At 35.1% G+C, this 72,089-nt stretch overlaps 1 long non-coding RNA gene across 1 annotated transcript; it reads left to right on the top strand.

Annotated features, from left to right (window-relative positions):
- Nucleotides 1-27,203: 27,203 nt before the first annotated feature.
- Nucleotides 27,204-44,225, top strand: LOC111993810 (uncharacterized). The gene is made up of 4 exons (XR_010631651.1): nt 27,204-27,503; nt 41,095-41,463; nt 41,581-41,692; nt 43,677-44,225. It is a non-coding gene; the product is annotated as an uncharacterized LOC111993810 (long non-coding RNA).
- The last annotated feature ends 27,864 nt before the right edge of the window (nt 44,226-72,089 follow it).

Below are 72,089 nucleotides of genomic sequence, written 5' to 3'. Positions count from 1 at the left end.
ATAAATTAATATGTTTGGTTGGCTTAAAGTGTGAGACTGTGAGAAAAAGAACTCAAATGTGGCAAAAGTGAGTGCATGAGATGGAGAGAAAAAGGTCAAAAGTAGGATTTGAATATAATCAAATTGAGTTCTTTAGTCAATTAGCTAGCTAAACTATGTCATCTCACATAATACTAGAGGATATAGGCTTATCTCACCTTGGGTTGTTGTTTAATATAATGGGCTTATACGTGAAAAGGAACTAAAGTATCTAAATGGGCTATCTTTATCGCTCTAAGTGGGCTATCTTTATGATCCAAACATGTACTGAAAAAAACAAAAAAATACTGCTGTGTTTAGTTAGATAGAAAATATTTTCCTTCCATAAAATGATTTCAAGTGAAAGTATTTTTAAAAAAAAAAGAAAATATTTTCAAGTGTTTGGTTGCGTTCTTGAAAATGGAATGAAAAACTAGCAGTTGGCAGAGAGACTGATGGCATATGATGGCTGATGGTGGGGGTGAGCCGCTTTGGCAGTGGCGATGGTGGTTGGCGGTTGTAGATAGGGGATGTTAGTGTGGTGGTTGGGTGGCTTACAATGAGTGGTGGAGGTTCAACTGATAAGTTTTAAGTGAAGCGGAAAATGAAAATGTAAACCAATTTCCGCCGTAAGTGCCTTTATTTTATGATCAAGAGGAAAACAATTTTCAGTGAACCAACAATTTTAGTTACCGCAAACACTCCAAATAAGAAAAAAAAATTTTGAAAATCAATTTTTGTTGAACCAAACACAATAGTGTAAATGACAAACTTTTCCGATTGACAGGCAAAAAATGGAATACACATAAATATATTGTTTTATCATTAAATAAAACCTCTCTTACTTACAGCATTTCCACGTACCAAACCATTAGATTTTAAGTGTCAGAACTTGGGCTTGGCGAATGGTTGGATCACCATGTATTACTTCTTCTTCTTTTTTTCTTTTATTTATTTTTTTATTTTTATTTTTTTAATGGTGGATCACCATGTATTACAACCTCTCAAGTAGTAGTAAATTTTATTTTCATGACATGATGACCAAAAACCGACATCCTATGACAAAATAAATAAATAAATAAATAATTTATAATATTTGAACACTGAACTATTATGGAACCACCAAAAGTGCCAACAATTAAATTTATTTATATGAGTTAAATGATGCAATAAAGAAGCGGGTCACTTTGGGATGATTGCAAATTAAGCGGATCAACACAGAAAACCCAATTATTAATCCCATTTTGGCATGATCCCAGTTAGGTAAAGGTTACCCACAATAAACTCGAAATTACTTGTCTCATAATTCATGTCAAGACAGTTTGACTTTGGCACAAATTTGTTTAAGCTAAACATTAACTACTAAAAAATCTTATTATGACCACCGTGCAAGGGCTTGTGAGGTGTGGAGGATAAGGGTAAGGGGTTCAAATCTTCAAGAGTGAGTTTCACACACACTTCACAAACATAAATGCATGAGCTTTACACACATATATGCTTAAATTTGGCTATAGTATAATTCATATCTCGTATTAAAAAAAATAAATAAACATTTTTATTCAGTGATTTCATGTTTTCACTTTTCAATGGGTAGTGCGACAGTTTCGTTTATGCAAAATGCCAAAGGTCAGGGGATGATGTCCTGCACTCAAAGTTCCACACTGCTTTTGGTACTGAGAAGGTTTTAGCAAATTGCTATTTGTGATCATTTCAGGAAACACTGACTCAGCAGTCAGCACCTCTATTTTTACTCTATGAAGCACAGATGCGTTTCCGGATTTGGGTGCAGGTGTGAGACTCGGAAATTTTTGAAAAAGTAGGGTGCTGCGATTAAAAAATTATTAAAAATATTTTTATTTATATTTTCTATATATTTTTATTATTAAAATATTCTTAAAAAACACATTACTATGCCTTGATTCACAAAAAAAAAAACAAAAAAAAAAAACAAAAAAAAAATGTTGTACTGTACACAAATAGGATTTGAGTTAGTATCTCATCAGATGCCTGGAATTGGTGAGTAGAAATACTAATAGATGACTCTTGAGGCTTGTTTGTAAAGTTAGGCTTGTGCAAGCATTAAATTATGAATTTTTCACAGCCTCCATTGTCTTATTTAGTTCTCCAGATGACTTAAAAGAAGTGTGTGATGCCCCAATCCTTACACAACTAAACTCAGAGGGTTCCCTTATTACGGCAATAGCCATTTTTAGTTGGTATCAATTGTGAAAAGTTATCAGGCTTTGCCTCTTCTAGTCTTCAAAGATATCGTGGCAGTAATTGGGCTCAATTGGGACGTATCGTCATATTTCCTTTTAAGTGACAAGAAAAATATATACCAGTTAAGGATCATGAAATTTAAGTGTAAAATCATCTTTAAACTAGTACAGGATTTAATTTTTGCTGGCTTAGAGCCTGTAAAAGGAGGAAGGGTGGTAGATTATATGTTGGCATTATACCTTAAGGCTTGCAAAATAATCTATGACATAAGAAGTATATTCTTTGTATTATCCCTGTGTATCAGTGGGTTTCATTTTCTGTATTGTTTCTGGAGCCTTTGATGCCTAATCTCATAGCAGGTTGAAGAGTGAAAGCACAACATCAGGACATTGTTGATAGTTTATAGTTGAATATGAGTTCTTCTTAAGTCATATCTGATTTCTTTCTTTCTTTTATCAATTAATAGTGAAATCCAAAATCCTGTACCTTCCTATTTGACCCCAAGTATTATCATTCACCTAAGTCATTGTGAAATCCAATATACATTTTCAGGCTTTGATTTTATCAAGCCTTTTGAATTGATCTCTAATGGTTTATTTGAGAAGTCTGTCATTTCCATTGATCCTGATTTGTCAGTGGTTATAAATGCATACATTAATTCTGGGAATTTATTAGTGTTGCTTTCTCTTTCCCATATATACTTAATAACTAGAAGAAGAAATATGAGGAGTTCTTGCCTCTATTTCTCTCTCTCTCTCTCTCTCTCTCTCTCTCTCTCTCTCTCTCTCTCTCTATATATATATATATGATACTACAGTTCTAGCTATGTATGTTGTAGACTATAATACTTATCTATAGTTAGGTCTTGTGCTTTTGTAGGACCAGATCCCTATTCTGAACAATAAACTAATACCCTTGCATTTATCTGTGATCTGTAATCATTCATGGGTTTCTTTCATATGTTATGATAAAGTTTTTTATTATAGACGGAAGTGGATTATACAAGGAAACCTGCCTCATCCTCTTTGGACAAGTTATAGCTTGGTCAGGTTTTGTGTTCCGAATTTAGGTTTGTCACAAATTATGAATACAATTATGAGTTGAATGAATTTTTTCAGAAAAAAGAGCAAGCATTTTTTCTCAAGTGAATATAACATTGAACGGATCAAAACTGCGAGTCTGTGAGCTTGAATATTTACTTGAGGAAGTTTGTGCTTAGGTTTCTTTCTTCTTCTTCAACTACCTCATTACCAAATACCAACGCATCGGCATTACTATCATCTTCTTGTTGTTCTCTTTAATAACAACACTATTAATCTTCTTAATATTCTTAAGTTAAACAAGATTCAAGATTGATAGCCCTAGCAAACCCATAATAAAATCCTAAGTTCTCATTAACTAGAATATAATAACCCATGGACCTTTCATCATTAATCCTTTTCCATAATAGTGCTGAACTTTAAAAGTACGCATGATGAATTGTACTTTTGAAACAAGTAACAAAAATAAAAAATACTAAATAATCAATTCCTTACAAAAGGACATAGGTGTCACTAGTCCATTTTCTTTTACTTCTGAAGAGCAATTGATTAGTTCTTGCCATTCTTTTCCCCCTACATACAAAAGCATTAGAATTTGTTGTTTAACTATAAACCAGGAAGAATTGAAAAGGAACTACAAGTTCCAATTTAGTTTTGAACCTAATTTAAAAATCCTGTTCTTTTGACTGACGTACAAACCACTTCTAAATATTGATATAAATTGCTCAAAGCACCCCTAAGTACTTTGGTTTTTGGACCTGGTCATAACTCAGACAAAGCACCAATGGTATAGACTTTAGATGCTTAGAGTTGTTGTGGAATCTGGTTTATGGAGATTGATGAGATGCTAATTCATATACCACCATTCTTGATCATACATGTCTTCACTGATGCGTTTTAATGCTCCATTATTTTTAGCATATCCAGAGCCATTGGTTAAGATATGACTCCTTACCTTAACCATTAAGATTATTAAAAAAGTGGCAATCTCTGTGTCTCTCTATCTGGTTGAGGCATTAAGGTTTATCTTTCTTTAGCCAATGATGGCCAAGTGGATGGCTAGACATCATTTGGTTTCTAAGACTAGGATATACTTGTTAATATGCATTTTTGCAGGTGATTATGTTTTAATTTTATCTTTACATGTATTAATAAAACAAACGAGGAAAATGGAGATTAGTGAAGAATCGATTCCACCTTACCTACTTTGTCATTTTACAGAAAACGTTTTGGCCATGTTTCAAAACAGATTTAGCGTTACATTTTCGCTGATTGACAGCTATATAAACGGCCTAGTGCAGGTGTTATCACATAAGCCCTTCAGTTACATGCAGCTTTCCGGATCACCTTTATATAAAGTAAAGTTGCCCCAGAGTCTATTCAGAAATCCATCCATCACAACTCAATTTTGAAGTTTTTAATTCCCATTAGAGTTATCAAATTCTATTTTCTTCTTAGAAGATCCTAGAAATAGTTGAAGTTTCATGATAGAACATGATTTTATTATGGTAGCTTGTTGATACACATGGAAACTGTTAATTATCAGGATGCTGTAAAGAGAGAATCCCCACCTTGCACTGTAAGTTTTTGACATCAAAACTACATGATACCATACCACTTCTTTTGAAAAAATTTTACAAAAATTTGTATCATACAGCAAATTTAGTTGCTTTCTTGATTTTCATCAAATTATATGTTTGATTTCCCCACTGATGTTTAAATATTGTGCAGAGGACTCATGTTATCATTTTTTAAAAAAAAAACATTTGGACCACTGGTTAATCTCATGTGTTCAAAACATTTTAAACAGTAGATTTTGTCTCTAATTTTACCTGTGGAGCTGAATTTCCTGTGAAACTCATGTTCCTAGGCTTTTTTTTATGTAGTTTATCAAAAATTATTTAATAATATGAGCAGTGTTGTGGTTGTGTGAGATGAAAGTTCTAAATGAAAAAATGAAGATAAGGAAAAATGTAACCTTGAAAATCTAATGCTGTTATGGAATATTTGGTTTTCATGAACCTAATAGGAATGATATAATTCAAGTTTCTAAAGCATAATGACAATTGTCAATGATCATGATTGTGATAGATTATCATAATTGCCATTGTTCTTGTCAGTTGTCAACTTGTCATGCAAAATTTATACCCAGCCAATATCATGGTTGGTTTATAATTACCTTTCCTTTTTTTGCATACAGATGATGTTTTGTATTTGTAAAACGGTGATTTCACCAACTGTACGCATTTTATTCCTTTTCTGGTTTTCATTGTTGGCTTAATCTTGTTTCATACGTAGGCAATATATGGACAGAAGTATAAATTACTGACAGTGTACTTAGGAATAGATTGTGAAGTACAGAATGGGCGTGACCTTTAGCCCTCTTAGTTCTATGGGCTCTTGTCATTGTCTTTTATTCTAACATAAGGGCTTGGTATGGGACTTATACGTAGTCTCATACTAGTTCTTTTATAACCTTGTGAACTGTGTTTCATCTTTCTCTTTAGTGGCTTTGTTCCTAATTAACCTCCTTTAAAAGCTAATATTGTTTTAAATATAATTAGGAAAATGATTCTGCCATCTCGACAAAAATCTTTTCTACCTTTTATGGTATGTATGTTGATTCTGTGGTAGAAATTGCGTATGCTGCATTAAGCAACATTAAATTTTTGTGAGGGAGGAAAATATCTCTAAAAGATTGAAATTTAGCATTGTCTCCCTCATTTATCTAACAGAGAAACTAATTGTACCTTTATTATTTCCAGAAATGATTAATTGAATGGCTTAAATATGAATAACATGATAGATTTATTTATAGTGGAAAATTAAGTCCATGGTTCACATTGAGATCATATGTGCCAACTATGTTCTTCCTCAAAAGTATTTTGAATCACTAGGTGGTAACCCTATAATCTTTGAGTTATAATGCTAGTGAATCAACTTTGATTGATGGCAATTTACTGGTGTCCATTGTTCTGTTTTCTACCATCTTTGGAATCGAATGGGGAAGATGAAAAAGTATGACATTTCTGGAAAATATTTAAAAAATGCATTATGATCTTTGTCATCTTAATGAAGCATAGAGGGAAAACCTACCTCAGAAAATCAATCATATTTTTTTTATGAGTAATTTCATTTGTTGTAATCACCATAGCTATAGGTGTGAATAAGCAGCCCCCAGTAAATGTTGAGACATAGCAGTGGCTGCTAAGTAAATTCTGTAATTTATATGATAACATTCCACCAGAACAGAGTTTTTAGTGGGGATAGTGTGTGGATTCTGAATTTGAAATTTGTATGTGGGAATTGACAGCTTTACATGACCTTACAGCTATGCTCTCTAGCATGTTGCAAGACAATGATAAAATGGGTCATTTCTTGAAGAACAATGTGAAGTTATTTGTTCCTGTGTTGCACTTGATTAGTGTCTTTTTTTTTTTTTTTTCCATTGCCTTTTTGGGACTTGAGAATTAGAAGCTATTTCAAGGAGGAAAGACTCCTTTTTCTGATAACCGAGGAAGAAAGACTCCTAGTGGACTATCTCCATGTATAGAAACAATGGTTATATCAAGGACCTAAACAAGCACATTCAACATGACATTATAGTATCTGAGCATGTAATTTACTTGGCTCTTTTGCTGAAATTCCCATTCAAGTTCCTCCCTAATTAGAGCACAGTGGGTTCTACATTTTTAAGTTTCTCCACGGTGAACATTTTGATTTCTAATCCTCTGTTTCCAACTAATGAGATTTCAATGTTAGATCTCCTGCAGTGCACATGTTATCTTGTGGGTTTGCAAAAATAAAATAGTCGCAGTTTATAATTAGCCATGACATTTAGTTTTAGCATCTTCTATAATGCAAATAATTTGACTATTTTCAATATAAATGACCGTTGTCCTTTGTTTCTGTGTAGACCAAGTCATACTTCTTGACTTTGAAAGAGTTAAATGAAGAAACTTGTTTGATGCAGGATGGACGTGAGGGGGGCTTTGATCAACATGGTATTGCCAAAGAGGTAAGTTCCAAGCAAGAGATGGCATCACGGTGGCAATGTCCTAGAGTGAATGACCACCAGGTTCTAGCCAGGATGGAAATCATTATTGAGCACAAGATTCATCAATTTCGACAGCTCTTTTTTACTCAGATTCCAAATATTATTACAATCTTTTACTCAAATCCCAAACATTACGTATACCTAATTTTAAAAGTAATAAACTATAAAATATATCATTTCACAACACACACAAAACGCCACAAACACCCCCCCCCCCCCACAACAACAAATATTTTACTTTACAAAATGCTGCAATGAAATATTTTATGTCCAACTTAAAAAAATATATGATAGTAAAATTTTGTCTTGAAATAAAACTAAACTAAAACAACAACAAAAGAGACTAGGTTCCAGTTTCATGTTCCACCGAAAATCATCTGTGGAATTAGGTGCTCTAACCTTTTCTCTTACTTGTAAAATTAGAACCCAATCCTCCAACCATATATATATAGTACTTGAGATGCTGGCTTGGAGACAGGAAGCATAAGTGAGTGAACAAGGTTTGAGGGCAAGAGAGAGGACACTGATAAGGGGCCTTGAATGCATCAATTAGCTGGGGCTGCTGCACATCTGCACGGTGTTCTTGCAACACCCGTTTGTTCAGCCCTTCTCTCCCTATGTCTCTCTTTCTTCACTCCTGCCGAACACCTCTGCACCTCTTGACACGTCTCTCACTTGTGCCACACTTGTTCATTCTCCACTGGCAGCATCTCAATTACTTCCCTAATGCTAGAAACAAACACACTCTATAAGCCACAGGCACACCTCTGATCACAACCCCAACCCCAGACTCCAGCATCACTGCTCTTTGCATTCATTCTGATCATGGAGAACTTGAACACACACATTCCTTCCACCAACGCCTCCAACATGATCAATATGAGGCAACCAAACATGGCTTATCCTCAGAATTCACAGTTCTGTTATGGATCATGGAGCCTCACTTCAAGTACATGCCACCACATGCAGGCCTGCAATTATAATATGTATTCACTTTCTGTGTATTCAGCAACCACATATCATGGAACTAAGTGGAGGATTGTACTTCCAAAGGTGAGAGTTTCTACTTTTCTTTTTAAATTTTGTACTCAGATTTGCACCCAATTGTTTTCCTAGTGGCTCACGTTTTTCAACTTCAAATATTTTTAGGAGTTCACTAGTGACGTGCACTGACTCAAGTAACTAGGTTTATTAAGGAGCCATATAACATGTCGGCTGGAATATTCAAGGTGTCTTGCTTCCAACCGTCCTCCATCTCACAGGCATCAAGTAATTATAGGGAAAAATATTTAAAAGTGACCCCAATATAACAACTAAGAGTTTTGAATATTAATTAAAAAAAAAAGAAGAAGGGAAATGACTTGTGCGCACAAAGTTGGGTGTAATAGTCTTTTAATTTACACACAACGTGGCAAGATATTGTCAAGCAACAACTCTTCATCGATAAGATATTGTCCTCCTTCCTCAAGGTTTAAAAAGATCTCTTGCCAATTAGAGTCTAAGGCCCTCCCCCTACCTCAGCAACGTGGAATTTAGTCAAGATTTGGTCCTCCCTCACCCTAGCTAGCTAAGAGGTCATTTGACCTTTTGGGTCCCCACACTTTGACTCTTTGTAGATTATGGGTTGGAATATGTAATATGGAACTTATGTGCCTAGGGATTTATGTATCCATGTAATTATTGAGCTAATAGTAACTAAAGGAAAAAATTTCCTAACTGTTTTCTTAGTTAAGAAAACTGCACAGTTAAAGATTATTGATCAAAAAGATTATTGGGTCTCAGGACTTTCTTACATTGTATCATTCTGCACGACTTTTTCTGGTTGAATCCACGTCTACTTTGTGTTTTGAATTAATTTCTATTGCAGCAGGAGAGACCAGAGGAATTAGAAAGGATTAAAAAAGCTGGTGGCCAGAATGTTTATCGAGATGGCTTACGAGTTCATGGAATCCTCAATATGTCTCGCTCACTAGGCAATCTTTTAAATGCAAAATCTTAAATGCATGTGATGAACTTGTTATCTTCTTGTTGTAATATATGACTAGGGTCACAGTACTGTGTTTAAGGAGGATAAGAATCTCGTGAATTTTTTATTCCTTAATGATTTTGTTTATAAAAATTTATGGATAATTGAAGTCTGACTTTAGAAATTGAATGGGAGAATACTTTAGTTTGAGCTGCTTGAGGTTGAGGATGATGCTCACGCCCTCCAGGTTTTCTATGTATTGCTTGGGATTAAGTAAAAGAGAAAAGACAAAATGGGAGGTACTTACTATTAAGGGCAAAATTGGACAGCTCTTCACGGACACGTAAAGATGACGTTTTAGCAATAGATATGCTATTGAGCTGGTATTTTGTGACCGTTTTTCAGTGGAACAAATAGNAAGGGCAAGAAACACAAAAGAAGTAACAAATATTCAAAATAAAATTAAGGAATGACAGATTTAAGATTTTTGGGCCTCATTCAAAGCTGATTTTGGTTGTTCCGGCATGATTCAAGGCCTATTTCGGCTTGTTTCGGTCCGTTTCGGTCACCAGTCGATACAATCTGATTTGGTCGATACAGCCCAATTCTGGCCTGTTCGGCGCGAATCAAGCCTAGTCGGCGCAAATCCGTGAAAAAAAAAAAAAAAAAAAAAAAAAAGCTCAAACGCAGCAGCAACTCGCGGGCGGCTACGTTGGAAACCGTACCCCGTGTCAGACTTTGGTGGGGCACCCTCCCAGCCACGTCCGTGCTTTATAGTTTTTACTGCCAAATGAATTTGCTTATCAACATGATCTTGATTGCATTTAATTTGCACAATTGATAAATGTTACATAACATAACATCATTGTAGAATGCAGTCTATTCTTGGAATAATTTTGAAATGCAGTTTGGTTATAGGCAGTAGGCTGTTTAACCTTGGCTTGTTAGTTAGTGATCCACATTTTCTTGAAAAACTCAAGCAGCTTAATTCTTTAAGAATATGTAGAACACTACTAAAAATCGACTCATGCAGGTCTCCGTATCGGTTGTTGACATAGGCCTTTATATTATGGGTTTCAAGCTGATGATCTGATGTTTCTGTTACATTATGAACTAGATCTTTTATTAATTACGTAGACTCTGGATTGATACAATTTGCATTCTACAATGCACCCAATTTGCCGCTGTGATTGGAATGATATTTGTATCCTATCATTTATGAGCACTAATAGAAAAAGGGTTGTACTGTACACAAATAGGATTTGAGTTAGTATCTCATCAGATGCCTGGAATTGGTGAGTAGAAATACTAATAGATGACTCTTGAGGCTTGTTTGTAAAGTTAGGCTTGTGCAAGCATTAAATTATGAATTTTTCACAGCCTCCATTGTCTTATTTAGTTCTCCAGATGACTTAAAAGAAGTGTGTGATGCCCCAATCCTTACACAACTAAACTCAGAGGGTTCCCTTATTACGGCAATAGCCATTTTTAGTTGGTATCAATTGTGAAAAGTTATCAGGCTTTGCCTCTTCTAGTCTTCAAAGATATCGTGGCAGTAATTGGGCTCAATTGGGACGTATCGTCATATTTCCTTTTAAGTGACAAGAAAAATATATACCAGTTAAGGATCATGAAATTTAAGTGTAAAATCATCTTTAAACTAGTACAGGATTTAATTTTTGCTGGCTTAGAGCCTGTAAAAGGAGGAAGGGTGGTAGATTATATGTTGGCATTATACCTTAAGGCTTGCAAAATAATCTATGACATAAGAAGTATATTCTTTGTATTATCCCTGTGTATCAGTGGGTTTCATTTTCTGTATTGTTTCTGGAGCCTTTGATGCCTAATCTCATAGCAGGTTGAAGAGTGAAAGCACAACATCAGGACATTGTTGATAGTTTATAGTTGAATATGAGTTCTTCTTAAGTCATATCTGATTTCTTTCTTTCTTTTATCAATTAATAGTGAAATCCAAAATCCTGTACCTTCCTATTTGACCCCAAGTATTATCATTCACCTAAGTCATTGTGAAATCCAATATACATTTTCAGGCTTTGATTTTATCAAGCCTTTTGAATTGATCTCTAATGGTTTATTTGAGAAGTCTGTCATTTCCATTGATCCTGATTTGTCAGTGGTTATAAATGCATACATTAATTCTGGGAATTTATTAGTGTTGCTTTCTCTTTCCCATATATACTTAATAACTAGAAGAAGAAATATGAGGAGTTCTTGCCTCTATTTCTCTCTCTCTCTCTCTCTCTCTCTCTCTCTCTCTCTCTCTCTCTCTCTCTATATATATATATATATGATACTACAGTTCTAGCTATGTATGTTGTAGACTATAATACTTATCTATAGTTAGGTCTTGTGCTTTTGTAGGACCAGATCCCTATTCTGAACAATAAACTAATACCCTTGCATTTATCTGTGATCTGTAATCATTCATGGGTTTCTTTCATATGTTATGATAAAGTTTTTTATTATAGACGGAAGTGGATTATACAAGGAAACCTGCCTCATCCTCTTTGGACAAGTTATAGCTTGGTCAGGTTTTGTGTTCCGAATTTAGGTTTGTCACAAATTATGAATACAATTATGAGTTGAATGAATTTTTTCAGAAAAAAGAGCAAGCATTTTTTCTCAAGTGAATATAACATTGAACGGATCAAAACTGCGAGTCTGTGAGCTTGAATATTTACTTGAGGAAGTTTGTGCTTAGGTTTCTTTCTTCTTCTTCAACTACCTCATTACCAAATACCAACGCATCGGCATTACTATCATCTTCTTGTTGTTCTCTTTAATAACAACACTATTAATCTTCTTAATATTCTTAAGTTAAACAAGATTCAAGATTGATAGCCCTAGCAAACCCATAATAAAATCCTAAGTTCTCATTAACTAGAATATAATAACCCATGGACCTTTCATCATTAATCCTTTTCCATAATAGTGCTGAACTTTAAAAGTACGCATGATGAATTGTACTTTTGAAACAAGTAACAAAAATAAAAAATACTAAATAATCAATTCCTTACAAAAGGACATAGGTGTCACTAGTCCATTTTCTTTTACTTCTGAAGAGCAATTGATTAGTTCTTGCCATTCTTTTCCCGACCGTTTTTCAGTGGAACAAATAGGACAAAGCAAGGTTTTTTATTTTTTTTATATATATATATATATATATTTTAACCTGCCTAGCTCACTGTGTCGAAACTACTACTAACTTCAATTGACCCTTTGCGGTGGTCAATAATTCAGAGGCAGTTTGAAAATTTTTACAACCATGAGACTTTGGTTGGGTTAAAATTTTTCCAACCTGCTCCAATCTGAATGATATCATAAAGTTATTTTACATTACTAGTATTAATAATTTACTTTAGGAGAGTAAAATTGTTAGCTTACTAGTTAGACAAATGTGTTTGAGGTTTTTATTAGTAGTAAAGTTCTACCAAAAAAAAGGTTGTAAACTATTTAATTCTTAAATTTTATCTTCATCTTCTGCTATCCTTATGTGGTCGTCTATTTACTATGAACTTTTTCTTTAAATGCAGCATTTCTCCATAAAAAGGGTAATGGGACCAGCAACGGAGATGGAGTCCTCTCTCAAAGAACATAACACATACCACACCTATAGCTACAACCATTACTATAAAACTATGGATGAGAATTAGGAAGCATCATCTTTAGCACTACTGATAGAAGTATAGAACATCTTAAACACAAAGAAACAACGTCACAAACAAAGGAACCCCGACCCAACAAGCTATTATCGACATGAAGACAAGAGCTTAACCAATACCAATGAGATTTCAAGCATTGATTATGTTGTTTGAAAATTTTCCCCATATGCACAACTGATTTTAAAGTGTATATATGGGAAAAGAACGATACATTCTTTGAATTTTTATTGTTTAGAACTTGAAAAGGTGGAGCCGGAAATTGAAAAAGAAAATCCATTTGATATACAAGCTGGTTTGTGTTTCTGGTGATTCGATATAATCGTTCCCTCCCTCGCAATACTAGAGAATTTTTGCTTTTTCAAGAATGTATTTTCATGGTTAAGAAAAAGTTTCATTGTTAAGCAGCTCTTGTAGCTCAGTTGGTTAGAGCACCCGTTTAGTAAGCAAGAGGTGTCTTGAGTTCGACTCTCACCAAGAGCATATATTATCCTTTTTATTTATCAAAAAAGAAAAGGATTCTTTGTTAATTACCCTTCATTGGTTAAAATATGAATCATTACTCTCACAATAACAACTTGACTCTTTTTTTTATTTGATAAGTAAAAAGGATAGAAGGGGGCAACTAAAGTGTCTTCTCTACTTTAGTAGCATCCTATGAGGGCATTAGTGTGGATTGAGTAGGGGGTGTGGGGTTTTTTTCCAAGGACTTCTCATTGCGAGATTCAAACTTGAGACCTTTACCCTCAAATCATTTGAAAGTAAGCCCATTGACCACTAAATCACCACCCTCAATGGTACACCTGTCCCTTTTAAAAAGAAAGTACTAAATGAATAATGAGAGTGGCATCTTGACCCATAAAGTATGACTTATTATAAGCAAACTGCAAAGCATAATTAAGTCGGTAAACAAGTATGAGTTTCCTTGTCCAATTTTGGAGGGGGCGGGGGGCTGGAGTGAAGTGCATCTATTATGAGATATGCATGTAATATTTTAATTAGATTTTCATTTTTCAAGAAGTAAATTGAAAGAAGTTCAGGTTAAGTATGTATTATATTAACTAGAATAACACTCATCATTTGAAAGGTCATTGGGTATTGTACACTGAAGTGAGCATTTGGTCTAGTATAAGCGTGTAGCTACTTACAAGCTAGAACTTACAAAATGGTCTTTCCTTTGAACTCAACATCAAGTCTACTGAAACTAATTGAGAGTCCAAGTAAGATCCAAGAAAAATACTTTTCTTTTATAAATGTCTTCATTCCTAGTATGATTTTCAATAAACACTCTATTGGAGAGTTTTCTAATAGAATCAAGTCGAATGGAATTAGTAAATTATTAAAAAAAAAATGAATGTAATACTTAGCATTCACACTATATTGGAGAGTTTCTTTTAATAGAATCAAGTTGAATGGAGTTAGTAAATCATAAAAGAATTGAATATAACACTTAGCATTCACATTAACCTTTGCAAAATTTAGCCAATAGCTAAAGACCACTTTTTTTTTTGGGTGCTGTATTTCTATTAGGTAGCATACTTTACATGTACGTACATCCAACACCTTTTTTTTTTTCTACTCCCATTTAAATATTATTTTTATTATTTTTTCTCTCCTAAAAATTTCTCCATCTTCATTCTTCTCTCTCTTAGCTCTCCTCTCTTCCTCCTTCATCGAAACCTTAGAGTAAACCCATCATTGATTGTTGATGTAAACTCACACATGGCTAGAAACCACTAAAGCAATTGACCCCCTTTCCCGAAACTATCATTGCCACCAAAACCACCGAAGCCGCCAAATTATCCAAATCAAAACCTATAATCAAAGCCTCCCAATCATTTCCAAAACGGCCAAATAAACCCAAGCCAATCACCACAAATCAAGATGTTGACCCATTATGCAACCCAAGGACCTCAACTCCAAGCCATTGATAGCAATGCAAAGTGATTACAAGACTCGAGTATATAAAGTTTTGGAGAGCTTAAAGGGAGATGGATTTCGGTATTAAAGAAACTAGTTTAGAACTTGTGCTTATGCACGGGCACAATACACACACACATTATATACTTATATAAGTTTTTATCTAATAAATAACGAACTATTCATAGTATTATGTAAAAGGTTAATAAATTTAAATTATTTTCAGTTAGATAACAAATGTCATCCTCCTATTTGTGGTTGGAGCCAAACCTTTTCCTAATTTTCAAGAAAATATGTTTGATATTAATCAAAATGCAATTGTCTTAAATATTTTTTAAAAGAAAAGCATAACATACCCATCATTCAAAAGAGATCCAATTTTCCTATAATAAAGAAAGATCGAATTTGGCAAATTTGGATATATGGGAGAATCACTAATTGGATAGAGAAAATCTATGACGCATCAGATACAAGTGTGGGGTCTACCTTCATGTGAGAGGGTAGATACATTTATTCGATACATGTAATACCACCTCATTTGAAAGGGTAAACTAATAGATTTGGTAGGCTTAGAGTGTGAGACTGTGACAAAAGAGCTCACATGTGGCAAAAGTGAGTGCATGAGATCGAAAGAGAAAGATCAAAAGTAGGATTTGAGTACAATCAAACTGAGTTTTACTCAATTAGCTAGCTAAATTATGTCATCTCACATAAGCGCAGAGGATATAGGCTTATGTCATCTTGGGTTGTTGTACTCTAAATGGGCTTACACATGAAAAGGAACTAGAGTATCTAAATGGGCTTATACATGAAAAGGAACTAGAGCATCTAAAGGGTTATCTTTACGGTCCAAACATGAACTGAAAAAATAAAAGTTGCTGTTATGCTTGGTTCAACTGAAAATATTTTCTGACCATTAAATAATTTCTAGTGAAAATATTTTCCTTTTGGTCCAAACATGAACTGAAAAAATAAAAGTTGCTGTTATGCTTGGTTCAACTGAAAATATTTTCTGACCATTAAATAATTTCAAGTGAAAATATTTTCCAAAAAGGAAAATATTTTCAAGTGTTTAGCTGTGTTCTTGAAAATGGTATGAAAAACCGGTAGTTGGCAAAGATCGATGGTGAATGATGGCCAATGGTGGGGGCAACAAGTGGCTAGTGGTGGGTGGCGAACTGCTTTGGCAGTAGCAATGGTGGTTGTAGACTGAAGATGTTATTGTGGTAGTTGGGTGGCTGATAATGAGGGATGGAGGGTTGGTTCATAAGTTTTGGGTGAGGTGAAAAATGATTTTACGGAAAATGAAAACGTAAACAAATTTCTGTCACAAATGCCTGTTTTTTGGTCAATCGGAAAAATTTTTGGTTGAGCAATATTTTCAGTCATCACAAACACTCACAAATGAGGAAAATATTTTTCATCAAACCATACACAGTAGGGTAAATGACAAATGTTTCCGGTTGACAGGCCAAAAAAATGGAATATATATATATATATATAGAGAGAGAGAGAGAGAGAGAGGAATAAATATATTGTTATATAATTACCACTTACCAAATTACCGTTAGATTAAGTGTCAGAACTTGGGTTTGCAGGATGGTTGGATCACCCCCACTTCTACATTTTTAATGGGAGTGTATCACAATCTCTCAATTAGTAGTGAATTTCTTTTTTTCATGCCATGATGACCTAAAACTACATCATATGATAAAATAAATAAATAATAATTTATAATATTTGAACTATTATGGAAACACTGGAAACACCAAGTGTGCCAACAATTAAATTTATTTATATGAGTTAAATGATGCAAATAAAGAAGCGAGTCGCTTTGGGATGATTGCAAATTAAGTGCATCAATACAGAAATTCCAATTATTAATCCCATTTGGCATGATACCATTTAGGTTAGCCTCAATCAATTTGAAATTACTCGTTTCATAATTCATGTGAAGATAGTTTGACTTTGGCGCAAACACTAAACATGAGAAAATTATTGTATATTCTAAGAGCACTATAAATGCGTACTCTCCATTCTCATATGAATTGTGGGTCTTATTATGAATTTAATTAGTGGGACCCACAATTACGTGAGAAGGAGGAGTGTGTATTTATGATACTCCGGAAGTGTTGTATAATTAGTAATTACCCCTAAACATGGTACTGTGTCTTAATTGTATTGATGAGTTATAATTCTAGCATTTTATGAAAATTCAATTAAATTTCAAATTGGAATTTAATTAGAGTTTAATTTTGCGTCATGTGTCCCATCTAATCTAAACTTTTAAATTTTTGTGTAAAGTGAGTTAATTTAGCGTAAAAATTGGATTTCAATTAGAGTTTAATTTTGTGTCACGTGTCCCATCTAATTTAATTTTTTTTTTTTTTGTGTCAAATAAGTTAATTTAGTGTAGAAAATGAGGACTCCAATAAATAGATATATATATATATATATTAATAGCCAAAACTAAGAGAAAATTCAATTAGATTTCAAATTGGAATTCAATTAGAGTCTAATTTTGCTTCATATGTCTCATCTAATCTAAACTTTTAAATTTTTGTGCCAAGTAATTTAGTGTAAAAATTGGATTTCAATTAAGGTTTAATTTTGCCCCACGTGTCCTATTTAATTTTTTTTTTTAATTTTTGTGTCAAGTGAGTTAATTCAGTGTAGAAAACGAGGAGATAAACTGAGGTAATATATATATATATATATGTATGTATGTATGTATGTATGTATGTTTATTTTAAAACCAAAACTTAGAGAAAATTTGATTAGAATCAAAATGAGATTTTGTTTTTATTGGCTTTCATATAAATTAGAATGTTTAGATTTTTGCTGTTATTTTTTTTTCCTGAACAAATATATATATATATATATATTTATTGTGGGTACCGTAGGAGTGCTTCACACGTCCTAGGCCTGCTGGACGTGCTTGGCATTCACCTAGGCATGCTTGGCAACCACCTAGGCCGTCCTCAGACGGCTTTGCAACGTCCTAGGCATGCTTGAAAACATCCTCAGACGGTGTCCTAGAAGTCCCACATCGAAGGAAAACCCCTCCACTTGCTGCCTTATAAGTTTTGAAGCGAAGGAAGTAGTATACCATTAGTTTATAGTTATTCGAATAACTAAACTAATGGTACACTACTTCCTTCGCTTCAAAACTTATAAGGCAGCAAGTGGGAGGGTTTTCCTTAGATGTGGGACTCCTAGGACACCGTCCGAGGACGTTTCCAAGCATGCCTAGGATGTTCAAAGCCGTCCGAAGATGGCCTAGGTGGTTGTCAAGCATGCCTAGGTGAATGCCAAGCACGCCTAGCAGGCCTAGGACGTGTGAAGCACTCCTATGGTACCCACAATAAAAGGGCATGCTTGGCAACCACCTAGGCCATCCTCGGACGGCTTTGCAACATCCTAGGCATGATTTGCAACATCCTAGACATGCTTGAAAACGTCCTCGGACGGTGTCCTAGGAGTCCCACATCAAAGGAAAACTCCCCCACTTGTTGCCTTATAAGTTTTAAAGCGAATGTAGTAGTGTACCATTAGTTTATAGTTATTCGATCATGCCTAGGACGTTGCAAAGCCGTCCGAGAACGGCCTAGGTGGTTGCCAAGCATGCCCAGGTGAATGTCAATCACGCCTAGCAGGCCTAGGACGTGTGAAGCACTCCTACGGTACCCATATATATATATATATATATATATATATATATTTTTTTTTTTTTTTTATTTATTTTTATATTGTTTCTATTTAGATATTTTGTATGTGAAGATATTGAACATAACAAACTATAATTTAGCTAAACGATTCTATGCACCTATATCCCTATTCAATTTAGGAGATATTATTGAATCAATTTATTCTTTTTTGTATTTGTAAATTTAGTAGAATTTCACAGACAGTGATAGTGAGTTGATATTGTATATGTAGTGTCTAATAGTGATTTTCACAATTATATACATAATAGCAGTATAACAAGAAACTTGGCGTAACCAATACCATTAAAATTGCAAGGAAAAAATCATTTTAGTACCTCAAAATGTCCGGATCAAACTAATGTCTTATATATTTAATAATTCAAATTAATATCAATAGTATGACTACAATTCATAATTTTTGTGCGTAATCACAGGTTACATACTAGTCTATATATTACTAAAAGCTAAAGTGCAGCGTTTAATGCTGCTGCTCTCACGTTGCAACATATTAGCTGCCACATCAATTTTTTTTTCTTTTCCTTTTTTAAATATAACTTGTCCTACAATTTTTAAATGGTTTTTACAATTTTCAGCCCTATAAATGTAGCCAACTACTTATTTATTTACTTTCACTATCACTCTATAATAAATCTAGCCTACTACTTATTTATTTACTTCTACTATCACCCTATAATAAATCTGTATAATTAATCAAGCCCATCTCTTATTTATTTAGTTCCACTATCAAGCCCAACCCAAAACCTTTTCAGTTCAGTTTTAGGATTTTGTGTGAACGTTGTTTTTTTTTTTTTTTTCTTTTTTCTTTTTTCCTATAATTGTTTGTAACATTTATTTTTTTAATATTTACACTTCTTCAACCTTTCTCTCTCCCTTATCATTTCATCTTCCCACTACTTCTTCAATCTTTGTCCCTACCTTACCTTTTCATTTCCTCACTACCCTCTACATTAATATCATTCTTCTTCTTTCCCTTTCATCTTCCTTTATTTTTTTTTCTCTTCTTATTCACACCCTCTTACTATAAAATTGTCACCATCTCTTTTATTCTATGCATAGTTTTCCCTCACCCAAAAAAAAAAAAAAAAAAAGGCCTCTCTCTCTCTCTCTCTCTCTAAATTTTTTGGTGGATTTTTTTTTTCTTGCATCTCTATTTAGGTTGATAATTTTTTATATTCTTTAAAACTCTATTTTGGGTTAATGCGATTTTTTTTTTTTAAAATTATTGTTGTTGTTGTTGTTGTTGTTTTTTTTTTTTTTTTTTTTAATTCTCTTTGATTGTTAAGTATTATCCTATTGCATTCTAAAGAATTAAATATAGCATATAAAAATATAATATTATTCTATTACATAGCGTGATTAGGATAATTTTAGTATTTATTCTGTTACATAGCATGATTTTTATAGTGCTCAATTTAAATGTTAAATTATGAGACTTTACTAATTTTTTTTTATAAGGGGTAGAAAGTACTTTTAATAATTGTATTAGAAGTACTTTATAATACTATTTATTTAAAAAAAAAAAAGCAAATATTAGCCAAAAGAAAATAATTGGATAGATGAAAAATTTTAACTTTTGCAATTTTATTTTAATTATTATTATTTTATAACAATGCATGTATAGAAATTTAATTCTTAGATTTTGTTAATAATTGTTTATTTGATAATATTTTTTGAGTGGCTGAAATTATAATTTCTACAAAGAAAATAACCTTAATAAATTATAAAAAACAAAATTTTATCCAAATATTGGTTCAATTAATCATTGTTAAGTTTTATTAATTTTTTTTAGTTTACGTTTTTTTGGTGTTTTGGATTGTTCATATATTACATTTATGATTGTTCCTATAATAAATAAAAATATAATTACGAAATACATTACTCATTATTAGATTAGTTTAAATTGTAATTTTTTTTAAATAAAATCACCATAAAAATAATTATTACGCACAACGCACGGATCTACGGTTAGTATATTATAAAAGTTGGATTTTAAAACTAGCGGATACATAAAATAATGACACATGTACCTTTACTAAAGCACATAAACTTGACACGTAACGAAATCCTCAATAAATGTAGGGTGATATGGACTAATAATACTATGGGGCAAGTTTTCAATTTGTTTAAGTGATACACCTCAACCAATAGAAAACAAAAACTGGTTTGATCCAGTTGAAATTAAATTAATGCTACGAAGCTAAGTTCAAGAAACAAACAAAAAATTCAATATATTTGTCTTTCATGCATTCTAAACTACCATATGAAATTGCAGTTTTATGGGAATGGGATCATTTGTTCTCAGGATGACCAATTGACCATAAAAGCCGGTTTTTATTATTATTTTATTATTATATAAAAAAGCTGCTAATTCAAGGAAAAAAAATTTCGGGAAGTGTACTAATAGACCACCCTATACCTCATTTATCTACATATTTATTAAAGTTAGTAGAGAATTATGAAAAATCAAAGAGTTGTGCTAACATCACCAAAAATGACACAATTTTGTGTCATAACTCACCACATGACGAATTGTGATTGGTGAAAATATGTCTTCACATGGTCCACAGACACTATTTCACCAGTCACAACTCGCCACGTGACAAGTTGTGGCACAAAATTGTATCATTTTCGGTATTTTCAGCATTTTCCTGAATGAAAACAGAGCTTGGCTGGACTTATAGCCTAGCCTATCTCAATCGGGAAAATATTCACTGCTAAGTGTAATGCACATCACAAATATCCACTGTCTTTTTTGTCTTTCTCAAGTTTAACCACCAAAAAGAAGAGTGGATGGGCCGACCAAAGTTAAACCCATTTAGAAAAATTTTCCAACTCCTTTTAGGCACTTAAAATCCTCACTGCAAAATAAATAAATAAATATATATATATCCCTTAAGGAAAAAAAATACTTTTTTTTGGGCAAAGAATTATGAGCTCCTTCCTCTCAAAAGATTTTAAAAAAAAAAAGTGTTAAAAATTTTAAATTCTAATATTCAAGAACACCACACTTTAAGAAAGCCAAAAATTATATAAGAAAATTAATATTTTTTTCCCAGAATTTTGGCCCCCCAAAAATTAAGAGCCCCTTGCCCCCCTTCCTCTCAAAAGAAACAAAAAATGTATCAAAATTTTTCAAATTCTAATATTCAAGAGGTCCACACTTAAAAAAAAAAAAAAAAAAAAATCCCCAGTAATCTCATTAATGAGAACAAAGCCATATAAGTATATTATAGAGAAAATATAAACGTCTTATTTTAATTCATTCTTGTAGTATTAAAATCAAGCCTTTGAAATTCTCAATTTTGTATTACAATTTCCTATCAATTAAGCTTAGCTTTATAGAATCGTAAATGAAAGAATGAAATCTAATCAAAACTCATAATGTTAAGAAATTACTTATTAAAAAAAACAGGAATATAAAATTAAGAACTTCAATTGTTCAAACACATTGAATCAAGAATCTTCGCATGATTTTCGTTCATATTATAAGTATAATATTTTTCATTAACACTTTTTAAGCAAACACAAATATATTAAAATCTGGGCCCCCAAAACAAGAATTTCTGACAAATTGGTTTGATCCAACTCTTTTTTCTAGAGATGTTGGACAACGGCTAAGAAGATCAAAGGTTTCTTTTTTTTTTAGAAGAAGAATGAATGAGGCCCAGATATTGGTCGAGTACTGTAAAAATTGGAGGTAAGATATTGGAGGAAATTAAACTCGTTGGGCAGAAGAATAAATTAAGCCGATGAATTTAATATCCTCCAATTCTCACTTACAACTTATACACTAAATACATAAGCTCTGAATGTTTGTGTAATTTGACTGGAGGTAAGATATTGGAGGAAACTAAACCCAATATGATAAACTATGCCAACGGGATTAATTACATCCAATTCTCACATACAGCTTGTGCACTGCCACTATTCTATTACTTCCAAATTCCAATCACTCTGAAAATTGATTCCAACTCTTCTGGGCTCTGCTGTTTATAACAAGAAGAAACACACAATTCACATGATATCAAACAAATCTTCACCAATGGAAAAGTGGGGACGGAAAAAATATTGTGACACTTTTGCTGTTGGTTATTTACTAGAACAATGCCCTCCTTGTTGGCCAGATAACAACAGTTTGTTGCGATTTGAGCAGCATTTGTCCTCTACATTGCATGAGTTGAGTTTAAACTTTAAAGGAGAGAGAATAAAAAATTGATGATTAAAAATTAGTCCATGAAAAAAAGTCTAATCGGCTAATTGTGCAAGATCGAAATTTTTGTTAAGACTAAAGATTATTATATGATTAAAATAGTTTAAAATAAACAATGAAATTTTTAAATTTTCCCAAACATTTAGTAATATTCAAAAATGTTAATGCAGTTATATTTTGGTGAGAAATTCTTTTCTTTATTATCTATTTACTATCTGGGAAACCCTGAACCCCAAATTGTGTGGATTTAATTGAATTATATTATTGTTTTAGAGTATGTTGTATGAGTGTGTGCTGAATTTTACATACTGTGCTTTCTAGGTAAATCTTGAGTTTATAAGTGATTATGAGAAACCCCAATTATAACTTTTTTATTTTTTTTTTATTTTTTTTTTTTTAAGAAAAGCCCATATTGCAACTTGGCTAGGTTTTTTAGGAGATAAGCGGCTAAACTCAAATGTGACTAATATAAACCATATCATCAAGAATTTTAAATTCATTACAAAAGAATTATATTTAGGGTTATGTTAACGAGTTTTTTTAGGATAATGATTAACAATCCACAAAAATCCATTTTAAGAAAGTTTTGACACCACTTTTATGGAAAATAAAAAAAACTGTCAAAATATTAATTACTTTTTTTTTCTTTTCCCATAAAAATTTTCTTTAAATGGATTATTAACCAATGCCTTAGGGGCATCCGTTAGTATTTCTCTTATATTTAAATTAATGGGTAAACTACATTAATGGTCCTTATCCTTTATACCATATGTCAATTTGGTCCCCAACCTTTCAATTGTATTAATTTGATCCCTAACCTTTCAATGTAGTGTTATTTTGGTCCTTGCCGTTATCACTTGGATGGAAAAGTTTGATGTGTCAAACGGAATAATAAAAAATTAATTTATTTGCCACATCAATTGCCAACGGTACAGCCACATCATATTAAATTTAAATAAATAAAAAACAAAATTGTTGTTCTCACGTGATATTGAGATTGGGAAAAGATTAAAATCCCTCTTTCTCAATCTCATGGTCATCTCCATCCCTCATCCCTAATCCGAGAATCTTTTCTTGGGAATATGGTACAAGAATATCCCAGTTAATACTATTGTTTGGGTTGCAAACAGACTCAACCCAATCAATGACTCTTCTGGCTTGTTAATGATAAACAAACAACACAAGCAGTCTTGTGCTTATGAGTAACAATAAGAGTGTTGTTTGGTCCATAGGATTAGGAACACAAATACAAGCCAATAATCCTTTATTGGAGTTCTTAGACTCTGGAAATCGTGTACTCAGAGATGGAAATTCAGGAATCTCTTTGTGAGAAAGCTTTGATTATCCGTCCCCCAGAACTGAAGATGGCATGGGACTTAAGGAAAGGTATTAAGCGGCGGTTGGAAAAGTCCAAATTATCCTTCTCCTGGAGATTTCACATATGGGATTGAAATGCAACCTCATTCATACCCTGCGGCTTATATTAGGAAAGGCAACAAAGAGTTCTACCAGACTGGTCCATGGAATAGCCTGTGGTATAATGGTTCACTGGAATTTAATTTTAATTTAAGAGAGATGAATTTTGATTTTTTTTCCAATCCCAATATCCCATGCGAGTTGAGAACAACAATTTAGTGTTTTTTTTTTTTTTTTTTTTAACCTTTAATATGATGTGGTTGTATAGTTGGCAGTTGATATGTCAAGTAAATTAATTTTGTATTATTCTGTTTGATACATCAAACTTTTCCATCCAAGTGATAACAACAAGGACCAAAATAACATTACATTGAAAAGTTAGGGATTAAATTGGCACTATTGAAATATTGGGAACCAAATTGACATATAGTGTAAATGATAAGGACCATTAACGTAGTTTACCCTAAATTAATCCTTATATTCATTTAGATTTTGTTTTGTTTATTAGTTATGATGACCGCTGGGATTCTCAAACAAATTCAACCGTTTCAACATTGCTAATTTATTTCTAGATCAAGCCTTTTCAATACCCAACTATTCATAAATTTCAAATTCCAATATCTAGGGGTGCGTTTCAACATTGCTAATTTATTTCTAGATCAAACCTTTTCAATACCCAACTATTCATAAATTTCAAATTCCAATATCTATGGTGTTCACAGTGCAATGCGGTGTAGATTTGGGCTATTATAACACTGCACTTCATCGTGCAATTTTGCCAAAACAATAATTGCACTGTACTTCATTTTTGCGGTCACATGTATAGTGCAATGCAGTTTAAATTTTAGCCAAAACCATAATTGCTTTTGTAGTCACATGTGCGGTGCGATGTATAAGATGCGGGTTTGAAGCTGGTATATTTTTCAAATTTTGGGCTTTTTCTGCCCAGCCCAAAGCTAATTTTTATCTTTGTTTTGAGCCAAGTTTTAAACTATTGAGTTAGTTTTTCTTTATTTTAGGCTGGCTTTTCTAATCAAAACTTGATAGGGTTATTAAACTTTTTTTTTTTGGTGGAAAACTAGGGCTATTAAACTATTAATAATATATTTAATATTAAAAAAATAAACATATTAATATATAGAGAGGGTGTGGTACGGTGTAGTTTGTGTGGTTTTTTTTTAACCGCAAATTGCATTGTACTATGCGGTGTGGTGTCTTGTTAATTGCGGTGCAGTGCAATTATACCATTTTGTTGGCGATTTTGGTACAATTTTTGTGGTTTGTGTAGTTTTGCGATTTGGTGAACACCCATCTATTGTTTGCTCTTTTCTTTTTCCCATTATTTTACCTTTTTTATGTACTTTTTAAATTTGTGCAATAAGGAGGAGGAGGAAAATATGGAGACGATGATATAGCTAAAATTAGTTTAGCTCATTCTTTTCAAATATTTGGAATTTTGTTTTTAGTTACTAAGTTTATATTGTTCTCGATCGGTTGCAATATAATATTTGTATGTTTTTTTTTTGTTTTTTTTTTAATTCTAAGGATTTATACTAACTTCCTATTGATGATTTTTTTTTTCAAGGATATTTCTTTCATTTATAGATTTTAATATGGTTTTTGTAATTTGATTTTGATCCAAGGAGATTTATACATTGGCATTCGTGGTCATGGCACAAATGTAATGGTGTTGAGCTTAAACTACTAATTATGGTAAAACTCATCCATGTTCTTCATTTTTCTTCTTCATTTTGTCTTTTTGTTCCTATGAGAGTCTTAGGTTATTTCAAATGAGCAATGATCCTTCTTATGATTTTCTGTTTATTGGTTTTGCAATATGCGATTTGATCCTTGACCCAATAAAGCTTGGAATTGTCATGAAATAGACTTTTTTTCATCAATAAAATGAATAAGACATCTCCCTATAGGCTCATGTATGTGTTCACACTTGTATTCTGTGCAATACTCTATGGTGAATGATTGTTAATCATTCATTTTCTGAATTTCTATTTAATTCATTTTTAAAAATGTCACAATTTTTTTATTATTTTTTATACAAGATAGAAATTCTACTCTAACTTAATTTAAGTGTATATGTGTGTGAAATTCTATTTTGAAAACTTGAATTCCGGTCCTTGCCCCTCACATCTCACAAGCATTTAATACTTGCGGAATAACAATCATGCCGAAAGTGCGCGGTGGTACTTTTATTTATTTATTTATTTAAATTGCCTACATGATTTATAAATTTAATAGACCATGTGAGTTAACTCTTAAAGAATAAAGAATTCAATTCATTTTTAGCTAAAAAAATAGCAAACACAATATCATTCAATTAATAATTGATATGAAAATTAAAACCCACATGAAATTTCACGAATAGAATTAAAGTAATTTACATAAATTTTTTTTTTCATATGATGTATAAAAAACAAATAACAATAAAGCAACACTCCTATGTCAAGTGGCACGCGTTGCGCCCACAGTAACATTTCAAGGTTTATAAGTTTATGTGACTAGCCAGAGAGAGAGAGAAAAAAGAAGAAGGTTGTTCATATATTTCAAGCTATGCCATGAGATCTAATAAAACAAAAAGAATATTATATTTGAATAATTCTTAGTAATTTTTGAAGCACGGAGATTGATGTTACTTTTTCTAACATTCATAGTAGGGTCTGTTAATTAAATTTATGGTGAAGTCTATCATAAATGTGAAAGAAAAAAACATCATTTTACTGTACTCCTGAACTGCCTACAAATTTTCTATTATATTTAAGAGTCACAAGAATTATACCCTTATATGTATATCTCATATGTTCAATGAGTTCTATTTTTTGACAAAATATATTACATACCTTGCTTGGTAATCCATTAAAGATAATAAAATTAATTTGCATTTAATTAATTTACTTTCTAAGTAATTTTTAAATCGAAACATGTGTAATGAAAAATATTTTTCCCTTCTTCTCAAAAAGAAGAAGAAGAAGAAGAAAGAAGAAGATTTTTCCCTCCCTCACTAGTGTGTGTGTGTGTGTGTATATATATATATATATCCACCACCCCTTACACATTTTTATTCAGTGATGTCATGGTTTTGAAAATTGAATGGGTACGGTTTGGTTTGCGCAAAATGGGAAAGGTGAGGGGAAGGGGATGATGTTCCAGCTCCACAATGCTGTTGCTAGTTGCTACTGACTGAGAAAGGGTTTAACCAAACGAATTGCTGCTGCTATTGCTGATCATTTCAGGTAACAAACGCTCAGCAGTCAAATAAATTTGCTTATCTACTCTATACGTTTGGGCTCAGGCATCGATTATAGGCAGTAGGCTGTTAACCTTGGTCCTTGGCTTGTTTAGTTAGTGATCCACATTTTCTTGAAAAGATTTCTGTCACATAGCCCTTTATGGGTTTCGAGCCGATAATGAATTATGTTTCTGTTCCATTATGATTATGTATACCAAATACGCCGCTGTGATTGGGATGGTATTTGTATCTTCTCATTTAATGTGAGAAGAAAAAGTTGATAGGCACTAATAGAATAAGGGTTGTACTTTACACAAATAGGATTTGAGTTTGTATCTCATCAGATCAGCTACCTGGAATTGGAATTGGATTTGGTGAGTAGAAATACTAATAATAAAATGACTCTTGAGGCTTGTTTGCCAAGTTAGGCTTAAAATGACAAAACGAAGACCAAGAAGTGTGTGATGCCCCCAATCCTCACGAGGGTTCCCTCATTAGGGCAATAGTCATTTTTAGTTGGTATCAATCGTGAAAAGGTATCAGGCTTTGCCTCTTCTAGTCTTCTTGGCAGTAATCGGGTTCGGTTGGGACGTATCGTCGCATTTCCTTTTATTTGAGAATCTGTTTAACTACTTGTTGATGGCTTTCAGCTGGCAATTCTAAATGTAACTTGTGACTCTACTAGTACATCCTAGACAACGAAGCAGTTCTTATCTACTATTCAAGTTGTTCAATATATGTCTCTTGGTTTTTTTTTCATGATTCATTCTTTGTTTTGCTTAAAATTCATATTTAGTTCTGCAATAGCATATAATATATATTACCTTCTTAATTAAAAGTGACAAGGAAATATATACCAGTAAAGGATCTTGAAATTGAAGTGTAAAATCATCTTTAAACTAGTACAGGATTTAATTTTTGCTGGATTAGTGCTTGGAAAAGGAGTAAGGGTGGTAGATTATATGTCGGCATTATGCCTTAAAGCTTGTAAAATAGTCTATCATGACATAAGAATTATATTCTTTCCTTTGTATGGTCACTGTGTATCAGTGGGTTTCATTTTCTGTATAGTTTCTGGAGCCTTTGATGCCTAATCTCATAGCAGGTTGAAGAGTAAAAGCACAACACCAGTACATTGTTTGATAATTTAAAGTTGAATATGAGTTCTTCATAAGTCATATCTGATTTCTTTCTTTCCTTCTTTTATCAATTAATATTGAAATCCAAAATCCTGTACCTTCCTATTTGACCCCAAGTATTATCACTCACCTAAGTCATTGTGAAATTTAATATACATTTTCAGGCTTGAATTGATCTCTAATGGATTATTTGAGAAGTCTGTTGTTTCCATTGATTCTGCTTTGTCAGTGGTTATAAATGCATACATTAATTCTGGGAATTTATAAGTGTTGCTTTCTCTTTCCCATATAGACTTAATAACTAGAAGAAGAAATGTAACGAGTTCTTGCCTCACTAGAGAACCAAATATGGCCTACACCTTTATGTTAATGGATATCCTGCTGGATTTTTCTCCTCTGCTCTGCCTGTGGTAGAATGAGGCAGTAGGCTCTTTGGAGGCCCGGCTACCTTGAATTAGTCATATATCCTGTTTTGTTTTGTTTTCTTGGTTTAGTATGGGTGGATTTAGAAGTTTTTTTTATTGAATTTAAGTTGTTTCAGTTGGTGGTGGAGGAAGGAGGGAACTTTTACTCCCTTAAGATTTTTGAACGGGGAAAATATTACATGCAATCTGTTTTCATGGGTAAGAGTGCAGCGCTTTGGGTGATGAGGAGTCTGGAACACACTGTGATAGGGGTTAATCCTAAGCACTTTTTCACGTTCAGGGAGGGTGACTGCCTATACTTTGCAATGGGGGTCCAACTCGTTTGGTCAGTACTTATCTGTGACAGAGCTTAAGGTAGGGGGGTTGTGAAGAACTATCATTAATCCTGTTGGTAAGTCACAAGGAGGATGGAGAACTTTTGGGATTGAATTAAGAAGAATATTGGAACCTTCCCAATATGCGTTGGGTGGACTGAATTTTGTACCGTACAAGTATAAGTAGGTTCCAAAAAATCGTACTATCAGGTCCTATGTGGAAGCTATCAAAGCTCCAGTGCAGGCAAGGTTGAAGCTTGTTCAGCAGCCTTGTATCAAAGAGAAGGTCAAGGATGGTGTCATGGAGAATATTTTTGAGCCTCTGAGAGACAATTCTCGCACACAAGTAGTAGTGTATGAAACTCAGGCCGTTAGTCTTCACCAGGCAGCTGTGGGTGGTGGTGAGGGTGGGGAAGGTGGTATTAATGGTAAGGCTTTTTTTGAGGAGAAAATCTCGGAAGGAAATAAGCTCAATATTCTGTTGAAGTTTAATTCGAATTCAAAATTTGTTGAGTTTGGAAAGTTGCATGATAATAGGAAGTCACGTTGGTTAGGGAGAGGGCTAATTGTGGATGTGAATGAGTTTGGAAAGAGGCGGGTTTCCTGGGATAGAGTTAAGAGAGGTAAACTAGCTGGCAATTGGGTAGAAAGGAAGAGTAATAATGTTCAGAATAAAATTGTGGGGTTGGGCCCATGCAATCACAAAGCCCAATTAACCTTGAGTAAAACAGTGGGTCATCTGGGAAGTATAGAGTCTAATTTGGGCCTAGGTCTGTCAAGCCCACGTAACTTTGAGGTTGGAGAAAGTTCTATTAGTGGCTTTAATGTTTTGGAGACTTCTCATTGGAACTGCTTAGCTAATCCGAGCCTAAGTAGAAGTGACTCAAAGAAGATTGTGACGGATTTTTTAGAAAAATAACTACAAAACCCAAACAATATTATTAGTTAGCCAACGTTTTAAACATATTGCATTTCTAACAATTCGACTTCAGAGGAGTCGATTTTACTGTTCATATCGCCTATTTTTGTGCCACGTAGATAAAAAAATCGAGTCTAGTGGACTCACTTCTTATACACAGAAGACGACTTCAGAGAAGTCGTCTTCTATACAAAGAAAACGACTTCAGAGAAGTCGTTTTCTGTGCAAAGAAAACGACTTCTCTGAAGTCGTTTTCTTTGTATAGCGAAATCACTTAATATTTGACACTCCACAGTTGGCTGGTAAGCATAGCCGAAGTGGACTGGGTATTCAACAGAGATGTGTTAATTAGTGAGACAATAATAATGTCTCACTAATTTCTTAGTTTCAAAGAAATTCCGTAAACCCTCTATTTTTTTTTTTTTTGGGTGGACTGGGTATTCAACAGCCAAAACAGGGAAAAGCTGAAAAAAGGATAGAAAAAAGAAAGAGGGAATGAAAGATTACCAATATAATGGAAAAAGAAAAGTCTAAGAAGCAGGAGTTTCTTGAAATAAGTCTGGGCAGCTGGGATTTCAAGACTCCATTCTGAAAATAAGTCTCACAAATGTCAGTTTTGCTATTTGTCTGGGCAGCTGGGATTTCAAAGAAAACGACTTCAGAGAAGTCGGTTTCTTTGCACAAAAAACGACTTCTCTGAAGTCGTTTTCTTTGTATAGAAGACGACTTCTCTGAAGTCGTCTTTTGTGTATAAGAAATGAGTCCACTAGACTCGATTTTTTTATCTACGTGGCACAAAAATAGGCGATATGAACAGTAAAATCGACTCCTCTGAAGTCGAATTGTTAGAAATGCAATATGTTTAAAACGTTGGCTAACTAATAATATTGTTTGGGATTTTTTTTTTTTTGGGTGGACTGGGTATTCAACAGCCAAAACAGGGAAAAGCTGAAAAAAGGATAGAAAAAAGAAAGAGGGAATGAAAGATTACCAATATAATGGAAAAAGAAAAGTCTAAGAAGCAGGAGTTTCTTGAAATAAGTCTGGGCAGCTGGGATTTCAAGACTCCATTTTGAAAATAAGTCTCACAAATGTCAGTTTTGCTATTTGTCTGGGCAGCTGGGATTTCAAAGAAAACGACTTCAGAGAAGTCGGTTTCTTTGCACAAAAAACGACTTCTCTGAAGTCGTTTTCTTTGTATAGAAGACGACTTCTCTGAAGTCGTCTTTTGTGTATAAGAAATGAGTCCACTAGACTCGATTTTTTTATCTACGTGGCACAAAAATAGGCGATATGAACAGTAAAATCAACTCCTCTGAAGTCGAATTGTTAAAAATGCAATATGTTTAAAACGTTGGCTAACTAATAATATTGTTTGGGTTTTGTAGTTATTTTCTAAAAATTCCCGATTGTGAGCTCTAATGACTCGCCCACTACAGCGGTGATGCTTGTGACGTCGCCAAAGGTGATCTCAGACACGAGCTCTTCCGTAGCAGCGACGGAAGTGGCAGGTGACGGAGGTCAGCACAGCCGGACCCGTTTTGCTCTGTCATCCACCGTGCTGATAGGACCAGAGGAAGTGGCCCATGCATCCCACGACCTGGTATCGGCGAATGGTGACCTGAGTGGGTCAATGTTGGTGCCGGTGGTGTCCTCAGCCACGTTGTCTTTTATTATTGCTCCGGTAGTGATGGATGCAGATAGTTTTGGTGGTTCGGGTGTTCAGACTCAGTCCTACACCATGCCAGTCAAGCTAGTAGGGGTGGTTCAAGCAGCCAGTGGATCGGTAACAGCTTATAGCGACCCAATGGTGTCGGTGAAGGTGTCTTTGACTTCTCAGGTGGCAACGGAAGATGGGGAAGAGGATTCTGTGGGTTCGGAAGGTTTGGACACTACAAATTATGATTTTGATTATGAGGGAGTTCATCTTCTTGGGCCCATTATTAGGGAGTTGGTTGGAGAATTGGATAAGTCTTGGGGTAATTCCAAACACTGGATGCTACAATTGTGTGATGGCAGACAATTAGTGCTCCCATTGTCATTGTATTGATCTCCATATTGTATGTCTGTCTACTCAAGTTTGGAGGGTGAGTGTGTTCCAGTAATGTCTCTATTACTAAGGCAGGATAGAGGGTTAGTTGGGCAGATTAGGGTGAGGGGCTAGTAGAGTCCTCGTCTGTGGTTCCTGGGACATAGATGGAGATGTGGGAATTTGATGAAAGGTTGAGGTATAGTGAGAGAGGTGATGAGCCACTAGTTGTGGTACCTTTGGCCATTGAAGATCCGTTGGAGGTGGTGTCTAGTCATGTGAAGGAGATAGGGTGTAAGGAGGGTGTGGACAATTGTCAACTATCACAATGGGTAACTAATAGGATAGGCTTTTAAGAAATTTGTGGGCACTTCATTGGAAGGTTTTGAGGAGCAGATTACAGGATTGTTACTAGCCTTGGAGGCTAGAAAGAAAGATAAACAGACACTTGTGGTGGGTGATTAGACAAAGTTGGTCAAGTCAGGCCAGAAAGGTCAGCGGGAGTTGAAGAATTTGTTGTCATCCTTGAATGTTGAATATGATCCAAGTAAAGCTAGGAGTGCAAGTACTGAGAGGGGTGTTGTGCCTTATCAATGAGTGTGAAGATTATTTTTTGGAACGTTAGAGGGTTGAATGAGCAGGATAAAAGACTTAGGGTTAGACATTTGATTAGGAAATGGGGGCAGATGTGGTTTGTCTTCAAGAAACCAAAATGGGGCTGATTAATAGAGTGGTGATTTGTAGTTTGTGGGGTGGCCAACATGTTGACTGGTCTTATTTAGTTTCCTGTGGAGCTTCCCGCGGGGGGGGAGGGGGGGGGGGGGGGGATGTTAGTGATGTGGGACACTTGGGTAGTGAATAAAATGGAGGAAGCAGTGGGGAGATTTTCGGTTTCTTGTAAGTTTACAAGTGTGTCAAATCAGTTTGTTTGGGCGTTTATTGGTGTTTATGGTCCTAATTTACACTGAGACAGGAGGTTTTTATGGGAGGAACTTTGTGGATTGAATAGTTGGTGGAGTGTCCCATGGTGTGTGGGTGGTGACTTTAATGTGGTTAGGTTCCCTTCCGTACGATTGGGGTCTACTTCTTTCACTGCTGCTATGCGGGAGTTTTTCAATTTTATTTCGGAACAGGGTCTCATTGATCTGCCATTGCAAGGGAGTACTTTTACTTGGTCAAATACTAGAGAAGTTGCTTTGAAGGCTAGACTGGATAGATTTTTGTTTTTTGTAGATTGGGAGGATAAGTTTCCAACGGTTTCTCAAAGACGGATGTCTAGGTTGTGCTTGGGTCATTTTCCAATTGTCCTTGAGGGTGGTTCTTTTCAGAGATGAGGGTTTTGTGGATATGGTTCGGTCTTAGTGGGTTCCTATCAGGTCCATGGTGCACCAAGTTTTATTATGGCTAATAAATTAAAACTCTTAAAAAATGATTTGAAAAGATGGAACGTGGAGGTGTCTGGTCATGTTGAAATTCGGACTAAAAAATTGTGGAAGGACCTGAGTGTTCTAGAGAATATGGAGGAAAGTTTGGGATTATCGGCGGAGGAAAGGGTAGATATTGGAAGAATTCGTGATGAGTTAGAAAAAGTTACTCTGTTGGAAGAAATATGTTGGAGGCAAAAATCTAGAGTTCTCTATGTTAGGGAGGGAGACAAGAATACTAAATTTTTCCACCATATAGCTAACTCTCACAAGAGGGTTAATTCTATTGATAGGCTTATAGTGGATAGGATGTTGTCTTCGGATCCGGTTGCTATAGCTGACTGTATTTCTCAGTTTTATAGGCAGCTTTATTTTGAGGATGTGGCTCATAGACCTGTCTTAGATGATGTGGATTTTTCTAGTATCTCAGTGGAAGATGCAAGTTGGTTAGATAGGCTTTTTGAGGAAGAAGAGGTATTTGGGGTGATCAGTGATTTTAATGGTGATAAGGCACCTGGCCCGGATGGCTTTTCCATGGCATTTTTCTAGTCTTGTTCGGGTGTTTTGAAAACAGAAATTATGGCTGTATTGCACAATTTCCATATTTAGGCAGTGTTTGAGAAGAGTTTTAATGCTTCGTTCCTTGCCCTTATTCCCAAGAAAGTGGGTGCTTTGGAGTCAATGACTTTCGGCCTATTAGCTTAGTTGGTGGTATTTATAAGATTATTTCTAAGGTGTTGGCTAATCGACTTTGTAGGGTGGCGCATGGGCTTATTTCGGATTCATAAAATGCTTTTGTGAAGGGCAGACAGATTTTGGATTCTGTTTTGATTGCTTCTGAATGTATTGATAGTAGATTGAAGTCAGGAATTCCAGGTGTGTTGTGTAATTTGGATCTGGAGAAGGCTTATGATCATGTGAGTTGGGATTTTTTACTGTATATGCTTCAGCGTTGTGGTTTCTCAAAGAAATGGAGAAAATGGATAAGGTATTGCATATCAACTGTAAAGTTTTCCATTCTAATCAATGGTAGCCCATCTGATTTTTTTGGAAGTTCTAGGGGGCTTTAACAAGGGGATCCTTTATCTCCTTTGTTGTTTGATATTGTGATAGAGGCCTTGAGTCGTATACTGGATGTGGCTGCTTCTGTTGGACAATTCTTAGGCTTTTCTATGGGTAGTACGGCTGGTCCATCAGTGATGGTGTCTCATCTTTTATTTGCAAATGATTTTTTTTGTGATGCTAAACCTTTTTAGATTGTTAATTCGAGGGCGATTCTTGCTAGATTTGAGGAGGTGTCAGGGTTTCGTATTAATTTAGGGAAATCGGAGTTGGTACTTGTTGGTGTGGTGCCTAATTTGGAGGATTTGGTAGGTTTGTTAGGGTGTGGGCAGTCTTCTCTGCCCTTGAAATATTTGGGCCTTCCATTAGGTGCAAAATTTAAGGATTTATTTGTTTGGAATCCTATTCTAGAGAGAATGGAGAGGAGATTAGCAGGTTGGAAGAGATTGTATTTATCTAAAGGGGGTAAGGTGACACTCATTAAAAGCTCGCTCTCGTCTTTACCTACATGCTTTCTTTCCCTTTTTCTTTTACCGGGTAAGGTGGCAAAGCGTATGGAGAAATTACAGAGAGTTTTTGTGGAATGGGATTGGTGGTGAACCTAAAATTCATTTAGTTAATTGGGCTAAGGTTTGTAGGCCTTTGAAGATTGGAGGGTTTGGGTATAAGAAGGTTGGGAAACTTTAATTCAGCCTTGCTAGGAAAATGGTTGTAGAGGTATGGCATGGAGACTAATGCTTTATGGAGGAGGGTTATAGAGGCAAAATATGGGAACATTTGGGGTGGTTGGTGTACGAAAAAAGTGACAAGTCCTTATGGGGTCAGCTTGTGGAGATACATTAGGAGTGGCTAGTTGAACTTCTCTAAACTTCTAGTTTATGATGTGGGGGATGGTACTAGAGTAAAATTTTGGAAGCATGTGTGGTGTGGGGATTGTACTTTACAAGAGGCATTTTCGGAGCTTTGCTATCTTAGTAGGTCAAAGGATTCCTCGGTGGCTGAAGTTATGGGTTGGTCTACTGGAAGGTTTCACTGGAATGTGCAATTTCGTCGTCCGCCACAAGATTGGGAAGAAGAAGCCTTTGATCGGTTTATGGGGTTGGTATGTTCTTCATCAGTGCGGGGGATTGGCCCAAATAAGGTTTGTTGGAAGCTTGCAAGGAATAGAGGTTTTGAGGTTAGAGGTTATTATAGCTTTTTCTACCCCCCTACTTTTGTTTCCTTTCCTTGGAGAATGATATGGCAATCGAAGGTTTCTCCAAGGGTGGCTTTCTTTTCTTGGTCTGCTTCCTTAGGTAAGATCTTAACAGCAGATAACCTTCGTAAAAGACGAGTGATAGTGCTTGGTTGGTGCTATATGTGTAAGAGGTGTGGGGAGTTGGTGGATCATCTGCTACTTCATTGCTCCATAGCTTGGGAGTTGTGGTTTTTGGTTTTTTGTTTGTTTGGTCTTCAATGGGTTATGCCTCATACTGTTCTTGAGTTGTTTAAGGCTTGGCAAGGAAAGTTTGCACGTCATCGTCACATGGATGTTTGGAAATTAGTGCCTCATTGCTTGATTTGGTGCATTTGGCGTGAAAGAAATGCTAGAAGCTTTGAGGGTTCTGAATGTTCTTTGTTGGAGCTTAAGTCTTTGTTCTTACACACTCTTTGAATGGAGTGTGGTCTTTTCCCATTTTTCTTGTTCTTCCCTTTTTATTTTCTTGACCGTTGTTCTTTTGTTTCTTGATTTTTGCCCCCATAGTACATCCCCAATGTACTCGGTTTGGCAATTTTTCTATTATTAATAATATTCTTACGTTATTTATCAATATGTATATATATATACACACACTAGCCTCATCACACATGTTCTTCAAGCATGTGATGAGGCTCTTTTTTTTATAAAAAAAAGTCTAAAATCTGTTCTAGCTTTGTATGTTGTAGACTATAATACTTATCTATAGTTAGGTTTTGCGCTTTTGTAGGACCAGCTCCCTATTATGAACTATAAACTAATACCCTTGCATTTACTGTGATCTGTGATCATTCATGGGTTACTTTCATATGTTATGATAAAGTTTTTTTTATTAGAGACAGAAGTGGATTATACAGGGAAACCTGCGTCATCCTTGTTGGACAAGTTATAGCTTGATCAGGTTTTGTGTTCCAAATTTAGGTTTGTCACAAATTATGAATACAATTATGAGTTGTATGAATTTGTTCAGAAAAAAGAGTATGCATTTTTTCTCAAATGAGTATAACATTGAACGGATCAAAACTGCAAGTCTGTGAGCTTGAATATTTACTTGAGGAAGTATGTGCTTAGGTTTCTTTCTTCTTCTTCAACCACCTCATTACCAACACATTACTATCATCTTAGTCTTGTGCTCTTTAATATCAACACTATTAATCTTCTTAATATTCTTAAGTTAAATAAGATTCAAGATTGATAGCCCTAGCAAATCCACAATAAAATCCTAAGTACTCATTAACTAGAATTTAATTACCCTTGGACCCTTCATCATTAATCCTTTAAAAGTATGTTGATGATAGGTGTGACTAGTCCTTTGTTTTTTTATTTTTTTTTAATATTTCCGAAGGGCAATGCCATTCTTCTCCCCCTCCATACAAAAGCATTAGAATTTTTTGGTTTAACTATGAACCAGGAAGACTTGAAAAAGAACTACAAGTTCCTATTTAGTTTTGAACCTAATTTAAAAATCCTATTCTTTTGACTGACGTACAAACCACTTCTAAATATTGATAAAAATTGCTCAAAGCACCCCTAAGTACTTTGGTTGTTGGACTTGGTCATAACTCAGACAAAGCACCAATGGTATAGACTTTAGATGCTTTGAGTTGTTGCGGAATCTGGTTTTTGGAGATTGATGAGATGCTAATTCATATACTACCATTCTTGATCATACATGTCTTCACTGATGCATTTTAATGCTCCATTATTGTTAGCATATCCAGAGCCATTGGTTAAGATATGATTCCTTACCTTAACCATTAAGATTATTACAAAAGTGGCAATCTCTCTGTCTCTCTATCTGGTTGAGACATTAAGGTTTATCTTTCTTTAGCCAATGATGGCCAAGTGGATGGTTAGACATCATTTGGTTTCTAAGACTAGGATATACTTGTTAATATGCATTTTTGCAGGTGGTTATGATGTAATTTCATCTTTACATGTATTAACAAAAGAAATGAGCAAAATGGAGATTAGTGAAGAATTGATTCCACCTTACCTACTTTGTCGTTTTACAGAAAACGTTTTGGCCATGTTGCAAAACAGATTTAGCGTTACATGCAGCGTTACATTTTCGCTGATTAACAGCTATAGAAACCACCTATGGCAGGTGTTATCACATAAGCCCTTCGGTTACATGCAGCTTTCTGGATCACCTCTATATAAAGTAAAGTTGCCCCAGAGTCTATTCACAAATCCATCCATCACAGATCAATTTTGAAGTTTTTAATTCCCATTAGAGTTATCAAATTCTATTTTCTTTTTAGAAGATCCTAGAAATAGTTGAAGTTTCATAATAGAACATGATTTTATCATGGTAGCTTGTTGACATGCGTGGAGACTGTTACTTATCAGGATGCTGTAAAGATAGAATCCCCACCTTACTCTGTAAGTTTTTGACATCAGTACTACCTGATACCATACCACGTCTTTTGATAAAATTTTTACTCAGATTAGTGTTATACAGCAAATATAGTTGCTTTTTTGATTTTCATCAAATTATATACTTGATTTCTCCACTGATGTTTAAATATTGTGCAGAGGTCTCATGTTATCATTTTTTTATAAAAATAAATTGGACCACGGACATCTCATGTGTTTGTTCAAACCATTTTTATCAGTAGATTGTGTCTCTAATTTTCCCTGCGGAGCTGAATTTCCTGTGAAACTCATGTTCTTATTACCTTTAAGGCTTTCTTTTTATGATGTAGTTTATTAAAAGTTATTTACTAATATGAACAGTGTTGTGGTTGTGTGAGATGAAAGTTCTAAACGAAAAAAGGAAGATAAGGAAAAAAGGTAAAATAGAAAATCTCATGCTCTTATGGAATATTTGGTTTTCATTAACCTAATAGGAATGATATAATTCAAGTTGCTGTTGCATAATGACAATTGACAATGATCATGATTGTGATAGATTATCGTAATTGCCATTGTTCTTGTCAATTTTCATGTAAAATTATACCCAGCCAATATCATGGTTGGTTTATAATAACCTTTACTTTTGTTTTCTTGGTTGGAGCCTATGATTGTTTCAAAAGTGGAGATTTGGGGGCTGTTTGGATTTGTGGGTTTCCATCACTCATCACCCTATTTCCATCACTCATCACCCAAAATAAGTGGGTCCCATGGAGAAGGTGCTTGTTTGGATGGGTTTTGGGGTTTTGTTTCCATCACTCAGTTCTCACCAAACTAGATAATGAGTTACTGAAAACAAAAATAAGTTTTAGGTGTTTGTAAGTTACAAAAACAAAGTAACGGATGGCAATTTCGTAAATACTCTCACATCAGCGGGCCCCACGGTGATGAGTGAGTTATAGGGTGATGAGTGATGATATTTGACTAATGAGTGATGATATTTTTCTACCCAAACAAGGCCTTAGTCTCTATTTTTGGTAAAGACTACATCTAGCTTTGCATACAGAGGATGTTTTGGAAATACAGTGATTTTACCAACCATACACATTTTATTCCTTTTCTTGTTTCCATTTTTACTTAATCTTGTTTCATACGTAGGTAATATATGGACAGAAGTACAAATTACCGACAGTTACTTAGGAATAGATTGTGAAGTGCAGAATTGGCATGGCCTTCAGCCTTCTTAATTCTATGGGCTCTTGCCATGGTCTTTTATTCTAACGTAAGGGCTTGGTATGGACTTGTATGTTGTCTCATATTAGTTCTTTAATAACCTTGTCAAAATTTGTTTCATTTTTTCTCTTTAGTGGCTTTGTTCCTAATTGACCTTCTTTAAAAGCTGATATTGTTTTAAATATAATTAGGAAAATGATTCTGCTATCTCCACAAAATTCTTTTCTACCTTTTATGGTATTTATGTTGATTCTGTGGTAGAAATTACATTTTCTGCATTAAGCAACATTAAATTTTTGTGAGGGAGGAAAATATCTCTAGAAGATTGAAATTTAGCATTGTCTCCCTCATTTATCTAACAGAGAAACTAATTGTACCTTAATTATTTCAGAAATGATTAATTGAATGGCTTAAATATGAATAACATGATAGATTTATTTATAGCGGAAAATTAATTCCATGCTTCACATTGAGATCATATGTGCCAACTATGTTCTTCCTTTAAAGTATTTTGAATCACTAGGTGGTAACCCTATAATCTTTGAGTTATAATGCTAGTGAATCAACTTTGATTGATGGCAATTTACTGGTGTCCATTTTTTTATGAGTAATTTCATTTTTTTGTAATCACTATAGGTGTGAATAATCAGCCCCCAATAAATGATGAGACATAGCAGTGGCTGCTAAGTGAATTCTGTAATTTATATGATAACATTCCACCGGAACAGAGTTTTCTAGTGGGGATAGTACTATGTGTGGATTCTGAATTCAAATTTGTATGTGGGAATTGACTGCTTTACATGATCTTACTGCTATGCTCTCTAGCATTTTTGTCGCAAGACAAATGATAAATTGGGTCATTTCCTGAAGCACAATATGACGTTATGTGTTCCTTTGTTGCACTTGATTAGTTTTTTCTTTTCGTTGCCTATTTGGGACTTGGGAGTTAGAAGCTATTATAAGGAATAGACTCCTTTTTTTGATAACCAAGGAAGAAAGACTCCTAGTGGACTATCTCCATGTATAGAAACAAAACGGTTATATCAAGGACCTAAACAAGCACATTCAACAAGACATTATAGTATCTGAGCATGTGATTTACTTGGCTCTTTTGCTGAAATTCCCATTCAAGTTCCTCCCTAAATAGAGCACAGTGGGTTCTATATGCTTAAGTTTCTCCATGGTGAACATTTTCATTTCAAATCCTCTATTTCCTAATAATGATATTTCAATGTTAGATCTCCTGCAGTGGACATGTTATATTGTGGGTTTGCAAAAATAAAAATAGTCATGGTTTATAATTAGCTATGACATTTAGTTTTACACTTTTACTATCTTCTATAATGAATATAATTTGACTATTTTCATTGTATATGACCGTAGTCCTTTGTTTCTGTGTGGACCAAGCCATACTTCTTCACTTTGAAAGAGTTAAATGAAGAAACTTGTTTGATGCAGGATGGACATGAGGGGGGCTTTGTTCAACATGGTATTGCCAAAGAGGTGAGGTCCAAGCAAGAGATGGCATCACGGTGGCAATTTCCTAGAGTGAATGACCACCAGGTTCTAGCCAGGATGAAAATCATTATTGGAGCACAAGATTCATCAATTTCAACAGCTCTTTTTTACTCAAATTCCAAACATTATTACAATCTTTTACTCAAATCCCAAACATTACGTATACCTAATTTTAAAAGTAATAAACTATAAAATATATCATTTCACAACCCACACAAAACGCTACAAACCCCCACAACAAATATTTTACTTTCTGTGTATTCACCAACCACATATCATGGAACTAAGTGGAGGATTGTACGTCCAAAGGTGAGGGTTTCTACTTTTCTTTTTAAATTTTGTATCAGATTTGCACCCAATTCTTTTCTTCGTGGCTCACATTTTTTAACTTCAAATATTTGTGTTTTGAAATAATTTCTATTGCAGCCTGTGAGTGTGAGACCAGAGGAGTTAGAAAGGATTAAAAAAGCCGGTGGCCATATTGTCTATCGAGATGGCTTACGAGTTCATGGAATCCTCCATATGTCTCGCTCACTAGGTAATCTTTTAAATGCAAAATCTTAAATGCATGTGATGAACTTGTCATCTTCTTGTTGTAATTTATGATGAAGGTCAGAGTACTGTGTGTACAATATTACATTATATGTTCTCACATTATTACAGCGATCTCTTGCCTTATTTTGGCTTTAAAATAACATAATAATAACTCTTGTTTGTAAGGTGACTGGGAAAAGAAAAGGCTAGAATCCAATGTCATATAAAGTTTTCCAAGATCTTGATCGCAGTTAGTCCTAGAATGCTAGTTGTTAACTTCCAAGTTCCAAGATGGAGATTTGTCATTTGGCTTAACAGAACCTTCTTAAATAAAGTTTAACCGGTTTTGTGGTTTTGATCTTCTTTTCCTTTTTCTTTTTTTAAAAAGAAAAACACTTTTTCTATTTTAGTATATCACGTTTCGTATAATTATTGTGATCTAAACTGCCCAATACCAATGCCCAAATCTACACAAAATTAATGTAATTAGTGTTACATCAATAATATAATAAATATTTTTCAATTAACTTTTTTTCTTGTATTTAAAAGTTGACATGTTTATAATAATATTAAATTTGTAATATTCCTAACACCACTCTATTCTTTTAGAATTATCCTTTTTGCAAGAAGGCTTAGCCAAATAATTATGATTATCTAACAAATGAAACAAAAAGAAAAATCTCATTGGGGTTTGATTTACAACTGTACAAGTGAGTCTATGGGTGTTGCAATTGCTTTGCAGTTCTCTTCTGGTTGGAACTTATCAAAAAAAAAGTTCTCTTCTGGTTGGGGTAATTTGTATTTTTGTTTCCTCAAATATGAGATTCTAGCTAGTACCCTTTATGAGGAAGTGGAGAAGAATCTCGTGATTTTTTAATTCCTTAATGATTTTTTTAAAATTTATGGATGCTTGAAGTCTAAGGGTCTGTTTGGATACTGCTTATTGTTGAAAACTAAAAACTGAAAGCACTCTAGCAAAATAATTTTTAAATGTGTGAAGAGTGTAATAGGACCCAATTATAAAGTTGTTTTTGTTCAAAAAAGTAGTTTGTGGGTCCCGTGAATAGTACACGGGACCCACTAAAAACAAAAACGCTGAGTCTAGGAAACGCAAAATGCGCTTCCCAAACCCAGCCTAACTTTAGAAATTGAATGAGAGAATATTTTGGTTTGAGCTGCTTGAGGATGATACTCACGCCCTCCATGTTTTCTATTCCAATGGCAATATTCCTTTGGATTAAGTAGAAGGGAAAAGACAAAATGGGAGATGCTATTGAGGACAAAATAGGACAGTTCTTCATTGACACATAAAGATGATGTATTAACAATAGAGTTGCTATTGAGCTGGTATTTTGTTTGCGTTTTTCAGTGGAACAAATAGGACTAAGCAAGTTTTTTATTTTATTTTATTGCAACCAATAGAGGACTATGCAAGTATGTGTTAGATAGCAAATTCATGTGAAAGTAATATTGCTTAATGATAGACCTGGCCCGACTCACTTATACGGGAGTTAATAGAAAAAACTTGCTTTTGTTATAAAATTCTGAGAGAGAAACTTTTGTGGTGGAAAGTTTATACTTACACGTGAACTTGTGACACCCAATTAGACCTTACGCTCCTAAAAACCTGATAAAAAATGTTAATTTAGGATGTTATTTTTATTTTTAACTTGCCTAGCCCGCTGTGTCGAAACCACTACTAACATCAATTGGCCCTTTGTGGTGGTTAATAATTTAGAGGTAGATTGAGAATTTTACAACCATGAGACGTTGGTTGGGTTAAAAGTTTTCCTCCATTCTGATCCAATCTGAATGATATCATAAAGTTATTTTACATTACTATTATTAATAATTTACTTCAGGAGAGTAAAATTGTTAGCTTACTAGTTAGACAAATGTGTTTGAGGTTTTTATTAGTAGTAAGTTGTAGACTATTTAATTCTTACTTTGCGGTCGTTTATTTACTTTGAGCATTTTCTTTTATGCAGTATTTCTCCATAAAAAGGGTAATGGGACCAACAACTGAGATGGAGTCCTCCCTCAAAGAACATAACGCATACCACACCTATAACTAGTTAACCACAACCTTTACTATGAACAATGAAGCTAGGGATGAGAAGGAGGCATCATCTTTAGCACTACTAATAGAACATCTTAAACACAAAGAAACAATGTCACAAACGAAGGATCCTTGACCCAACAAGCTATTGCAGCAAGCGAGCTTTCATCATCATCAACGGGTAATGTGAAGGGGGTGGACAATAACAAAATGAACATATCCGACTGCTATTGTTGATCCTGGATTGCTCCCCGAAGTTAACAAGAATTATTATTCTCTTATTGACATGAAGACAAGGGCTAAACCAATACCAATGAGATTTCAAGCATTGATTATGTTTGAAAATTTTCCCCATATGCATAACTGATTTAAGAGTGTATATATGGGAAAAGAAAGATACATTCTTTGAATTTTTTATTGCTTAGAATTTGAAAAGGTGGAGCGGAAAATTGGAAAAGAAAATCCATTTTCTATAAAAGCTGGTTTTGTGTTTCTGGTTATATAATATCGTTCCCGGACCCTCGCAATACTAGAAAATAAAATTATAAATACAGTTTTTGCCTTTTCGAGAATGTATTTTCTTGGTTAAGAAAAAGAGTCCTTGTCAATTCCCCTTCATTGGTCAAAAAAATGAGTCATTAATCTCACAATAACACTTGACCCTTTTTTATTAATATTTTTTTTATATTTTATTATATAAGTAAAAAGGGTAGGAGGGTGCAAGCAAAGTGTCTTCCTTACGTTAGTAGCATCCTACCTACTAGGTTCTGGTCTATAAGGAAATCGTTGAGTCATAGCTATTGGGTACTAGTGAGCATTGAGTAGGGGGTGTGAGGTTTTTTCCAAGTGCTTTTTATTGCAGGATTTGACCTTGAGACCTCCATCTCAAATCATCTGGAAGTAAGCCCAATGACCATTAATCATCATCCTCAATGGTACTAAATACTAACACGGTAATACCTATCTCTTTTAAAAGAAAAAAAAAAAAAAAATACCAAATGGCAAAGGGGAGGAGAGAGAGAGAGAGAGAGAGAGAGAGAGAGAGAGAGAGAATGCTCACCCAAACTCAAGAGAGAGAAAATGATTTGGCAAAGGGGAAGAAAGAGATAGCACAGGCCAGAGTGAATGAGACTAAGCTTGAACCGATCTCAGCTGCTTGAATCGAGAGACTCGATTGAGAGCCATCTCATGGTGGCTCGTGGTGGTTTATGGAGGAGCAATGGAGGTTTGGTGAGGAGATAGCTTTGGGTAGGAGAAAAAATTAAAGGGGAGGAGACACAGCGGGTTGGAGAAAAAGAAATGAGGCCAAACTAATTTTTTGAGAGAGACCTTATGTGATGGGACAAGTCATACGGGTTGGTCCCATTATTTGCTTAATTTTACAAAAATTCCACTGAAACTCAATTCTCAAAAACTAAAAATATCAAAGATTTGTTTTTAGTTTCCATAACTCAAATTTTTTTTTTTTTTTCAGTATTGATTTATTGAAATTGAGTTAAGAAACTAACCCAAACAAACAAAGTTGGTGTGGGGCCCACAAAATTTGGAAACTGAGTTATGATAACTGAAAATTAGGTGATGAAAACCTATAAACCAAATGGGCTCTAAGCAACTGAAAGGAAATACACGTGGCCAACTCATCTTATATAAAAATAGAAATAAATAAATAAAAACAAAACAAAACAAAACAAAACAAAAATCTTTAAAAAAAAATTTTGGTTAGTATCTAGAAATCAATTACTAACATTAGTAATTTTGCCTTCTTTGTTTCTGATAACTTGGACAAGTTAATTTTGCCTTCATTTTTTTCAGATAATTATGTTATACTATGTCGCTACGTGTGTTAAGAACAATGTTTTATTTTGGTATTTATGAGTTTTTCTAATTTAATAAAAACTAATCTTTTTAAAGAAAAATTAAAAAAGGGAATTGATCTTTTTATCAATTTAGGGGGAGAAAATCCAGCAACTTTCCAAGCAACTACTTCTTAGTAGGGCTATCTATGGGTCAGTCTAGGTTGGGTTTATGCTGAACTTGAAATTGACTAGAACACTTCGGGTGATAGGAAGTTTGATCCCCCAGAAACCACGGTTTGGTTCAATTTTGTTTTGGGTGGACAGCTACGGTTTTGGTAGAAACCAATGGAGCAGTAACGATGGTGAGAACTAGCTGAATCTCAATGAGATCTCATTAAGATTTTGTCGGATCTTGACAAATCTTGTCAAGAACTAGCTGGATCTTGATGAGAATTGGCTGGATCTCGACAGATCTCATTGAAATTTGGTTGGATCTCAAAGGATCTCATCGAGATCTCTCTAGATCTCGACAGATCTCACCGGATCTGCATTTGAGAGAGGTGGAGGTGGGTCAGGTTGGTTGGATTTGGTTTTTCATGAGAAGGCCCGCCAGTTTCAAATTATGAACTTGGCAATCCGTTGTTGACCGTCGTTGGTGTCGAGTCGGGTGGTTTGGGCGGGTGGGTCAAACTTGGCAATCCGTTGTTGACCGTCGTTGGTGTCGAGTCGGGTGGTTTGGGCGGGTGGGTCGGGTGCCGGGTCAAGATGGACAGCCTTACTTCCTAGTAACCAAATTTAAAAAATAAAAAATAAAAAATTATTAAAAAAAATGATGCCTTTCAATTTGGCCAAAATCCAGCATCATAGATTTTTCATAGCAGCAACTCTACCACCTTCCACTCATGACAGTAGAAATTTCCCGAGGAATTCAATTCCGATCATCATGGCAAACTCTGGTTCCACTAATTATAATTCCAATTCCGATATATAGGTTCACTGATATGAATTTCCATGCTAAATCATGAGGATCGATATGATATAAGCTTTAGGTGTGAGCATGATGTATCATTGCCTGTGTCATAAAGTAACAAAATGTGACTCTTATCAAAAAAAAAATTTATGGATTGTTCTTATCATTTGTTTCTATTTGTAATTTTTGAAATGATACTAATGAAAAAGTAAGAATAATTGAGCACAGCATCTGGGGATGCAAAATAAAATAAAATAAATAAAAACCTATTTTGTATCTTCAAACACTACTTTATCTATTTTACCAACTCATTTTACAACTCACTCTACATTTCAATTTTTATTTTTACATACAACCCAATAAAATAATATAAACTATCTAATAAAATAATAAAAAGTATTTTTCTCTCTCTTTTTCTTCCCACTATTTTTTTTTCTCTTCACACACAACTACTAGATTATTTTTTTTTTATTTTTTTTTTTTACAACTTATGAATAGTAAGGTTGCATATATGCAACCTTACTATTCATAAGTTGCAAAAATTTTTAAGTATACAAACCTGAATGGAGTGAGTTTTTACTATTGTAGGTTATATAAATAGCATTGAGTGGTCTTTACACCCCTAATATTAGTGCACTGTTTCATTAATAATGGGAATAATGGTAAATGTTAACAACCTTTTCCACACAAAATAGTTGCTAGCATGGTAAGTAGAGTAGGGGTCAAAAAGGTCTTATCCTTGTTGTAAAAATGGGGCCTCTAAAAGAGTTGGGGAAATATTTAATTTTATCTACTAGACTTGACTTGACCTTGCAGATACCATAATAAGATCAGAGAATTATTGAATCCATTACATAATCATTTTGAATTGTTAAGATCATAGTATCTAGTCATACTTTGCACTCTTCAAAATTTCTCCAAGAAATGGAGCACAACTTCATGAACCACATGAGTAGGGAAGCAATTAATAATTCAGATTCACTGCTACTGGGAGTGGGAAGCACTGGTTTGCAAGAAGATATATCCCTTAACCAAAAGCTTGACTACCCCACAATTACAAGTACAAGTTCAACTTCTAATTGGGTGCTTAAGCTTGTCAATGAGTACTCCATAAAAGAAGAATCATTGTGTTAGGACATATGTGATTCAATGTTAGGAACATATATCACTATTTTATGTAATTGGCTAATCATTTGACAAAACGCATTTTACTTGTAATTGGGTAGATCTAGGATGTGTTTAATGTTTCAAGGAACAAGGTTTTAAGTTCAAGTGTTAATGCCATGCAAGTTTGTCCAAAAATCAAATGCGAAAGTGTTGTTCATTAAAGCTCGACAATTAGCATTTATCGAGGTTTAAAAGAGTTGTTTCAGCCCGAGGTTTGACAACTGCTCGATAGATAGGGTATTTGTCGAGATTTATGAAAAATAGAGTTTCAGTTCTGTTTTGACTCTAATCCGCCAGTACATATTTAGGTTCTCTTTTCTCACAACCCTAAACATATATAAATTTTGTTTTAAGGGCCATCATAGTTGATATAACTAAATGCAAAAAAATTTCATAAGCATATTGTGAACCGTAGATATATGCCCTAGTTCATCTTTCTCTTGAAGAAGCTGCTGTGTTTGTACACCATGGGGTTTTGTGACCAAAGAGTTTCTTGATCTTCATCGTCTGGATGAACTGAAGAACTTTGCAGCCAACATCTTTCTCGAGTTGATGATTAAGTCGCGTACTGGGATTCGTGCAATTGGTTAGTCACGTATTGGGAGCCGTGCATTGAAAAGAATAGATTGTCACAACAGAACAAGTTCAATTGAGTATTGGGATAAGGGTTCAACTGAAAGTTGATATAAGGTACTAGGATTCGTTTACTTGTAACCGCTTATTGTGATAATAGTGGATTCTCGGGAGTGGTGACTTTAAAATCACTCAGTGGGGTTTTTGTCATGTAGGTTTTCTCCATTCGTAAACAAATCACTGTGTCAATTTATTTTCCTCTACATACTTAGTTTAATTGGTGATTTGTTTGTGCTACCATGCATATTGCATGTTAATTTAATTAATTAATAAACTTGGCTAATTAATCAATTAATTCATCATAAGGGGTTAATACATTCTTGGCCTATCAATTTGCCACCCTAAGATAATGTCCAATGCCATGCACAATATTCCGGGCTCCTACAAACATGAAACAAGTGGATGAACATGCCTATGACCCTGTGCTTGTCTCTATTGGCCCTTTTCATTACAAGAATCCCCTGCTAAAAAAGATGGAAGAGCATAAACTCGATATCTTTTTGGTTCCATGCATTATGAAAGCAAGGAAGAAAGAGAACACTAGCTCCAACGACTTGCTCAAGCCATGAAGAGGTTGGAAGGGAGAGCAAGATGGCGCTACTCAGAGGCCTTTGAACAACATTTCTACAGATGATTTTGTCAGCGTGATGGTCATTGATGGTTGCTTCATAATTGAGCTCTTCTGCTATTATCTAAGGAGTGAAAAGGTAGCCACTAATCCATTCCAATTATTTCGGACAAAAATGCCTTATACCCTTTTCTGGCAAATTATACAGCATTATACCCTATTTTCCAAACTAATTAGTGAAATGCCCCTCTTTTAAAACTCGATTTTTGATAAATCGAGTTAGGCCTTATAGTGGCGTTTTTAAGGATCCTATAGTGATGTTTTAAAGACCTATACTGACGTTTTTTAACTCGACTTCAATAAAATCGAGTTATAGGTAATGAAATCAACCTATTGTGGCGTTTTTTACCTATAACTCGATTTCAATGAAGTCGAGTTAAAAAACGCCACTATAAGTCCTTAAAATGTCACTATAGGGCCAAAGAAATTTTTTTTTTTTTTAACTCGATTTATCAAAAATCAAGTTTTAAAAGAAGGGCATTTTCCTATTTAATTTGGAAAGGGGGGGCATAATGCTATATAATTTGCCCGAAAAGGGCAAAAGCCCATTTTGTCCCAATTATTTCTTTTGCCTAATTTATTTATTTATTATTATTATTATTTAATAATTCGAAAGGAAGGAATTTGAAGTTTTCATCAGAAGCACTAAGAGATATTAAGATATTAGTTCAATTACAATACTTTTGAAATTTGATCGACTTTGAGGACTTCTTAGTCGTGTGATTTAATAAAGTGTAACTAACCTATAAGTTTTGATTTTTTGCAGTAGTTGAATTTTGTTACTCTTAAAAAATATGAAATTTATTTTTTCAAGTTGGAACAAAATGAAGAATTTTATAATTTTCAGTTCAACAACATAAAACATACACCCTCAGGCCTAAATCAGTTCAACAACATAAAAATGAAGTATAGGTCTAGTTTGTTTGGACATAAAACATTTTTCTCATTTTTGGATGTTTGGGATGGTTGAAAACTTCATCAGGCCTAAATCATACACCCTTTTTAAGACTCAAAAGTTTTGGAAATGGCTCCTAAATTTTTAAAAGTAGCACAAAAATAACTTTCAAGTGTACTTTTGGGGAGGTTTCAAGTGTTTGTAGTTATGCAAGTGTTTGCCTTATATTGGGAATCAGATATAAACACCTTTTTCCCTTGATTATGACATAAAAAAAGCTAGCAATGATCAAGGCTAGCATATTCTTCCAAAGAAAAAAAAGGAAAAAATGATTAAGATTCCCATTTCATTACAAAAGCAAGTCAAGTAAAAAGGAACTCGACTTCGTGTCAAAATAGACATTTCACGCAAGCTTTTACGAGGAAAAAAGATTAGAGTGGATGAGGGGGTGGCTCGGTGGGTGCTCTTCAAATTTGAGCGCATCCTAAATTTTTGCTACAGATGCGGACTACTGGAGCATGACTTAAAGGACTGCACGCAGAAAGAAGAGTTAGAAAAAAACGGCGAAAAGGGAGAGCTTCAGTACGGTGCATGGATGAGAGGTGAACCAGTGAGGAGATCGGGATGGGAACCAAATTACGCAAAAAAGAATGAAGGTGCAGGCGAGCGTGGGGGGACACCGGACGATGATAACTGGGTTTCAAAGGCTTAGACGTCGAGGTATGAAACAGCGGGGACTAACAAAAGAAAGCCTGATGTGCAGACCCTTGGGAACAAGACGTTGGAAAGCACAACACAGACCTCGGAGAACAGAGAAAGGAGCAATGAGGCTTATCATGAAATGGGGCTGGTCAACTCTATCGAAGAGATACCAAGTGAAAGCATTGCTATTTTGGTGAAAGAAGGCGTGGATAGGAAGTTGATAAACAACGGGATTGCGGGGAATGGACAGAGAGTGATGGAGACGCATCAAACAGGGACTCCAAAATTCAAATTTGAGCCCGCGCCAAAGGCTCAAGAAGATGGAGGTCACGTGGTCTTGGAATTAAAAAAAGATGGTGAGGGCCCAATGGCCATGACTTATGATATGGAGGTAGGATGGGTTGCGGAGGTATTGGGCCCAACTAGCGGGCATTGGAAGAGAAAAGCTCGTGAAGGGTAGAACCAAGGCAAAGATAAGGCTGTAAGCCCAGTAAGGAAAAAAAGAAATGCTCAAAACCCACTCATAGAGTTAGATCAGAACACACTAGATGGGAAAAGAAGGAGAACGGAAGTGCAGAAAAATGTCGAGCTTAAGAATGAGACTCAAAGGGTTGGCGGTGTGGCGGATGCTGCGAGGCAGCACTGTCGAGCCCAATGAATCTCTTGGCCTGGAACTACCGGGGCCTTGGGTCAGCTCCGGCAGTGCGCTCACTCACCGATGAGGTGAAAGACACCGACCCAGTTTTGATTTTCTTATCGGAAACCAAGGCAAATTAGAATAGAATCAAAGGAATTCAGAGGAAGCTAAATTTTACCCAGGGGATTGTAGTGCCAGGCGATGGCCAAAGTGGGGGGATGGCGATGTTGTGGAAGGAAGGGGCGAATGTGTCATTTAAAAGTTGTTCAAATGCGCACATCGACGTGGTGGTCTGTGAAGGAGTGGGCGCTCTACCGTGGCGGGCAACGGGTTTTTACGGACAACCTGATGCAGGTATGAGAATTACTTCTTGGAAATTAATTGAATCTCTTAAAAGGCAATGTGATATGTCGTGGGTTGTTTTTGGGGATTTCAATGAAATTGTGAAATCTGATGAGAAATTGGGGTGGTTAGATAGGGATGCAAGACAGATGGAGGTGTTTAGAGAATGTTTAACTGATTATGGTCTCATTGATTTGGGATTTGTGGGGCAGAGTTTTACTTGGTGTAATGGTAGGTTTGGGGAACAACGTACTCAGGTTACATTGGATAGGATGGTGGCGAATGAGGAGTGGATAAAGATGTTCCCTGAGGCAAGAGTTTTTCATAGAGCAATGGCAGCTTCAGACCATTGTTTGCTAAATTTGTCACTTACTCAACTGCAGACCTGGAATCGAAGGGAATTCGGCAATGTAAACAAAAATCTGAAGCAAGAGGAGAGTTGTTTACAGCAACTAGAAGCGCTAAACTTGCTATATGAATCAGCAGAGGAGATTCAAGCCCTGAAAAAGGAGATAAACAAAGAAATGATCCGGGAAGAAATGATGTGGAATCAGAGGTCAAGGGCGTTATGGGTTAACTGTGGGGATCGAAATACAAAAAATTTTCATGCCACGGCTAGTAATAGCCACCGGAAAAATAGAATCGAAGGTTTGTGTGACTCGGGGGGTCGATGGAGAGAAGATGATGATGAGGTGGAAGGTATTATTTTGGCATATTTCAAGGAAATATATAGTTCAAATTTCCCAGTTGATTTCGGGGCGAGTCTTGGGGCAGTGGACAAAAAGGTCTCGGAAGAAATGAATGAAGACCTACTGATGGAATTTAGAGTAGAAGAGGTTTGGCGTGCCTTGAAGCAGATGCATCCAACAAAATCCCCAGGCCCGGACGGTATGTCTCCTATATTTTTCCAAAGATATTGGGATATTATTGGCCCTCATGTTGTAAACTGTGTCCTCCATACTCTTAGAACAGGTGTTATGCCAAATGGTTTAAATGACACTTATATATGTCTGATACCTAAGGTTAATTGCCCCCAAAAGGTTACGAAATTTTGACCAATAAGCCTATGTAATGTTATATATAAACTTGTATCAAAAGTTTTGGCTAACAGGTTGAAGAGAGTGCTCCCAGAAGTCATCAGTGATGCCCAAAGCGCCTTTGTACCAGGGAGGCAAATCACTGATAACGTTCTTGTGGCTTTCGAAGTCATGCATTGTATAAACAAGAGGAGAAAAGGAAAAAAGGGGTTAATGGCAATAAAGCTTGATATGAGTAAGGCGTACGACCGGGTTGAATAAGCGTATTTGGAGGCCATGATGCGCAAATTGGGTTTCTAAGATAGGTGGATATCTTTGATGATGATGTGTGTGACCACGGTGTCATACTCTGTGCTGGTAAATGGGGAATTGAAGGGTAGGATCGTTCCAACTCGAGGGCTTAGGCCAGGGGATTCGATATCACCGTACCTCTTCCTATTATGTGCGGAGGGCCTCTCGGCCTTGCTAGAAAGAGTGAAAATGGGGGAATTCCAAGAGGCATAGTGGTGTGTAGGCATGCTCCTTGGGTCTCTCATTTACTATTCGTTGATGACTGTATAGTGTTTGGCAAAGCTTCAAAGGAAGAGGGTCTGAGACTTCTAAAGATTCTTAAGGTGTATGAAAGGGAGTCAGGGCAAATCCTAAATAGAGAGAAAACTTCTCTCTTTTTCAGCAAAAACACAAGGGAGGAGGTTAAAGAAGAGGTGAAAGATATGTTTGGAGCACAAATTATCCATCAGCATGAGCGATACTTGGGGCTGCCCCCGTTGGTAGGGAGGGGAAAGAAGAAAGCCTTCCATCGTATCCTAGATCAGGTTGGCCGAAAAGTAGCATGTTGGAAAGGAAAATTGCTGACAACGGCAGGCCGTGAAATCTTAATAAAGGCCATTGCCCAAGCCACCCCAATGTATACAATGAATTGCTTTAAACTTCCTGATTCCTTGTGTAATGAGTTGAACTTGATGATGAGAAACTTTTGGTGGGGTCAACGTGAAAAAGAAAGGAAGCTCGCGTGGATAGCTTGGGAGAAGATGTGCACCCCAAGGGCAGAAGGTGGTATGGGTTTCAAGGATCTCAAAGCATTTAATTTAGTGTTACTTGCAAAACAGGGATGGAGGATTTCTCAAGATGCAGATTCCCTGGCTCATCGAGTGCTTAAAGCTAAATACTTCCCAGACTCTAGCTTTTTGGAGGCTCAGTTAGGTAAAAACCCACCTTACACTTGGAGAAGTTTGGTGGCTACTAGGGAGGTTCTTAAGCGTGGTTTGAGATGGAATATTGGTAATGGGCGAAGGGCGAGGATATGGGTAGACAGGTGGATCCCAATCCCTAATTCGTTCATGGTTGTAAGCCCTCGACCTCAAAACTTTGAAGGTGATCTAGTGGAGAATCTTCTAGACCGTGAGGTTGGGGGGAGGAATACTAGTGTGGTGAAAAACTGTTTCTTACCCTATGAAGCAGAGGCTATTTTGAGCATCCCTATTAGCCAAAGTCTGCCGGATGATGCCTTGGTTTGGGCTTAGACCAAAAAAGGTAATTTTACGATGAAAAGTGCATACCATGTTGCACATGGGTGGCTAGTGGAAGGAAGAGACAAAGGGGTAGGGTGCGAGGGATCAAACCTGAACAAGAGAAAGGATTTTTGGAAGGCTATTTGGGGTTTAAAGTGCCCAAGTAAAGTCAGACACTTCATGTGGAGGGCTTGTAAAAATATCCTTCCTACAAATTATTGTCTCTGTTTTGGACCATGGTCCAGTTTAATGAATGTTGTTTGAAGTTTGAACGTCAAAAAAAAAAAAAAAGTAAAAAGGAACCCCCACTTATAATCCAAAAAACTAAAATATTGCTAGTAATGTTGAAATTTATCAACCATCTTGTTGGCTTTATTCCGTGCCAATTTGCTTGTAATTTAACACTTAGTAACCCTGTATTTATGTGGGATTAATGTAAGGGTAGTGTGTGAGAAGAGGTGAAGAAAAGTTCAAGTATGTGCAAGAAAGTAGAGGTTCGTGGCTAGGACTCGCGACTGGCAAGCCGCCAAATGCAGGCACGTGAGATGCACACATAGGGAGCTGAAGGGTCGCACCAGCTATCGTACTACAGAACAAAAGTCCTGGGCTGGCCAGGCCGTTACATCGCAACTTGAACTCTCGACTTGGACAGAGGTTCGCGGCTAGGACTTGCGACTGGCAAGCCGCCAAATGCAGGCACGTGAGATGCACACATGGGGAGCTGAAGGGTCGCACCAGCTATCGCACTACAGAACAAAAGTCCTAGGCTGGCCAGGCCGTTACATCGCGACTTGAACTCTCAACTTGGACAAGCCACGAGGTCAAGCCGCCAATCAACCCTGTTTGGCAAAAACTGACTCTTTGTATTCCAAACACACATCACTATATATAGACCCTTATACCCACTAATTTGAGAGAGCTTCCAAAGAGAATTTTGTGAGAGAAACCCTAGAGAAAAATAAGATTGCCTCATCCCCAATCTTTACCTTAGAGACTCTACAAATTCCTCTACTCTCTTCCTCTCCATTGTCATACCCTTAAAAGGTCATTAACCAAATCCTTATCTCACCACACCTACATCTGTGAGAATGTTCATTTGGTGCTAAGGGAAGCAGTTTGGAAGGAACCAATATACATTGGTTGATGCTATGGTCTAATAGCTGAATCCGGGAAGCTAAAGAAGAAATAAGTTCGGCGTAACCTCGTTGGAGCAAGAAGCTTGGAGGGCTTAGGTACTTGGGTAGATTAGGCTTGGAAGGTCTTCTGCTGTTCATGTATCCCAGCTACATTCTTTAGTGGATTATTTGACCGCTTAGAGGGCGGCGGAGAGGTTTTATGTTGAGGACTTCGGTTCCTCTTCGATAGCACATCATGTGTTGTCCATGTGTTTGCATCTTCCTTCCCTTTATTTTTGCCTTATATTTACTGCTGTGGATGTGTTTATATTTGGCATAGATTAGTTATCAATTCTGTGGTTGGCTTATGTTCATGTTCTGCATATTAATTGTTTGATTATAGGCTTGAATTTATATTTTATATTTTGGGGTCTAAACGTTCAAGGGTGTTTTAGAAACATTTTGAACTTTCATTGCTGATTCTAGATGATAAGAAAAAATAAATAAATAAATAAAGTGGGGAAAGTGGAAACCTACATTTTATTGAAGGAAATTTTGTTAATCAAATGCACCTTCTTATTGCAGGAAATTTTAGATGATCCTATCTTTAAAACACGTTGGAAGCCACCTGTTATGAAGGAAATCTAGACCCCTTAACACACAACTAGATTGAGTAGCCTAGTTAATTAGCCAAGTTGTTACTTAGTCAAATTAAACAATTCTAGGTTAAAACAATCAAACAATCATATCAAGAATATATAGCAGCGGAATAGTAAATAACACAAGATATGATCACTCAGGAAAACCAAACCAGTAAAAAACCTGGGGAGGATTTTACCCACCGATCCTCAAGGCAAAACTAAATTCACTATAAAAGAATCGAAGTTCATACAAAAGGACTTACAAGCTCCTCGCTTGACTTCCTAATGCTACCTACCAGTAGAACTTACTGACACGACCCCGTGCAAGCTCCGAATCCACGGACTCATTCTTTCTTGAATTCTTCAATCAGCTACAAGCACCCACACTTGATATTCTTTAAGCTTCAATGGTAGCAACCAAGTTGATCATCAAGATGTTGAAGTAATCTCAATCTTGAAAACCCTAAGCTTTGTGTAAAGGAAAGCTCTTCTAGATCTCACAAGAGATTTACACAAAACAGCAATGTATGAGCAACAATACAACTAGAGCAACTCTAAAAACGTGGCTAGGGTTTTGCCTTATATACCTAGGGCAAAAACATAAAACCCTAAACGTTTAATGAGTTAGGGCTGAGTTGGAAAACTGCAGAAAAACACAATCTGATCGATTTTCGATCGATCGAATCTATTCTTCGATCGATCGAGACAGACCGAAATGCCCCAATGCATCTACAGTCTCTCGATTCCAACTTTACAATAATTAATCAACTTTGAGCACACTTTAACAAGACTAAACAGATTGTTTTGATCATGGTTTGCCAATATTACAAATTAGAGTTCTAAATACATAAATTCCTAAACCTTTAGAACCTAACAAACTCCCCTTTTGGCAATCCGTGACAAAACCCTAATTAAAAGCTCAAAGTTTACAAGTAAGAAGCCCTTTACAAAAATAATGCTCATAAACTCAAATTCAACCCTAACTACTATCCATCGGTTGCAAGTGTAAATAGCAGCTTTGTTGAATCAACCTGTATATTTCTGAAATACTCAACAAACGCATAAACGCATGTGTGACAGAAAAGAGTAAAACAACAGGTATAACATTCTTGTAAGATTCACACAACACAAAATAAAGACATATATGAGTGAACAACTCATAAATATAAATCAATAAGCAGTGAATCACAAAGCAACAAGAATCAAAGAATATAACATGTATATCAATCAATGTTACTCCCCCTAACATGAATGTCCCCAAAAATGATATACAAAGTGAAGCACCTAGATACAATCTAAAAAACTCCACAAGCTCCTCAAAAAAACAAAAAAAAAAAAACTCCCCCTAACTACACAAACTCCTCTACAAGTCAAAAACTCCACTCCCCCTTTTTGTGACTGAATGCCAAAGGGCAATCACAAGTTGCCATCAAAAGGAGGTGGTGAGGGTGAATGAAGACGCGTAAAGTCGGCTCGTAGAGCACGAATCTCATCTAGCAAGTCCATCAAAATATGACCATGAGCTGCCTGAACGGTCATGACAGTCTCCAGGGTACGACGAACATCAAAGTCAGTCGAAGGAGGTGGAGGAACATCAGCAGCAGTAGCATCATCACCAACTGGATCAGGAACATCCTCACCAGCAAGACCTGTAGAAGAAGAAGGAGGGGGTGCGCTACCAGACGGCTCAGACCTAGGGTGTTTAGAACCAGCTCGAAGATGAACGGCCCTTTATCTAAGAAAAGACGCACCTATGGGAGCTATCACATGAACAGGCTCAGAGGAAGGGAAGCCACTGAGATCAAGATAAAGCAAAATCCTATGAATAAAAATAGGATGCACAAGAGCATGAGTAGTAGATGAACTCCTATAAACATCGTTCAAAGAACGAAGAAAGAGATGAGGAAAACTAATAGGAGCATCAGTAACCAGGGTGTACAAAAATACACACCTCTCAAGAGGAATGGTGTGAACATGAGAAATGGACCAGATAGAATGACAGGCTATCCTAAAGAACAGATAGTGCAACCCGGAGAGCTCAGCAGAAGTGATCCTAGGATCAGAACCCCACTGGACAGAAGTCCCAGTGATGTAAGACAAGACATCACTCAACTCGGGAGACTCATCGTAAGGATAGACAGGATTTTGGACCAAAGATACCCTTAGAGCATCAGCCACTACCCGGGGAGTAATGGTGTACTCTACGCCTCGTATCCAACTCTTTACCAAAGTGTTGGAATCATAGATGCGGATAGAGATGTTTGAAAAGAACTCTCTAATCAAGGCAGAAGGTGGAGGAGGATCAGAAATATCCACCAAGGGTAACCAGCCCCGACGATCAAAGTTTGCCCTAATGGCAGGATCAAGTTCATCTAAGAGAATAGAACGCTCAGCCCAAATCTTTCTCTTAAGGTTTAGCTTCTCAAAAATCTCTTAGTTTTTCTCACTCGGAAACCTCTCATGATCAAAAGAAGGAAGGGATGGAGAAGAGGAGGGAATAGTCCTACAGGCTCTAGTCTTCCTAGGCATGATGCTAAGGAAAGGACAGAGACACAAAGAGAAAATCAAAAGACCAGAATAAAACAAAACCAAGGGCAGACTGCAAGTTCGCACAATAAAAACATATAAAAAATCTATATGGTGCATGAACAATAACAATGTTGTGATGTATGAACTAATGCAGTAACCACAGTTCGAATTAGGTTCAATTTCACAAAATTGGCTCAAATATAGAGTTTCTAACAAAAACCCTAAAAAAAATTTGAAAAACCACTTGATAATTTTGAAACAAATTGATGAAATGATCATCACACATTGTTGAAAATAGATTAGAATAACCAGTTTCATCAAAACAACAAGCCAATTTCATCAATTAAACCCAATTGAACAGAAATCCCCAATTCAGATCAATTACAAGCCCTAGAATTTTCAATTTCTCACAAAACCCAAAATTGATCAAATTAAACTATCAAGATCATGTTTATAGCATGTCCCCACAAAAACCCATTGATCAATTACACATAATTAGGCTTAAATCATCAAAAATCCCAAAAAGTAGAGGGTCTGAAATTTTGAGCATAAATGCATGAAAAATGCATGAAAGATGTAAATAAACTCAAAAAGGAAGGACAAAACAGAATTACCGGCTTGAGGAAAGAGAAATTTTGCAAAAGTTTCGAAGGAAAACGACAAAAATTTGATTGTGGAGCCTTGCCTCGTCGGAGAGAGAAAGAAAGTTTGAAAAAAAAAACTTTTGAAAAAGTGTTTGAATCAGTTCAGAACAGTGTTTTTTAAAAACCTGATTCGCGACTTTCGATTGATCAAAAAATACATTCGATCGATCGAATGAAACAATCGTTTTTAAACAAATTAAAGCACTTTTTCGATTGATCGAAAATCAGAATGGATCGATCGAATTGGGTAGAGGCTCACAAAAATTTTGAGAAAAATCACAGTTTTGAAAAACACAAACCTCATTTTGAAAAACAACTCCTCAAAGCATTAAATAATGAAAACAAAATGCATGAGTATGAGATGGAATGATTTTTCAAAAACCCAAAATTTAAACCCAGTTTCTCCAAAGAAAATTTCAGCCATTCTCTTTTTAAATTCTCAAGCAAAAAAAATGTTTTGCATAATTCTCAAAATATTTTCAAACTTGGTTGGTCAGACCAAAAACACACACAATAACATGTATGAAGTTTAACAAAGAGTAACTTGTGTAGTGTGTGCAACTAGCAAAAACTTTGAGAAACATGTGAGGTGATATGTGAATAGCAATCAATCACAAAGTCTACACAATCCATCACATAGAATTTAAAAGAGACTATCACCTAAAGAGTTACATCCTATAACTCCCACATCTCCTAGAACAAAAGCTTGCAATCATGTAAGTTTCTTGTATTTTTTTTTTTTTTTTTTTTTTTTTTTTTTTTTTTTTTTTTAGAAATCCATCGTTGACCGTTGCTGGCGTCGAGTCTAGTGGTTTGGGTGGGTGGGTCGAGTGACAGGTCAAGATGGACAGCCTTACTTCCTAGTAACCAAATAAAAAAAGAAAAAAGAAAAAGAAAAAATTGATGATGCCTTTCAATTTTGCCAAAATCCAACATCATAAACATAGATTTTTCATAGCAACAGCTCTACCACCTTCCACTCACGACAATAGAACTTTCCCATGGAATTCGGTGTCCATGAAGCCTCAGATCATCATGGCAAACTCTGATTCCACTAATTATAATTCCAATTCTGATTCATAGGTTCACTGAGATGAATTTCCATGCTAAATCATGAGGATCGATATGATATAAGCTTTAGGTGCGAGCATGACGTATCATTGTCTGTGTCATGAAGTAACAAAATGTGACTCTTATCATTTTTTTTTTTTTAATGAACTATTCTTATCATTTGTTTCTGTTTGTAATTTTTGAAATGATACTAATGAAAAAGTAAGAATAATTGAGCACTAGCATCTGGGGATGCCAAAAAAAAAATATATATATATATATATATTGCATCTTCAAACACTACTTTATCTATTTTACCAACTCATTTTACAACTCACCCTACATTCCAATTTTTATTTTTACATACAACCCAATAAAATAATATAAACTATCTAATAAAAAGTATTCTTTTCTCTCTTTTTCTTCCCACTATTTTTTTCTCTTCACAAACAACCACTAGATTAAATATATATATATATATATATATTTTACAACTTATGAATAGTAAGGTTGCATAATAAGTTGCATAATTTTTTAAATATATAAATCCAAATAGAGTGAGTTTTTACTATTTCAGGTTATAAAAGAATAGTTGAGTATTAGCGCACTGTATCATTAATAATGAGAATAATGGTAAATGTTAACAACCATTTCCAAACGAAATAGTTGCTAGCATGGTAAGTAGAGTAGGGGTCAAAAAGGTCTTATGAGTATCCACATCAGTATGTGCAAAAAAAATTTCATTTTGCACATCTAAAACATACGTTTTCTATTTTATACACCTATTTTTACAAAACACTTACATCATTTTGTCTATTATACACATTTATTCAAATAAAATATTCATTTTTTTAACACTGTGAATAGTAACCGTGAGAGGAGACAGAAAGGAAAAGAGAGTGAGGTGAATAGAGGAGAGAGAAAAAAAGAATAAAAAAATTATTTACATGGTGAACAGTAACCGGGTATATATACACAATTATTGTTGCAAGACCATTGTGCATATTTAGACATTTTTGCAAAGATTGATGTGGGAGTTTTTGGGTTAAAATGTGTAAAATTGTGTACTTTTTGTATTTTATAAGACTATTCATGAGCTGTGTGGGGTTGCTCTTAGAGCAATTACATCAACTTGTGCATTAGATTTCGTCTATTTTACACTTAAAACCTATTTTTTCTATTTTACACACTCATTTTTACAAAACATCTACATCAGTTTATCTATTCTACACATTTATTCAATAAAATATTCATTTTTTTACAATTCTTTATTACTCTCCCTCACCGCACCGCCCCTCTCTCTCACAGACCAACACTCCCTCACAAACCCAATCCCAACACTCTCTCACAGACCCAGACCCAACACGCAAAGAAAAGTAGCAGTTGTTGTCGTCGGCGTGTGACCTCCGTTGTTGTCGTCGGCGTCCGGTTCCGGCGGTCCGGTGATCGAAATGGCTTGCTTCTTGGATTGGTCTTCTTGTTTGATTCGTCAACCTAAACCCAACCTTTTTTGTTGTTAATTTTCTTTATTTCTTGTTTGGTTGGTGAGAAAGTGATGGAAAAGAGTAGAAATAGAAGGAAAGACGATCGACAACCAAAGATCTGTTGATTTTCTCTGTGTTTGGTTAATTTTCTTTATTTCTTGTTTTCTTTGTGTCTTTCTCGGCAACCAAACAAATCTTGTGTAATACTAATTTCTTGTTTTACTTGATTTTGGAAGAAATTTTTTGATGTGGTGTTCTCTATTGATGAATGTGTGGCATTCTCTGTTGATGCATGTGTGGCGTTCTTTGATGATTAGTGGCTGTGAGAGTGAGGTGAGAATGAGAGCGAGAGCAACCAGAGATATAGAGAGAAGGAGAGAGAAAAAACAAATAAAATAATAAATGGAAGCGCTACAGTAACCGTGCATATATACACAATTATTGTAGTAATTGTGCATAAATGTACAATTATACACCCATCATGTGGGTGTTTTTTGGACTAAAATGTGTAAAATGACTACCTTTTTTTTATTTTGCAAAACTATCCAGCAGCCAGCTAATGTAATTGCTGTTAGCTGTAAAAATGGAGCATCTAAAAGAGTCGAGGAAATATTTAATTTTATCTGCTAGACTTGACTTGACCCTGCAGATACCATAAAACAGTTGAGGAAATATTTAATTTTATCTGAAATATTTAATTTTATCTGCTAGACTTGACTTGACCCTACAGATACCATAAAAGAGTTGAGGAAATATTTAATTTTATCTGCTAAACTTGACTTGACCCTGCAGATACCATAATAAGATCAGAGAATTATTGAATCCATTACATAATCATTTTGAATTCCTAAGATTATAGCATCTGGTCATAGTGCATTCTTCAAAATTTCTCCAAGAAATGGAGCACAACTTCATGAACCACATGAGTAGGGAAGCAATTAATAATTCAGATTCACTGCTACTGGGAGTGGGAAGCACTGGTCTGAGAGAAGATATATCCCTTAACCAAAAGCTTGACTACGCCACAATCNATTAATTATAAATAATAAATAAATAAATAAATTAGGCAAATGAAATAATTGGAATGGATTAGAGGCTACCTTTTCACTCCTTTGATAATAGCGGAAGAGCTCAATTATGAAGCAACCATCAATGACCATCATGCGGACAAAATCATCTGTAGAAATGTGTTCAAAGGCTCTGAGTAGCACCATCTTGCTCTCCCTTCCAACCTCTTCATGGCCTCAGCAAGTCGTTGGAGCCAGTGTTCTCTTTCTTCCTTGCTTTCATAACGCATGGAACCGAAAAGAAACCGGAGTTTATGCTCTTCCATCTCTTTTAGCAGGGGATTCTTGTAATGAAAAGGGCCAATAGAGACAAGCACAGGGTCATAGGCATGTTCATCCACTCGTTTCATGTTTGTGCCCGGAACATTGTGCATGGCATTGGACAATATCTTGGGGTGGCAAATGATTCTTCTTTAGTGGAGTACTCATTGACAAGCTTGAGCACCCAATTAGGAGTTGAACTTGTACTTGTGATTGTGGCGTAGTCAAGCTTTTGGTTAAGGGATATATCTTCTCTCAGACCAGTGCTTCCCACTCCCAGTAGCAGTGAATCTGAATTATTAATTGCTTCCCTACTCATGGGCATTTTGGAGCTCGATTTCGGTGAGTTGTTGGTCGCGGTCCACACTGCCTTGCCAGTGCTACGGAGGAGCTTCTTCAACACAACGGCGGCTTTGGAGGCGGCGCGCTTGGCATGGATAACAATGGACGACTGGGATACGTTGCGGCTGGCCCTGGATATGAGGGATGTTCGCTTTCCTTGCCTTGGGTCACTCGCTTTTTCCCTTGAGACGACCAACGGAGCGGACGGAGAAGGAGATCGCCAGATTTCACCAAGTGCTGGACCCAACGGCAGTCCACGGAGTCACTCCTTTCTCTAATCTGTCGGAGGAGGAGTTTGAGCCTTGAGGAGTTGTACACAGGTGTGACTCATACTCTCTCTCTCTCTCTCTCTCTCTCTAAGACTTTGAACTGTCTGTGATTGTCATTTGTCTGTTGGTTTGCCTTTGCTTAGTTCACTTTATAAATTTTTATTAATATTTGCCCTGTTTTTGGAGTTATGTGATGGTGTATTTATTAATATTTGCCCTGTTTTTAGAGTTATCCGTTGGTATTGGTGTCGTGTTGGTGTGATAAATTAATTGTCTTTTAGTGTTGGTATCGTGTTTTTGGTGAGATACAATTAATTAGCTTTATTTGATTGGCTCTAGTCTTGTGATTGGCTTTAGTCTAGTCTTGTTTGTTGTTTTGCCTTTTACTTAGTTTGCTTTATAAATTTGGGTACTGTTAACGGGTAGTGTACAGCACCAGTTACTGTAATAAAATTAAAAATAAACTATTCACTCTTTTTTTTGGGGAATGTGAAAAAATTGAATATGCATTAAATGTATGTCTATATAGAGAGAAAGTCAAATTATTATGTTATAAGTTACAGTTGAAAAGTAAAATTTTGTCAATTTTCAATGCAATGGGATTTGTAAGAGATAATAAATGAATCACAGCTAGTCATTAACAGGTGCTGGCCAGCACCTGTTAACAAAGTCCTATAAATTTTTATTAATATTTGCCCTGTTTTTGGAGTTATCCGTTGGTGTTGCTAGTGCGGCAGTGTAAGTAATAAACAATTATTTAATTAACCAATAATTAATTAGAGAAAGCAACTAATAAACAATAATTAATAATTTAATTAACCAATACATTATAAAAAACAAACAAATTAAATTATGTTACTATATTAAGCTAAACAACAATTAATAATTTTATAATTAATGAAACAACAATATAACAAATTATAGTTTATAAAAGACAAACAAATTAATAAAACAACTAAATAACAATAATTAATAATTTTATTAATATTTCAAATAAACTTATAGTTTATTGTTTATTCTTTTGCTAGAATTATGGACAAGAATTTGATAAGAAAATTATGTATCCAAGATTCATCTACTGTGCAAAATTCATCTTTATCTTCTAAGCAAATTCGTGTTGACTTTAACTTATAAATTCTTAAGGAACACCCTGCAAAAAATTTATAGAGTCGCCACTGACTGGGAATCAGATATAAACACCTTTTTCCCTTGATTATGACATAAAAAAAGCTAGCAATGATCAAGGCTAGCATATTCTTCTAAAGAAAAAAGATAAATGATTAAGATTCCCCTTTCATTACAAAAGCAAGTCAAGTAAAAAGGAACCCCTACTTATAATCCAAAAAACTAAAATATTGCTGATTCTAGATGATAAGAAATAAATAAATAAATAAATAAAGTGGGGAAAGTGGAAACCTACATTTTATTGAAGGAAATTTTGTTAATCCAATGCACCTTCTTATTGCAGGAAAATTTAGATGATCCCATCTTCAGAACACGTTGGAAGCCACCTGTTATTATGTTGGATTTAGTGAAGCTCGAAAACCAACAACCATTTTTTGTCCTACAAGAATTATATCTACTCACTAGCTTAGGCCACGAGCCTCCTCTCATACATGTTGCACTTAAGTTCCTTGACCCTTTACACACTCGAGCACAAAAAACACCAATACAAGACCACTTTCTTGAACAAGCACCTGACCATTTACTTGCACTTTTTCACTCAACTTTCAAACCCATATATCATCATCCCCCAAGCTCTTATGGGTCACTGATGCAAGAGAAAAAGTGTTTAATACCTTGTGTTAGGGAGCTCCAACGAGTTGGGATTTTCTTAAAGAGTGGATTTCTTGAATTCTTCAATCAGCTACAAGCACCCACGCTTGATATTCTTTAAGCTTCAATGGTAGCAACCAAGTTGATCATCAAGATGTTGAAGTAATCTCAATCTTGAAAACCCTAAGCTTTGTGTAAAGGAAAGCTCCTCTAGATCTCACAAGAGATTTACACAAAACAGCAATGTATGAGCAACAATACAACTGGAGCAACTCTAAAAACGTGGCTAGGGTTTTGCCTTATATACCTAGGGCAAAAACATAAAACCCTAAACGTTTAATAAGTTAGGGCTGAGTTGGAAAACTGCAGAAAATCGCAATCTGATTGATTTTCGATCGATCGAATCTATTCTTCGATCGATAGAGACAGACCGAAATGCCCCAATGCATCTACAGTCTCTCGATTCCAACTTTACAATAATTAATCAACTTTGAGCACACTTTAACAAGACTAAACAGATTGTTTTAATCATGGTTTGCCAATATTACAAATTAGAGTTCTAAATACATAAATTCCTAAACCATTAGAACCTAACATGTTATTATGTTGGATTTGGTGAATTAGCTCGAAAACCAACTACCATTTTTTGTCCTACAAAAATTATATCTACTCACTAGCTTAGGCCACGAGCCTCCTCTTATACATGTTGCACTTAAGTTCCTTGACCCTTTACTCACTCGAGCACAAAAAACACCAATACAAGACCACTTTCTTGAACAAGCACTTGACCATTTAGTTGCACTTTTTCACTCAACTTTCAAACCCATATATCATCATCCCCCAAGCTCTTATGGGTCACTGATGCAAGAGAAAAAGTGTTTAATACCTAGTGTTAGGGAGCTCCAACGAGTTGGGATTTTCTTAAAGAGTGGAGAGGGTGACCTATTAGACATCAAATACCAAAGTCACCACATGACAGTCTTGACTGGTAGGGCTTCACTAGAGATTCCTCCACTTTTTATATATTGACTATAAAACTGGACCAATCTTGAGAAATCTTGTTGCCTATGAACAGTGCAATAGAAGTGTAAAACCTTATTTCACATCTTACATTATGTTCTTCGATGGACTTGTGAGCACACCCGAAGATGTTCAAATTCTTCGTAACAAGAGGATCTTTTATCATGTTCTGGGCAGCGACCAAGAAGTTTTTGTGCTTCTCAATGATCTCATCAAGAATGTTGCTTATGATCATTGGCATGAGTGCTACCTTTCTCCACTGATACAGAAAATTTATCTGCGTAGTGATAAGACATACCTCAAGATCATGGTAGCGATAAGACGCAAAAATTTTTCTTCCCCAGTCAATACTATATCATATCTTATCACGTTTCTATTATTGTATCTTAGTGTCATTCAGACCTTGTTTACCATTATTGCTTACATTCGACCACATCCATGATCATTAAATCTCTAGTAGCATTGAATTGTAAGAAAATTAATTGACTATTATTTCTGAACTACTTGTAGTAACATCAAGAGTGAGTATGCCAATGGCCTTGTAGCCAAGTGGCACTTGGGTTCCTATTAACCTCTTGCTTGGGGGTTCTATCCCCCTCACTTACCTAGAAAAAAAAAAAAGAGTGAGTACCAAGATTGTGGCTATAAAAGTGTATTTAATTTGTGTTTCATAATAATTTTATTTTGTAATCGTAAGAACATGCCACATAAGAATAGAATCTTGAATTGGAGTTAGTGGCGGATCCAACAATTTGTTATTGGGGATGGGGGACTAGTACTATCAAGAATTAACACAACTTAATACACAATTATTTTAAAGCCATACAAGTGATGCCTTCCAAGGTCTAAGTCTATGTCCATGCCCCACACATGACTGTGATATATAGTATATGAGGGAGCCATGGAAATTGTCCCATTCTTTAATGGCCAGTATGGGAAGAGGGTGAGGGAAAAAGAGTAGAGGAGAGTTACATGATTTGTTACTTTTTAGACCAAGTGATACCTCCCATGCACTAGACTGATCAATAAAATCCAAATCTTTTGTCCTCCACTTTATGCCCCAAAGTCCTTAAACTTACCACCTATTCAACTATTAAATTCCTCCTGAATTGCAAAATAATTAAAGTGAAACAGAGACCATAAGTGAGGGGGGTGGGGGTTCCACTTTCTCACTTTCCTACCTGTTTGGTGGGGAATGAGACATTTTATTATTTATTTTAACTAAAGAATTCCACGGCCTAGACACTTGTTACCTATCCTATGCATGACTTTAGTGACTTTATTTTTTATTTATATACTTCTTGAACACCAGCGCTGCCCTGCCACCCAGGGACGGAACCAGGATTTGAACCTGGGGGCCAAAGATTAAAACAAATTTTTTTTTTTTATGAAAATAAAAACTAACACCTATTTCATATTCAACAAAATACTAAAAAAAAAAATCTAAAACCAAAATAATCTTAAACAAACAAGCACAAATTTATATATATTACTAATATTAGCCACATCACACAAAGTGACAAACACAAAGTTTACAAGTTCATATATATAAATATATATATATATATTACTAATATTAGCTACATCACACAAAGCGACAAAGACAAATTTTTTGATAAAACCAAAACAATCAGACCTAAGACTTGGTCAATTGGTCACAAAAAAGTCACTTATGACTTATCAAAGACTAGTCTTCATAGTTAATAGCAAAGTTTTCAGACCCGGACCGTTCATTGAACCGTAAAAGGGAGAGGTTCAAGGTTTTTGAGGTCGAACCGAGGTTGAACCAGGGTCGAACCGTGATGACGTCATAATTAATTTAATAATTAATTAAAGCCTAAATATAGATATTAAATTTATAAAACTAGTAAAATTGACTAATATATCTATATATGTGAGGGAAATTTAATGATTTTCAAGCATATATTTAATAATTAAGTAAGAAAGTTAATAAAATAAAATAATAACCATGAAAACATTAAAATTTATGATTAATTTTTAAAGTAAAGTTGAATATTTTTGAAGGATTTTAATTATAATTTTTTTTATTCCTTGTAAGAGATGGATAATTTAATTAAATAGAATAAAATTGTGTTAAGTTGTTTTTATATAAAAAGAAAAAAAAAATTGCTAAGGGGTTGGACCGCACGGTTCTTGACCGGTTCGTACGGTCCAACCCCGGTTTTAGAGGTTTACGGAATTGCCACATATGCCCGGTTCTTTATGCTTAAAAAACCGATTTTCATCACGGTTCACGGTTTTCACGGTCCGACCTCCTGGTCCGGTCCGGTTCTGAGAACTATGGTTAATAGTACTCACAAGTGACAAAATAGTGACTACCAAAGACTACTCTCACAAATAACAAATTTACTATCACAATTCAGTACTCACATCCTACTGTCCTGGTCCCACTTTATTTCTTTATAGTTAAAAAAAAAAAAGGTTACAAACACTTCTGAAACCGGTCCACACAATCACAAAAAGGAAAAAGTCACAAACAATTACACTTTACACGATAGTCAATACAAAGCCACAAACACAAACTAAGTCTACGGTCCACACATTTACACAAGCACAGTGAACACACCAGTCCAATAAAAGCCACAACTCACAAACACAATCACCACAGACCACAGGTCCACAGTCCATAAAAAAACGCAGAGGCAGAGGGCAAACAGCTAAGGCACTAGGCAGAGCAATATAGCAAAGACAAAAAAACAAAAATATGAACTTGTGAAAGGAGAGAAATTTCTTAGATTTACCGTGTGTGACTGTGATCAAGGATCTGAGGAGGAGTAGTAGCAGCAGTAATAGTCTGGACTTTTGATCTAATCTAAGGAAAAGAACAGCAACAGTAGCAGTGATGGTTGAAGGAGGCGATGATGCTTGATGAGGTTGAGTGGAGGAAGAGTGAGGTTCGGGTAAAAATTTGAGAATTGCAATTTAGGTTTTCAGATTTCAGTCCATATTTATTTTTTATTTTTTTTTGTCGATTATTTATTTATTTATTTTGCATGAGAGTTTGTCAGTGATATTTTCAGATTGATTTGTATACCAGTTTTTTTTTTTTTTTTTTTTTTTTTTTTTAAATAAATTATCTAACCTTTGCAACAAATTCTGACAAAAATATCATTTAATCTTTAATAAAAAAGATATATTTTAACATCTTTGTATAAGTTAAATTATTAAAATTTTCACATTTATTATATTTATTTTTATATTAATTATTATTAAAATAATCATTACCTCGTAAAATCTTAAAAATCTTAAACTTATCACGTTTTTGGTTCTTTGAACGGTCTAAGTTTCAAAATCATGTTTTCTTGCGAAATGAGGATGGATATAATATAAGCTTTACATGTAGTGTATCACATGAATAATTAATTTTTAATACAATATGTAGGGTTTAAAAAAGAAAAGAAAAAAGCAATATGTAGAGGTGAGCATGACGCCACATGAAGTATCATTGTCTATGTCATGAAGCAGGAAAATCGTTACTCTTTATTTGTTTTTCTTTGTGATTTTTTTAAGATACTAATGAAAAAGTAGAAATATGTTCATCATGTTTGATTTATAAACTACTTCCATTTCAATTTGTTTGTCTTCTATTCTATTTTAAGATATCCCAAAATATTGTTCTGTTTCTAAAAATAAAAATCATTAATATACTAATGTTCCTATTATACTACTACTTTATTTTCAAAACTATTTGAAAAGAAAACTAACAAATATTTTAAAAAAATCAGTTTAATTTGAGCACATTTTTAGTTGTCTCATTAAGAATAACTATTTTAAAAAAAAAAAATTGATAAATTTATTTAAGTGTAACTTTGTAAACTTATACATTTTAATAAGGAAGATAAGACAATAAATGATGTTTCCTTAAAAAGTTTGATTTTTTAAACAAAACTAATAAACTAGGACGAAAGGAGGAAGTATTAAAAAGTAACCGTTAACAACGTTGTCCACAAAAAAAAATTGCAAGCTGGTGACTGGGGTCCCAAATAATAATTACGAGTTATCCTTATTGTATTAATTGACCAGTCGACCCTGATACGAAAATAAGATGAGAGAAGAAGATATTGAATCCACACATAAATACATAATTATCATTTTGAATTCCTAAATCCTTAATCAGTGCCGCTTAATTTTATGAGTACTCTTCATGATCTGCATGTGAAGATGGATGCTACGTACCTAGATGTTCTTTTGGCCTTGTGTACTTAGCGTAGCTGTATAGGAGGTCATACTTTGCATTCTACAAACTTTGTCCAAGAAATGGAGCACAACTTCATAAACCGCATGGCATTTTCAGATTCAACCACTACCAGGAAGCACAGGTCTGACAGAAGATATATCCCTTAACCAAAGTACAATCACAATTCCTAATTGGCATGGGTGGTCAAGCTTGTCAATGACTCCATGAAAAGAAGAGAATTATTCATTTATTTGCCACCCCAAGATATTCTTCGACGCCATGCACAATGTTCCGAGCTCCTACAAACATGAGACGAGTGGATAAACTCATAAACATGCCTATGACTTGCGGTTGTCCCTGTTGGCCCTTTTCATTACAAGAAGGCACTGGTACAAGGGCATAAACTCCAGTTTCTTTTCAGTTTGACGCGTTATCAAAGCAAGGAAGAAAGAAAACATAGACTTCAACATCTTGCTGAGGCCATGAAGAAGTTGGAAGGGAGAGCAAGACAGTGTCACTCGGAGACCTTTGAAGACATTTCTACAGATTTTTTTTGTCCGCATGATGGCCATCGATGGTTGCTTCATATATACTTGAGCTCTTCCGCTATTATCAGAGGACTGAAGAGGTAACCACTAATTAGTAATCCATTCCATTAATTTCCTATGCCTGATCTATCAATACTGATTAATTAAAATGACTTGATGACTCAGCTGTATAATTCAATAAAGTAGGAGTATTATCATGGTTTGATTTTTTGATTTTTTATTTTTTTTATTTTTTTTAAGTTAACTAAAATTTTCGTTTACTCCCGAAAAAAAAAATTGTCAGAACAAATTGAAAATTTCATAACAGCATGCCAGTTCAACAACATGAAATCTATCCCACATACCCCACCTTCTCTTTTCTTCTTCTCCGCTATCTCTCACTAAAATCTATGTTTTCTCGTCCTCTTGGGCCCCTCTCTACCAAAGTCATCAACCCAACTCATGTAAGTTCAAATTTTATTAAAAGCATAAAATTCAATGAAAACAAATTTACAAAAAGAGAGACCGAGAAAGTAGCCGAGATTAGAGAGAGAGATTAGGGCCCCTCCCCTCTAAAATCATCAACCCAACTCCTGTAAATCCATATTTTATTAAAAACAAATGAAAAAAAAAGGAAACCGAGAAAGTAGCCAAGATTGAGAGAGAGCTCTTTGATGATATACATTGAAAGGGACATAACTTTGACATTTGGTTTGTATTCAATCATAGATAATTTGGAAGATTTCAAAAAGTTTCAAGTTCTCATTTCATAAATAATGTATTAAAAAATAATAGCGTTTTGTGTCTTTTGTCTTTTTTTTTTTTGATGGGAGTGTCTTTTGTCTTTGTTGGTAGATGATTGCATATTAATATATTAAGAAACAATGTTTTGGTTGATAGTTTGTTAACTATATGGATGCTTATTTGAATTTTTTTTTTCTTTAATATTTCACTTATCTTTGAACCCCCTATCTTGAAATTCTAGATCCATCCCTAGTATCGTTGATGTGTAATTAAACTTTAAAGAATGTCATTATTTTATCCTGGTATCATTATTTTGGGTTTAATTTTTGGTTCTATTGACTCCATGAAATTTGTCAA

The sequence above is a fragment of the Quercus suber genome, unplaced genomic scaffold (assembly GCF_002906115.3).
Source record: "Quercus suber isolate HL8 unplaced genomic scaffold, Cork oak 2.0 scaffold_232, whole genome shotgun sequence".
In the NCBI taxonomy this organism is placed as follows: domain Eukaryota; kingdom Viridiplantae; phylum Streptophyta; class Magnoliopsida; order Fagales; family Fagaceae; genus Quercus; species Quercus suber.
This window is presented reverse-complemented; position numbering and strand designations above follow the sequence as displayed.